At 38.7% G+C, this 60,948-nt stretch overlaps 2 protein-coding genes across 3 annotated transcripts; both read right to left on the bottom strand.

Annotated features, from left to right (window-relative positions):
- Positions 1 to 7,180: 7,180 nt before the first annotated feature.
- LOC131331175 (patatin-like protein 2) lies at positions 7,181 to 13,129 on the bottom strand. Its single transcript, XM_058365054.1, has 7 exons — positions 12,879 to 13,129; positions 12,066 to 12,247; positions 11,794 to 11,980; positions 9,155 to 9,319; positions 8,009 to 8,311; positions 7,451 to 7,626; positions 7,181 to 7,342 (listed from the first exon to the last, which is right to left on the bottom strand). Exons 1-7 carry the CDS (start codon positions 13,032 to 13,034, stop codon positions 7,273 to 7,275), a joined length of 1,239 nt encoding a protein of 412 aa, XP_058221037.1. The 5' UTR covers positions 13,035 to 13,129; the 3' UTR covers positions 7,181 to 7,272.
- A 9,672-nt stretch (positions 13,130 to 22,801) lies between these two features.
- Positions 22,802 to 32,403, bottom strand: LOC131331174 (patatin-like protein 2). 2 transcript variants are annotated; one of them, XM_058365052.1, is made up of 8 exons: positions 32,228 to 32,403; positions 31,118 to 31,299; positions 30,892 to 31,016; positions 25,068 to 25,129; positions 24,055 to 24,216; positions 23,457 to 23,759; positions 23,087 to 23,262; positions 22,802 to 22,944 (listed from the first exon to the last, which is right to left on the bottom strand). In XM_058365052.1, the coding sequence occupies exons 1-8, from the start codon at positions 32,375 to 32,377 to the stop codon at positions 22,878 to 22,880; spliced, it is 1,227 nt and encodes a 408-aa protein (XP_058221035.1). In that variant the 5' UTR covers positions 32,378 to 32,403; the 3' UTR covers positions 22,802 to 22,877. The 2 variants fall into 2 exon arrangements, with proteins under 2 accessions (XP_058221035.1, XP_058221036.1); XM_058365053.1 differs by lacking the exon at positions 23,087 to 23,262 and having other exon boundaries at positions 22,805 to 22,944.
- Positions 32,404 to 60,948: the final 28,545 nt, after the last annotated feature.

The following is a 60,948-nucleotide window of genomic DNA, read 5'->3' as shown; positions in this document are numbered from 1 at the left end:
GAAGATCGAACAGATGAACAGTAAGGTTCTACAAATGAGGCCCCCTAAGGGCCTTTCAGAGGGATTCACTCAAAAAGTCCAAACCCTAATGAGAAAGCAATACTATATTTATAGTCACAGATTGCTTTCTAAAGCCAGAATCCTTGCCAGATTATGTTTTCTTTGCATATAGAGTCCAAAAACAAAAAGAAAACTTCAAAATCAATCTTTAGAAAGTCCAAAATAAAACCAAAATCGGCTGAAACGCGCACGCTGGTCCGGACCACCGCATACCGTGGTCCGAACGGAGATTCTAGAATGCGTTGCCTTGTCGTTGTGGTCCGGACCACGGTATGCGCTGGTCCGAATAGGAAAAACAGATCGCTCTAGAAAACGCATACAAGCGCTGGTTCGGACCACCAAGATCTTGGTCCAGACCATGGAGGCCGAGAATTCAAAAAAAGAGCCAAAAAACTACACACCCGTCTAGCCCCACACCTCGTCACACCCCTTCCGCCTAAGCCCCGTTTCAAGTGACCTACCCAAAATATCCTCATTCCCTCCACCACCACCTCGTAACCTACTGCAAACGCGAGCGTTGATAAGATCAACGGCTGCCTGATCGAGCTTCGAGCCGGAGATCCTCTGGTACAAGGCCTACTAGCCGATCCTCCTCCTCGTCCGCAGGTGCTTCTCCAGTGTCGAAATGCACATCTGCATCAATGGCAGTGGTCACACTTCTCAGATCTACGCCATATGCCAGTCCATCGCCAATTGGTAACCTACCGCAAATTAAAATTAATATGTGAATTAGACATAGTCTATACTAATTAATTATAAAAAAAATTGATTTAAGAGAGAAGACAATGCTTGATGGGGGACCAGCTGCATTAATTGGACCATGTGTTTTGATTAATTGGACCAGCTGCATTATACACCAGCTGTATAGGTGAGGTCGTAGGTCATTTTCGAATGTAATGGAACATTTCAACGCTTTTTTTAACGTACACTCCAATTTATAGTGACGGGCCAGTCTGTCTCAACATTATAGAGATAAATTGATGACAGAGATCACCATCTGTTCCAAATTTTGGGTTTGAACTCTATTTTTCTTTCTTTCTTTCTTAAGGGCAATATATTTAGGTGTCATTCTCCCTAGATTTTTCGCGTTTTTGGTTTTTGGTATTTTTATTCGTTTTTTCTAAATTTTTGTTAGATTCACGTTATATTTTTTTTCCATTTATCATCTATCTCGACAGAATAGTCTAGAAAGTAAAAAACGATAAAATAAAAAAACAGTTTACTAAAGATGAAGTTTTCAAAGCGTTTAATTTTTTGGAGTTTTCCCTCTACAAGTGGTATCAAGCTAATTAAACACAAATGGTTGCTTCTACGAGTCCAACAACAAAGCGGGGATTGGAGGGACTTTTAGAGACCACAAGGGCAGCTTGATCTTTGGTTACTTTGGGAAAGCCAACTAATCTTCCAGTTTAGAGGTGGAAATATGGGCAATCTACAGAGGCCTTTCCATCATGCTAGAGAAAAGGTTGCTGAATGTCATTTTTGAGTCAGACTCAAGTGTTGCTGTGAAACTATGTAACGAAGGCACCCCTTTGGACCATGCGCATAGCTATATAGTTGAGGAAACAAGGAAAATTGCGGGCAGGACTAATGCTACCATTACTCATATTTTCCGACAAGCTAACCACGTTGCAGATTGCCTTGCTCATCTGGGGTCACAACAAAGAGATGAAGATTTGTTTATCACTAAGGCTATTCCGTTTGCGGCGATGAAATTTGCCCTTGCGGATGCCATGGGGGTTCGCCATTTAGAACATAGTTGGTTCTTGCTTATCCTATTTAGGATGGTTTGTAATATGTTCCTTGTAATATGACTCGGTTTCGCTAGTGTTTTTATAATATTTCTGTTTGACCAAAAAAAAAAAGAAAAAAATACCAAACTCACCAAGAATTCTTGGGGGTGTGAAATCTTCAGAGAAGTGTGAATTCTTGGGAGTGTAAAAAGTGACCAAGGGCAAAATAGTATAAACATCTTTAAAAATGGTCTTGACAGGATAACATTGACAAAAAAAGGGTTGGCATGGAACCCACTAAAAAAATGGGACCGACTTGTTATTTCCCGTCACTAAAATACAAAAGAAATTGAATCATCTCCGGCCCAAACTTTTTTTGATAGCCCTCCGGCCCATAACTTGGCCCATTTTTTTGGGCTTCATTCCTTTAGATGTTTTGGGCTTGTCCCTTAATTAGGTGTTTTTTTGGCTTTGTTCCTATCAGGTATTTCTCCAACCTTTGGTTGAATTTCCCCTTTCCTCTCCCCCTATTTGATGTACCCTTATCAAGTTTAAATTTTATTGCTGAAAAAAAAAATTGTTAAGCGTATTAGAGCAAATCCAAACCATTAATTATACTAATATTTGGTTCAAATTTAAACTGTTCCATCTAACCTAAAAATTGGGCTGGAGAGAAATATCCGAACCCGACATCAAAATATTGTGCTACGGGATTTGCTAAAGACCGCACAATAAGCCAAGAAAGCAACGTAAGACAAAAGATGGGACTGCGTTAATCTACTTCTAGAAGCATTTCTAAGGGAATTAACAAAATTTTGCATCAAATATGTATTTAATTTGGTAACCCAAACGGCAAGTTGGATAAGTTATGCATTCTAAAGGAACTATTCAGATTTTAATTTTTTATCACTTTTTAAACTTTAAAGGATCCACCTTGCCCAAAAAATCAACAATTCATCAATAATTATTTGATGAGGTGGCAATTTGGATAGTGCTCTCTCTCTCTCTCTCTCTCTCTCTCTCTCTCTCTCTCTCTCTCTCTCTCTCTCTCTCTCTCTCTCTCTCTCTCTCTCTCTCACCCAAATAGTGTATCAAGTTTGCTTTCGCCCTTGCAAAGTGTTATGCTTACGTGGTTAATTTGTCAAATGTAATTTGGTTTTAATTTTGCTACCTCCCTTGGAGATGTTGTAAATGAGACAGAACGTTGGTTCTTGGAGTTAAACAAATTAAAGATCTCTAAATTTATGATATAGGTAGCAGCGACGACAATAAACAGTTTGACCTACTTCTGTTTGTTTTGTTGTGCCGCATATTCCAAACGGAAGAACAATAATTGCCATAAGCACAACAATTTCAATACAGAAATCCCAAACAAAGCATAATTGCAACAAACTGTCCAATAATAAATTTCTTTTTCGAGTCATTGTGCGCGTTTGAGAATTTTTTTTTTTTTTTACTTTTCAAAATCAGTTTTGAGTGTTTGTCAAAAATTCTAGATAACAGATTCTCGGATTTTATAAATTCTGAAAAGCTAAAAAAGGAAAGAACAATAATTGCCATAAGCACAACAATTTCAATACAGAAATCCCAAACAAAACATAATTGCAACAAACTGTCCAATAATGAATTTCTTTTTCGAGTCATTGTGCGTGTTTGGGAGTTTTTTTTTTAACTTTTCAAAATCAGTTTTGAGTGTTTATCAAAAATTCAAGATAACGGATTCTCGAATTTTATAAATTCTGAAAATCTAAAAAAGGAATAAAATTATCGAAATTTTAAAGTTGGGCTTGAATAGCTTTTGAGATTTTGCAATACAAATTCTCAAAAAAGGAATGAAATTCTCATAATCTTGCAGCCGTAACAAACAAGTTTCTCACCCTCTACTAAAATTTGAAATCTAAAATCTGGAGCAGAATCGAAAGATCTAAAATTCGGTACCCACAACTATTGTTAAAATGCCCATTATAATTTTGTGAATAAAAGATTTGAGAACGAACTTTTGTAAGTTGGGATATGAGAATTCTTATAGAATATCATCATTATTCTATAAATCAAGTGAAATCTATCTATCTATCTATCTATCTACCTAATAAAACACAAGGGTGTGGGGACCACACAAACACAAGTTGAAAGAAAGACTGAGATTCATTTGATCTAATGGTTGATGTGTGTTCTTCAACTCTCCTAAGAAAACACCCACATTCTTGCAAATATATTAGAAAAATGTCATCGGCTCTTTTTACCCACTGCTCGGCTTTTGGCGTACATAAAAAAACAAAAATATATTACAAAAATACCTGTGCCTACGCACTCCGGGGTGTGTAGTGCCGTAGGCACGAGCAAGTACTAGTCTATCTAATAAAATACAAGGGTGTGGGGACCACACAAATATAAGTTGAAAAAAAAGCTGAGATTCATTTGATCTAATGACTGATGTGTGCTCTCTGCTTAAGCTCCGAACCTCGCCTTCAAATAAGGTTGAAATACCCGAAGTGTAGGGCTAGATCGTCGGTAGCATAATAAAGCGGTAAGACTGGGATTGTACCACAGAGATTCGAAAATAGCTTAATTGGATTATAGGTTTGTAAGTGTTGGATTTTGGCGTTTAAGACGGCCAACTTGGTTTTGCTCTTAACGGTGGAAATGATAATGAAAAGACTAGAAATGAAACTTTAATGAACTTAAAGAGGCAAGTCTAGGGATCGTCTATCCCTTGACAAAGGCCATTACCGGTTCTCAATATATCTTAAGCGAGAGTCATGATCGCGTGCCTACACCCGGAAGATTTAACTTTAACGATTACATTTATCAAAAGATGTGATTAAAAAGAATTAATCCAACCTATTTTTGCTAATGTATTTAACACGTAGGAGGCCACGAGCCCTCGGTACGTCACTTGCCAAGACTGCTTGACAAAACAATGTACTATGGAGTTAACACCCCTTTGCTTAGACCAAAATGGTTAGGTTAGCTTAATTCCGAAAACTATGATTTTAAGCCCGAGGGTTTGATAACCAAATAACCACCTAAGTTCTCGGAAAAGATTACCCCGAGACTCACCCAAACGACTATTTACACATAGCTAAAGCACAAAAGAAAGCATAAAATTTAACAAATTACTTAAACTTACCAAAGTTCTTGAAAAAAATGACCTAAAAGCTTGAAAGGAGCTTTAATGGAGAAAAACTTAAGTTAATAATATGCTAGATAGATAAAGAGGGAGAGAGAATGAGCTATTTATACAAAATGGCACTCTCTCTTCTCAAAATATCCAAAAAGTGGAACCAAGTTATAAATGGAAAGTTAAAATCTGTCAAAAAGTAGGTCGGTGAGTATCCCGTATCGATACTCCATAAGCGTATCGATACCGAGCAGTTTTCCTCTGCAATCCAAGTTTCCCCATAGAAGGACTGTATCGATATGTTGAAAACCGTATCGATACTCCAGGAGCCGTATCGATACGGTGAAGCTTTCAAAACTCTCTGTTTTAATGAAGTATTGATACTCCAGGAGCCGTATCGATACCGAGCAATCTTCCTGGCAGATCAAGTTCCCCAAACCTTGTCTTGCCACCCGACGGCCCCTTGGCACTCGCCAACCTTCTGTTTGATCATTCCAAAGCCCGATGGTTGTATTCTTCAAGGCCTCACCACTCGGATTCCCTCAAGGGTTGTACGAGGCTTCAAAATAAGGCCTCTTATACGCGTATTACCTAAAACGCTCAACGAGAAATCTTACGCGCAAAATCACTTAAAACGGCAAATAAACATAAAGCAAATGACATTAAACGGGACTAGGCGCACCAAATATCTACAATATTGGGTGTTTATCACTCTCCAACTCTCTTAAGAAAACACTTACACTCTTACAAATATATATTACAAAAATGTTTGTGTCTACGGTACTACCGGGGTGCATAGTATCGTAGGTACGGACAAACACTAGTCTATTTATACTCCTATATTATATATTATAAAAATATAGTTACCTAAAATAAAACAAGCTCTCTCCTTATTAATTCTCTCTTCTAAATGAATTTTTCTCAGTTTTTCATCTTTTTATTCATTATTCAACATTTTTACGAAATGTACAATATATAGTTTATTTTGTTTGAAATGAAAACTAAGTTCAATCAATAACACGTCAAATACATGAGAATAAATTCTTTATACTGCCGGTGTAAACATTTATTTCCTCCAAATTAGTTGCATTGCGCCACGTCGCCATATTTTATTAATTGGGACCACTATTTTGACACATGTCTCAATATAATTGATTTGAAAGAAACAAATGTTTACACTGGTGGTGTAAAGAATTTATTCTCCAAATACATATTCCAAAGTAAAAAAAAAAAAGACACATCAAATACTATATTTTGCATGATACTATCTTCTTTTTGCTTTTTATTTTTTATTGTTGTGGAATTTTTCCAATTTTTTACTGAGAAAATTGGTTCTCACAGATTTTTTTTCCATTCCCGTTCATCGAACCGGCAAGACGCTAGTAGTGCTGTGATGCTGATGTATTAGGGCTGCTTTAGGTGGCTAATGAAACCTGTTGAAGAATTTTCTGGGCTTCTTTGATGGCTGGCTTGTGGATGCTATGGAGTTAATCCTCTTCCTAAGAGTTATGAAGCTTGTATGGCTGGTTGTGCAAGATGTCATGGAATGACTTCTGTAGTCTTTTGGAGCAGTGGAAGTTTATGTTTTGGTTCTGGATAGATCCATTTCCGATATGGTTCCTTTCAATTCTGTTGAATGTAATTTTCTTCTTCTTGGCCTACTCTATGATCCAAATTTTCCTTGCATCTAGAGCTTGGCATCCTCGATGTACCCTTTGTCGAGTTCAATAAAATCTTGTTGCCGATAAAAAAAAAAAACTTTATATGAGTGTTCTCGATCCTAAAATCTACTCCCTCCGTCCCTTATTTAAAGTCCAGTATTTCATTTTGGGTTGTCCCTTAATAAATGTCCATTTTGTAAAGTTAGTGGGTAAAAATTGGTGTATTGTCTATTTTGTTCCGAAAAGTAGATTCTATTTTGAAAAGTTAGTGCGTAAAAGTGTAATGATGAGGAGTAAGTAGGGAAAGTGGAGAAAAAAGTTGATGTGAAAGGCATAATGATGATGTCTTTTTAATAATTTGAAGTTACGAAGCAGGACACTTAAAAATAGATGGAGGGATTAGTAATCAATGACCAATTAGTCTGGCGCTTATTACATGCAGGTGAAAATTAATTATTGGGAAACAATAAAACAATCATATGTTGATAACTTGATATCATATGCAGAATAATTGAGTGAAGAGAGATAGATAAAGAAAATTTATTGAAACCGTGCCCAAAAATTTTGAGACTCCAAACGAACAAAGCTTGAAGGACTGCTACAATTCTTCTGAAAAATACAATCAAGATTATTCTCATTATATATTTATTTTCTGATCGTCCTGTTCATACTTTATTTATTTATTTTGTGTTCGTCCTCATACTTTATTTGTGTGGGGCGATTTTAACTCTCGAAGCCTCCTTTCTTCCGACAGTAATCTAGCAAACCTACAAGGTAAATCATTTATGATGATCAGTAATTTTCCCCATATAAGAATTTGAATTAATTAGATAATTTATATAATTTTTAAATTTTTTTAAAAATTTCTTCTATACTTTTTCAAAGCATCTTCATTTGTGCCACCATTTTCAATTGGCTCGGCAAGTCCCGTTTCCAAATTTACCCTCGAAACTGGCTTCTTCAACAAGCTTTCCCCAATTTCAACAAGTTTGTTCAAATTCTTCCTCGTGGAAACATCAACAGAAGCATCCGTCCCAGTTAATGTATCTTCCTGGTAATAATGTTACACTGATAAGCTTCATAGGAAAGTTTAAGCATGGTTAATCAAATAATTAATCAAAAATAAGTCTAATCTGAATGGTCTTAACTTCTTTTGTACTTGTATTATTTCATCTTTACTATTTTTTTTTAAAATTTTTCATATCAAAGTTAATATTTTCTTGGCTTTTGTAGATGAGAAAATAAAAACAAACACATATATAAGTTGAAAGAAAATTAATAAAGGCCTTTATTTTCAAGAAAAAACATGTTCCGTTCATGTTTGCATACTGATGGCTAATCAGTATGATATTTGGTATTTACACAAACTCGATGAGTGAAGCAAAGTTAATGGTTCGTATCGCTTGATCATCAGAAACAAATGATCGACTTACTTGTATGCGGAGGTAATTATCTTCGGATTGAAGACCTTGGAAAACAACCGAGATATGAAAATCAACCATATCAGCACTTGCTTGAGTGAAAACCTCAACTAAAGGAGTGGAACCCCCATGGAGTAACCAACCCAAAACACCCCATTTGGCTGCCATTTTAGCACTGTATTTTTCTTCCACCTTTGGCGAGCCAGTGCCTAATGAAATGACCAGAAATCGTCCATAATCCATGGGTTTAATTGGGAAGAATTCCGGATTTTCACTGAAGATCTGCTTTGTTACTTGGCTTATGGCTACCAAAGCCTGGAAATATAAACCATGGCATCAAAGTTTATTAGTTCAATTCTTCACTATAGACAGAGACCGATGCAGGATTTTAATTAATGTCGGAAATGGGGAACATTAAATAAATATTACGGAAAAAAAACTTCCTAATTTTTTGTGAACATATATATTCTTAAGAGTAGAATAGTACTATCACCTGAACTTATCGACTCTTTGGTCCGACAGTGATTATATATTTACTAGAGTTTGTCCGTGCCTGAAAGCACGGAGCAACGCATTTACTACCCCACCAACGAAACTGATTTTCAAACAGATTTTTTTTCTTACCCTTTTGTTTAGTTTACAAAAAAATACACACACCCGAAAAAAATTGAAATTAATCAACCAATAAACAAAAATATTTCTTACCCTTTTGTTTAGTTTACAGTGTGTCTTGCACTAATTTTATACATGAAATTTTATTACTATTTATCTTTCCATAACAAAAGAGAGTTGAGATAAATAAATAAAAAGTTAGAAAAGATTTTGCCTTACTTCAGAGAGAGACAGTGCAAAGTTTTCAAAAGTTACTTTCCTTTCTTATTTCAAAATTCGGATTTTTTTTTGGCAATGAAATTTTATTGCTTTCTATCTTTTCAAAACAAAAGAGAGTTGGAATATGAAAGATTAAAGAAGATTGGAAATAGGATTTTCCAGCCCTAGGACTCTTCTCAGCCGTAGGATTTATGAGGGACCGTTAGATTTATGTACATAAGATTCAAATACTAAGCTGTTTTATTATATAGATTGTAAGAAACAAAATATCGCGATTCCTATTCAGTTTTTGACAATGGTTGTGTGTGTGTGTATATATATATATACCGGATTATTTGCAGCAACGCCGCCATCAATTAGATTGAATTCTCGAATGTTTCCTTCACCATCTTGGTTGCTGAATTGATGGGCTGGAAGATAAGTTGGGGCTGCAGATGTGCTGATACATATATCATATAATCGAGCATCCAAATGATCCGGTGATTTCTTCACCTGCACAAGGTTGGAAATACATCACAATAATTACCTAGCTATTACTTGTGTTAACTTTGCCAGCCCTTTAGATAATTAGAACCCCGTAATTTTGTCCAGTTAGTCGGTGGTTTTGCTCCTACATAATTGACCAGGGTTCAATTCTTCTGGTCATGTTACAAGAAAGTAATTTCTTGCGAATCTCCTAGTCTGGCACGTGGATGGATAGTCTGGCTTTGACCGGGCCTGATGGGAAAATAATAGAGGTGCGGATGAGTTGGCCCGGACCCCCTCGACCGTCGAATAAAAAAAAAAAACCGGATGGACGTTACGGGGTAATATGATAACAACTAAAAATAGGACCTACCAGGTGTAAACGTATTTTACGCACAGAATCAATGATGAGGTTGATGGGTTTCACCCACGATAATTTATCGAGGGAGTGCTTGATAATTATTCGCGTGTAGTTATGATATATTCAAGTTTTAGTTAAAGAATCAAATCCTATGACAAGTTAAAAGGGTTCCATACTTTAAAGCGGTATATCCTAGTTGGAAGAGTTTCCTTCTTTGTGTGTTTCCTAGTCCGAATAGAAAAGGGGATCTCTCCAAACTTATAAATATCAATGGAATATTAGGTTTTTTTTTGGAAGTGTGTGAGAGATTCGCAATTGGTGAGAGCAAGAGAGGAAAAATATATCGATCGTGACAATTAGGGAGAGATTAAAATATATCTTGACAGTTAGGGCTTGGGAACCGGAGAACTTCGATAGGGAGAAATACAAAGCCTACCGCGATCAAGTTCCTAAGAGAGATGGGTTACAATGTTACCCCCCTCCCCTGTTCAAAGCAACGTTAACAACTTTTGTAAAAATTTATTCACGGAGCTCCGGGAATAAGTTTTTCACGAGGTCCTGCATCTGTTCTTGGAACAGTTCTTACAGTTGCTAGCTCCAGCTACAGGGACTTAGACAAGTGCTGCAGATTTCGGTTTCTTGATTTTGTTTTGTGTAGTCTCGATCTCTTGGTATAGTAAAGGATTGCCTTGTGGTTAATTTGTTTTGTTGTTTTCTCTGTGGTATTGTGTGACCCGTGGTCTTGTACTTTCAATGAAATTTTAACTTTTCGGAAAAAGAAAAAAGATTACTCCTACCCATGGAAAAATACAAGAAAGGTGTGTGTATATATATATAGAGATGAATTTTCAAGTGAGGGATCTCTCATTTTGTTAAAATGAGGGACTTTCATTTTCCGATCAAATTTTGAAAATCCGAACCGTTCAATGTGTGCAGAACGTAATTTTAAGGCAGCAAAAAAAATGATCGGGAAGGGCGTTATCCGAGCAGTTTTTTTTGAACCATTCAATAAAAACTGCTCGGATGAAGCTCTTCCCGGTCATTTTTTTTGCTGATTTCCGTTAGGGGACCCTTAAAATCACGTTCTGATCACTTTGAGCCGCTCGGATCATCGAAATTCAATCGGGAAGGGGAGTCCCGCATTTTAATAAAATGAGGGATCCCTCACCGGAACCTAACTCGTATATATATATATATATATATATATATATATATATATATTCATAATTTCCTTGTCTTTTCTTACAATGGAACGGGTCTTGGTCTTGTATGTAATAATAATATAAAATAAAATAAAATAAAAAAACTTCGATCGAACTATTTTTTAATTAATAAGATTCCAAGGTTTTTATATTCACGTAGACTTTGCCCTTGAATTACATGTTTCACAGTCAAAAATCAAGACCAATTAAGAAAAATCAATATTTCTGGTCAATCTCAAGACTCCGATCAATTTGAGAACCAAAAAAAAATGTTTAATTAGGTGAAGAAAAAGCTCTTAATTTATACAACCATACTATGTACTAGGAACTGGATTCTCTCAGGTCCAATACATGGACTGGGCGGTTGAGTTTCGGCGCATTTTGGGCCCGAGTCAATGATCCAAACCATTTTACTTTTGAACATGTCGAGAACATATACTACGCTAAAAATTAAGTTGATCGCATAGTGTTTGAGATGATTTCGAAATTAATTTGTTTTAAGATACATGGATTTAGTGGATTTCAATCACACTCTCTCTCTCTCTCTCTCTCTCTCTCTCTCTCTCTCTCTCTCTCTCTCTCTCTCTCTCGGGCAAGATAAATGTGTTCTAAAATAATACTCCGTATCAAACAGTATCCAATCAACTTTACTTTTGGCGTGATATACGTTCACGACGTGTTCTAAAAGTGAGCGGTTAAGATCATTGACGCAAATCTGAAAAGGGCCCAAGACGGGCCGAAACTAGATCAATCTAGTCCATTTATTTCTCTCGATAGATGTCTAGCCTACTCCAAAATAGATGAAAAAGTGGTATTGCTAAACAGCAAATTAAGAGGTGTACGTGGCAAACACAAAGGATATCAATCACCACACCAAGCACTAGCGCTCCTAGCAAGAAGAGAGAGAGAGAGAGAGAGAGAGAGAGAGAGAGAGAGACCTCATAGGTGGAAAATATGGTTGGCTGCAAATGCTTGATATCAAACGTTGGAATGACCACATTTGTTAAGGTTTGATGCAACCGAGTCTCTCCGAGCTTCTCCCTTATAATCCCATGAAGGTATTTTCCATTATATTTTGGTCCCATTATTACCTTCAACAATCTTAGTATCGATCCAAATACACCCCTGCCATTTATACAAAAAATATGCTCCTTAGCAGAGAATTATTTTTTTCCAAATAGGCGAAAAATAAACGACGCAAAAACAGTACCCTTTCTGCGGGAAGATCATGGGGCTGTGCTCCATGTAAAATTGTTTGATGTCTTTCGCGGCAAAGAGAGGGCGGTTGATTTCATTTGGAGCAGTTAACATGGCTGTCACAAGACCACCGGTGCTTGTTCCCGCAATTACATCAAAGTAATCAGCAAGTCTTGCATGTTCTCCATCCAACTCCTAATTGTTCAAAAGGTTGCATTATTTTGATTAATATAATTCCACATCATTAGTAGTATTTTTGTAACAAAATGATTCATTCCAAAAAAAAAAAAAAGGGATATGTCTCAACGGAGGATTTCTCCTTTAAGAATCAAAGAAAAAGTGTTTAGATTATAAATAAACTAGCTAGCCTCTTAAATAATTAAAAATGATTTTACATGTTGAGATATTGAAGGGTAAGCAAATAGCCAAATATCATTAAGGGACGTGCACGGTGCACTCATTGCATTTTCAATTAAACCAGCAATATATATAGGACCGAGGGAATAATCCGATGCTATTTATTCTAGAATTGCAAATTTCTGATAAAAATGTTAATTCCCAAAGCAATTGGATTCTCTTCGGTCCTTTTGGACTTGACGGACAGTCAAAATATGAACAAATCCACACCATTTATTGCAGCATTAAATGATCAACTATCTCGTCTAGTTCAAAATTTGGATTTCAGACTATAGAGAATCCGAACCCATTCCGAAATAGCAATGAAAAAGTAAAAATATTGTATCCCAAAGTTGAGCCAAATTACTCTCTCTCTCTCTCTCTCTCTCTCTCTCTCTCTCTCTCTAAAACTTAAGTAGTAAGTACATACCTGAAGTTGGGATTCAAGGTATGCAAGGATAGTCGCAGGAATGATTCCTCTAATACCACCTCCATCGATGCTCAGAACTGTCACCAAGTTTCCATAAGTTGGTGGCTGAATTTTAACAACAGATGAAGAAGTTGAACCCAGCACTACTCTCTCCATTTCTAAATGCCTTAATAATAGAATTATACTATATAATAGCTGTGTCTAGTCTGCTAATTAAGGAAAAGATCGAGCAACTGTGTTTAAGCTTTCTTTCAGATTAATTGTTGTTTTGATTTTCCCGCTGCCTAGCTAGGTTTCCTATTTATAGACCTAGTACTTAATTAATTACGTACGTAATTAATTCATCATTCTTTCTTTACCAAGAAAATTGGAAAATAAATTTTCAAAATCAGAAAGTTCAGAGATGCTGTGGAACCATAGAATCATGGTGGGGGCGCGGACCTAAGTCACATACTACGCGTGCATGTACTTGAGCGAAAACGGTAATTACTTGAATGTGAAAACGTTTTTTTTTTTAAGTATTCCAAAGTACAAAAAAAAATATTGTGAGAGCAAGAATTGAAAACGGGAGCAGAGGGCCTATCAAAGGATTATGTGACTAAACAGCCATTTAGACTCTTGCACGTAAATTTTCCTATGAAATCGTCTACGGTCCAAACAGCCCCTTAGACTCTTGCACATAAAATATTCTCCTAATTAACTCATGGCAACACAAGTATCTACTTACGTGAGGAAACAATTGTTTACATAAGATAAGAGATGACGAGAGGGTTAGGCTGTGGAATAGGTCACACAAACATGTCTTCAAGCCATAGAATTAATCTAGAATTAGTCATCATCCACGTTTCTTGACTTGTGTTTGGTTATTGTCATAGTCGCAATATTTGGAAAATAATAACTACTAATTTAATTCAAACTCACCCTATGGCTCGTTTCGCTAAGAAAAATATTTATTTATTTTTTAAATAAGTACTTATTTTTTTGAATTAAAAGTGATATATTGTAGAGAATGATCTGTCTCGTAAAACAAAAAGTAAGTATTTTAAAATTAACTTTAGAGGAACGGAAGCTAAATCTGCAAGTGGGAACTGATATGAGCTGTCTGTAATTGCTTTTATCTTAATACTACTATAACGCAGACGTCCCGTGAGTCGTGACCATCGTAGACGTACACTTCCCGTGACCTCTGTATAAGTCTACTAGTACAGCAAAATCTTACAGATTTTGTGTACAGATTTGTTGTGGGCCCGCTACGGGTCTCACATAAATGATCCAAGTCGTTTATTAAATGTAAAATATTTTTTTAAGGGCCCCTGCAAAAAATCATCTCAATCCGATACTTATAGATGCTTGATCTAATCATTTAATTTTTGATTTAGATTCCAAGAAAATGAAACATTATATGATTGGATTGAATATCTATAAGTATTAGATTGAACTGATTTTTCACATGATCCTTAGAAATTTTTTTTACAGTTAATGAACGACTCGGATCATTTATGCAAGACCCATAGCAGGCCCCACAACAAAGCTGTCCGCAAAATCTGTACAATTTTGCTGTACTAGTAGACTTACTGAATCTGCAAGTGGGAACTGATACGAGTATTGTCATTAATTTGGGGTAAATTTCACTGACCTCCCCTGAAGTTTTTTACACAAGCACTAACCTCCCCTGGAGTTTCTGAAATTTCACTGCTCTCCCTTGCTTTTTCTGACTTTATCAAGATGCCCCCTTCCGTTACATGGCTGTTAAATATTTTCACAAAATATATAATTAATGCTGATGTCATGTTTTTATGATTTTAAAGTGTCCAAAATACCCTTTGGGCCTCTCTCGTTATTGTGGACCTCTTTTTTCCCAAACCATGATGCAGTCAAGATTTTTTATTCTCCCATAATAAAATTTATTGGTCGTTCTAGTAACATAAAAATTTGAGGAAACTAATATTTGAGATTCCAATTTCAAATAAGACTATTGTATCCAAAAAAAAACTTGACGATGATGACTAAATATATTTTTTAATTTGAGATGATAATTATATTATAAGGTGGAGTTCCACTAACCCTTTTCTAGACACCGCAATGGTGGGAGCCTTGTGCATTAGGTTTGTATTTTTTTTTTTCTTAAATTTGTATTTTTAATTCCCTTATTTTAGATTTTGCAAATCACTGTATTAATATAGAGCATGTTATATCCTTAAACCGCTTTTTGGTACAGGCTCAACAATATAATTGAGCCCTTGTTGGTAATAGTTACGAACCTTTGTTTTATTTTCCCATCCAACCCACACGGCAATCAACTAAGCAAAATACCTCAGGCCACTCTCGCTAGTCACTTGTAGCCAGCCAAGTACAACACGACAAATGGTACAGTAGCAGAACTTTTGACCTTTTCTTCTTTTTTTTAATTTATTTGGTTCTACTACTCTCTTAGGGCTCTCATATGAGAGCTCTATAACCAAAAATTAATTATGATCCTTTAGGATAAAATGATCAAAAAAATAAGATTTTCGCACCGATTCCAAAAGATTAAAAATTGGAGTATTTAATTTTTTAATCTTATTTTTTAATATATAAACAATCTAAAAAATTAAGTGCGTAAATCATATTTTTATGATCATTTTATCCTAAAGGGTCATAATTAATATTTGTCATTATGGCTCTTATAATTAAGTATCTGCTCTTCATTTTGTTCTATATATAAAAGCCCTAGAGTCAAAAATTAATTATAACCCTTTAGAATAAAATAATAAAAAAATAAGATTTTCGCATTGGTTCAAACGGATTGAAAATTGGAGCACTTAATTTTTTAACCACATTTTTTTAACCCGTCCAAATGTTTACTATTTTTACTAGTGATGGAAGGGCAAGGGTATGCCAGTCATTTTATAAAAAAAGTTAACACCGTTTCAGGAGAAATTAACAGATGGGGAATCTTAACAATTTCAGAAAAAGCAAGGGAGGACAGTGAAATTTTAAAAACCTCAGGGGAGGTCAGTGCTTGTGTCAGGAACCCCAGGGGAGGTCAGTGAAATTTACCCTTAATTTGGATTCGAGTGTTGTCATTTGGAGTTGATTGTTTCCTTACTTAAAACAAAATGTATACGTATAACGTACTTACCAACCTTGGGGCTTGGGATGTGAGAAATTTTTGGGTACCGGATCTAGGAGAATCAGAAAGTCAAGAAATTTTGGCGCAAAGTTAATAAACGAGAAAAAAATTTAAATAAAGAAAAAAATAAAAAAAGAGTTCTAAAATTATTTTTAGTGCTTAGTGGAATGGGGCTCATTAGTTTGTTTTAACTGATGATGCATCAATTAGTATTATCATACAATCGCTAAACGTTTGATTAGTTTGATGATCTAACACGATCGGCAAGCCCACGTCCGCCAGGGTCCAATGCTAAAGTGATCGCCTTGATCACTGAACATGACTTTTATTTCCCGACGAGAAGGCTTATTCGTTTTGGGTTTCAAAATTCATATGCACGGTTTTTAATAAATTTATACTATTTACTTCCTCAGTCTCCTTTTAAATGTATCGCTTCGTAACTCCAACTTATTAAGAAAACATTATCATTATATCTTTCACATCAACTTGTACCTCCACTTTCCCTATTTATCCTCTATGGAAATATCATCATTATACTTTTACTCATTAACTTTTCAAAATGGAATTTACTTTTAGAGACAAAATGGAAAATATACCAACTTTTACCCACTAACTTTATAAAATAGACACTTATTAATGGACAGTCCAAAATAGAATACTAGAATTATAACTTTTTTCACTCATTACTCTCAAAAATATATCTCAAAATTCAAACCGAACATTCAATCGTTTGTCTTTTTTTGGACAAGCAAGTTGGATATGCACATTAATTTACTTCATCTTTTGCTTCTTCTTTTTTTTTTATAACTCAGATGTCTAGGTTTTGCTCACATCGACTAATCCTAAGAGTTCAACCTCACTACATACTTGCGGGAAGTTTAATTAGAGCTGAAGCAGAACTTCGTATGAACTGAACTCCAAAAAAATGAAGAACACCTGAGAGACTTTATAAGAGGAAGTAGACCATAAATCTCAGGTCATGACCACTAGACCAATCCATTGGGATTACATGATACTATTATGTCACGCTTAATGATTATTATAATTTGTATTGTGTTTGTAATGTTTGAGAAAATTTAATTAATATTGTTTCTCAGCTAGCTTCTAGAGTTCTTAAAGCATAAGCAAAAGTAAAAACCTTAGCATTTAAGCTTTAGCAGACATGGCTTCGGAGATTAAAACCTTTTCTTCTTTTTTGTGTGTGTGTGTTTCCATAATGATGGCTCTTTTTCAAAAAGAAAAACTGAATGAAAACAAGCTTAAAAACTTCAACCAAAAGAATTTCGCTGCGTTTTCCAAACAATTCACGCTATATTTTTGGTATTTTTTTGTTATGATATTTTTGTTCGTCCCTCCTGAATTTTTTGTGAAATTCAAGATTTATTTTTGAATTAATCATCCGTCTAGTCGAGAGGAGTTTAAAACAACTGTTTTTTGGGAGACTTAAAGAATAGTCCTCAAGTTCAACTTTTTGTAAGTTTTCAACTGGCACTTTTTTTGCACTTATGTTTTCATCCTGTATTTTTTCTAATTCCAACAATGCCCCTAATATACATTATGTACATACATGTATATACAGCACCGGAAAACAGGACCAAAACATAAACTTTTCCGTCCCGTCCCGCAATTTCTGTCCAATTAGTTGATTTAAATCCCAAAAAATTTGGGAGAGAATCTAAGAGCATCCGCAATGTAATAATTAAAATCAAAATATTGCTAAAGTTAGCAATGTGTGCTTAAAAAAGTGATCACATTGTAATAATCAAAGTTAGCAACCTCCTAATCAATAATCAAATTTGGGCATTTGAATAATCAAAAGTAACAATGTGGAACTTCATATTGCTAACTTTAGCAACCCTCTAAATGAATAATTAAAAGCTGACGTGATAAGTTTTGATTATTCACTTTTGATTATTACATTGCGGATGCTCTAATCCTCTCCAAAACCATTTAAAACTCCAAAGATGCTACACGCATAACGGTTGTGCCAAACATCAAACACAACCTATCTTCATTCATCCATTGTTGTAATAAATAAACTTTTCCTTGAAAGAGTTTTTTTTAAATATAAAAACGTCCAAACACATCTGGACGGCCAGAATTTATTACACAACACATACAAAGATTGTGTGAGTATCTTTTTGAACCCCCATCCCCATGGAGCCATGCAATCACTTGACGCAACTTCCGCCGAGGGGCTGCTGGAAAGGGAAATCATTCTGGTTCTCCCCAACATCAAGACCACTGCTCCGATCTTTCATTTCTGGCCACCCAACGAGATCGTACAGCGGCCACCCAACGAGAAAATCAGTAAATCATGGTGACGGCCACCCAGAAAATAACTTATTTTCCGGGGAGATCACGGCGACGGAATATTCAGGGGATCGAGATCACGCCGACATCAAGATCGGGAATATTCTGGGGAGATCACGCCGACATCAAAATCGGGATATTCAGGGGAGATCACGGCGACGGAATGCCGTTTGACAGCATCGGAGGGATGTGCGTTCGCTTTGTGGCGTCGGAGGGGTGTGTGTTCGCTCCGCCTGACATGAGGTGCAACTTGGACAGGGATGAGTAGTTGGCGGTGTGCCACCAGTTTTGATTGGGTAGTCACTGGTCTTTTTTTTTTTCATGTTTTTTCACGTATTCCGATATGAATAAATACGTTTTTGGGCCACCGGTGAAGAAGTCATTTGTATTCAATTTTTTTTTCATGGTGTATTCATGTTTATTTATGTATTTTCATGAATAGAATATGTTGTATTCATGTTTTTTTATTAATGTTAATCATGTTTTCATGCTTTTTTGAGTAGTTTATTCATAAGTTTTCATGAATAAAACATGATAACAAATTTGCTATGAAATTTTTTTTTTTTTTTTTTTTTGCGACGGAAGCCCATGAAATCGTTGTAAGGTATGGAAATAAGTTAAACCCTTGATTTTAGGAACATATCCTTTAATGATTTAAATATTGGGAAATTTTTTCATAAATCCACTATAACATTTTTCAAACTCATCTAGTCCACTTCTAAAGTTCTTAACCCCTCTAGTCCACTAGCCTAATAAAATAATTCATATGACAAAAATATTCATCCTATATAACCACTCATAAAGAGAGAAACCCTAGAAATATTTTCTACATCTGGAGCCCCCCTATCTCTCTCCACCATTCTCTCTCTCGCCGCCATCCACAAACTTGTTGCCGTCCATGGCCGCCGTCGATCTGTGTCCGCAAACTCGTCGACGTCCATGGTCGCTACCGCCATAGCTGAGTTCCCAACCTCCATCGCCGCTCGACAGTGATCGTGATCGACTACTCTTCGTTTTTCTATTACGAGAAGAAAAAGATTAATTTTGTGGTGGGGAAGGATACATGACCGTACATGGTGAGCACTACTATTCTTTTATTTCATATGCGCGCGCGCGCGTGTATATATATATATATATATAGAGAGAGAGACATGGAGAGAGAGAGAGAGAGAGAGAGAGAGAGGGAGAGAGAGAGAGAGAGAGAGAGAGAGAGAGAGAGAGAGAGAGAGAGAGAGAGAGAGCGTGTGTGAGTCTATAAGAGAAGGAATTCTTGTTTCTTATTTCATTCTTTGTACATACGAGTGGGACTTGGAAGGATTAACATCGGTTGATTTACCAAATTTGAATTGAGCACCCATCTTTTTTTTTTGGATAGGGGAGCATCCAAGACCTAAGTCACATGTTACGCGTGCGCGTATGTGAGCTAACGCGATAACTTGAATGTGAAAAAATTTCTCCTTGGCTTGTGATACTCGCTCGGCACTCCAAAAATTTGTCCTTGACTTGTGTTTTGTTATTGTAATAGTCGCAATATTTGGAAAATAATTACTAATTTAATTCAAACTCACCCTAAATTTGCAAGTGGGAGCTGATTAATTTTGAGCTGTCCGTAATTGTTTTTATCTTATCTTAATACTACATCACATGCAATTTAGTTGGTACCATATATAACAACTTATGATTCGAGTGTTGTCATTTTAGATCGAGTTGATTGTTTCCTTAATTAAATCAAAATGTATACGTACTTACCAAACATGGGATACAACAATTGAAGCTGTCGACTGTCGTGATCATGTCATTAATTTGTTTGTTTTAACTGATCATGCATCAATTAGTATTATCATACAATCGCTAACCGTTTGATTAGTTTGATGATCTAACACGATCGACATGCATGCCCACGTATGCCTCATGCCTGGGTCCAATGCTAAAGCGATCGCCTTGATGGCTGAACATGACTTTTATTTCCCAACAGAAAGGCTTGTTCGTTTTGTATCTCGAAACTGTTGTGCACGGTTCTGAATAATTTTTTTTATATTTATAATCACTTTCCTCTCAAGAACCTCTCTCTTAATTAAAATCCAAACCAAACATTCAATTTGTTGTCTTTTTTTTGGACAAGCAAGGTTTTTTTTTTTTTTTTGTGACATGGACAAGCAAGTTGGATATGCTCAAAATCCAAACCGAACATTCAATCTTGTCTTCTTTTTTTTTTTTGATCAGCAATATCTTCTGCCGATCAAAAAAAAATTGGATATGCACATTCACGCGATCTTTTGTCTCTTTTTTTTCTGTATAAAAAAGATAACTCAGTTGTCCAAGTTAGCTTTCGTGCACATCAACTAATCTAGAGGGTTCAATCCCACCGCATACTTACAGAAAGTCCAATTAGAGCTGAAGCAGAACTCCGTATGAGCTAAAGCACGGAATATAATCAATCATATTTGTTTAGTGATTGACTAGGTGGGATGTCTCGTGCTATGAACGACCATCGTGCCCGTTTATTTGATTTTGTGTGAAGTTGTTCTTTGATACCGTGGTGAAAGATTGGGGAGCGAGAAAGCATGATGCCTCGTGCCCATTGGATTTTATCTGTAATTTAGATACCTGAATTATGAATTCATGTAACTTGTATTATTGTTACATAAATTATGAATCAGACCTTGAGAAATTTATTATTGTTTCTCAGCTAGCTTATAGAGTTCGTAAATACAATCAGCATAAGCAAAAGTAAAAAACTTATCATTTCGTAAAACTTGTACTTTTTGTTTACAGTGCCGAACTCTGTCAGGTTGTGAGCTCTCTCCGGTCACCGAGCTTCAGGATGGTATCAATGATTGTGCAAATTCGTATGTTGGGGACAGGGTAGTTGAAGGTTCAGATCTTAATTTCAAAATTCAAAGTTCTAGTTCCAGGGCTATGGAGTCAGTGGTGGGTGATACTTGTTTCGTTTCAATTTCTGGTATCGGGAAAAGCAATTTGGCCTTGGAAGATGGCGAAATTGCAGCAGAGAATATAACTCCTTTGTTGGGAGTTGATGCAGCGATCCATGATTTGGCTTCGGATGTTGGAGAGTTTGATAAAGCATTTTGGAATATTTCAGAAGTGGGTTTCTTAAATCAAGCAGATATGGAAGTAGTTGAGCTCAACCCGGCTCAAGTTAAATCTATTGATGGTATCCAGTTAGTTGTGGACCTCGACCCAGTTGTTAAGGCTAAAGAAAAGGGGAATGATAATTGGAAGCAGAAGTCGGTTGAGAAAATGTTGGGTATTCCTAAAGCTAAGAAGTGAGTTGGAAGAAAGAAGAAAAAATGTGTCATGTTTAGATCTGCGATTGCCGCTACGGCTTTATCCGTTTCTTCCGAAGGCACAAACATGATTCATCTAGATGAGGCAAGGGCTACTTGGTCTATTGAGAAAATTTTGGGAGCCGATTATTCGGGTAATGATGAGGATATAATAAGCAAATTCATGACTACGGAAGCCGAAGATGGCGCAAGGGCCAATGTTCAGGATTCTCAGTGTAATGATTGATCCTTAGTCATCTCAGGAGCGGGTTTTGTTTTAGGTGTCTTATTGCCTTAGTTAGGTTTGGGTGTGGTGCTTCTTCTTTGGGGTTGTATGCTTTGGTTGGCTTCTTGCCATCTAAGGGTGGTTATTTTCCCTTCTGGTTCCGGGTGCTTCATGCTTTGGATCCTTTTAATCTTTGTAATTTGTTTTTAAAGATTAATAAAATTCTTTTGCTGTTCAAAAAAAAACTTTGGTCCCCATTTTCCTACGTTTACTATTTTTCTCGTCGAGACGAATGATTAAATCCAAAAATTACGACGAAAAACTAAACAAAAATAACCAAAATTAAGTAAGTTGTAGTAAAGAAATACTGAAGACAAAAATATAGCATGAACTCGCCTTAAAGAAAAAACATATGCAGACATAACTATGTGTATATAGTTCCGTTTGGCTAAAGAACTATATACACATAAACTCGATTAGGAGAAATAGAAAAGGTTGTTAACAATACAGAACGGTTGATCCGGCCGCTTATATCTCAGCAATTGAAAGTTCGGATCTTAATCGAGTAATGAACGATTCAAATTTGTATGCGCTCAGATTCGATCCAAGCCGTCCTTGCGGAGATGAATGGCAAGATTGGCCGCTCTGCAGGATCCGTGTTTGTCTTATAGAAAAAAGAAATTGAGGCTTCCACCTCCACAAAGCACCAATTCATGAAGCAAGAAAATTCACAAATTTTTTAAAATGGTTTCCGTCACAAATATATTAGGGAAATAACAAATTAATTAATTTCCAGCTTCAATTAAGTAATACAACAAATATGCCAGAAATGATCAACATATGAGCAAATAAATCAAATTCCAATTCTTGAGTAATCTTTACAGTACAACGATATATAATTGACCACTCAATCAATATCATCCATGCATGGTTATTTGGAAAATTAAAGGCCCTTTCTACTTCAAGCTTTTATACAGTACAACGATATATAATTGACCACTCAACAGTATCATCCATGCATGGTTATTTGGAAAATTAAAGGCCCTTTCTACTTCGAGCTTTTATTGGTATGTATGCGGAGATGTCAATTGTCTGAGCCTCCTTTCATCTGAAAGTAATTTTGCATATCTGTGGAGACAAAAACAGAGCTGAATTAGTACAAATGGAATTAAAAGACTTTTTGATAGTTAAAATAATTAATTAAATCAAGTAATTTACAAAAATAATAATTACATTGAATCATATTATTTTCATTAATCAAAATCCATACTTTTTCAAAGCCTCTTCATTTGTGCCACAATCTTTAAACGGCTCGGATAGACCGGTCTCCAAGTTGACCCGGGAAACGGGTTTCTTCAATAAATTTTCTCCGATCTTAACAAGTTTGTCCAAATTCGCCTTTGTAGAAACATCGACAGAGGCTTCCGTCCCGGATAATGTGTCATCCTATAGCATTAACAAGTTAACACATAAAACCAAAGGTTTCAGCTAATGCCATACTTAACTAATGCAGGGCTTATATTTTTCTTTAATACTTTGCGATTCTAAAATTTACACAAATAAATCGGAACGGAGGGAGACTATCCATCCTATATCTATCCAAGCAATATGAGACTTAATATTATCAGACATATGCTTACTTGAATACGAAGGTAATTCTCTTCTGAATGAAGAGCTTGGAAAACCACAGAAAGATGAAAATCAACCATATCTGCACTTGCCAGAGTGAAGACATCCACCAATGGAGTCGAACCCCCATGCAGTAACCAACCCAAAACACTCCATTTGGCTGCTGTTTTCGCACTGTATTTCTTTTCCGCTTTCGATGAGCCCGTGCCGATTGAAATCACCAGAAATCGGCAGTAGTCCACGGGCTTAATCGGGAAGAAATCGGGATTTTCGTCAAAGATCTGTTTGGTCACTTGGCTTATTGCAACCAGAGCCTGAACAAGATTGTCAAAGTCAGATTAGTGGTCATGGAATGTCTTCGGAACCCTAAAAGCTTCTATACACCACATGTGTTGAAAGAATCAAGCTTCTCTGCGGTTCAGAAAACATTTTTAATGGTCCAAATTTTTCGACCAGATTCTTACCGGTAGAAATTTTTCACAAACCTAGACCATTGATTGTTAATATTGGTGGCCGAGATAAGACTGCTTGTGCGGTCCAAATTTGAACCGCAGAGAAGCGTCGTCCATGTTGAAAAAAAGAATTAATTAGAAAAAAAGGTCGACGTACCGGGTTATTTGCAGCGACACCGCCGTCGATGAGATTGAACTCCTTTACATTTCCTTTGTCATCTTGGTTTTTGAAGTGATAGGCCGGAAGGTAAGTTGGAGCTGCAGATGTGCTGATGCTTATATCCGATAATCGAGCATCCAAATAAGGGGATTTTTTCACCTGCATGAATTGTTGAAATTACTACTATATCATACAGCTTAAACTTTCACTTCAATATCCATGTGTATTCCTCTTTTAGTCTGTCCCAATTGATCTGAATTACATAAACAAAAAATTATGGGAAAGTGAGTTCTGCCAATAAATTCCAACCTTTTTTGCAGGATGCGTTTTGTGGGAAAGTGAGTTCTGGTGAAAAAATTATTTATGAGATTTCAACTATTTTCTTGATAATTGAACTTGCCAAAATTTATGAAAATTTGGTTTTTCCATTATTTTTCATCCTTTATTGTCATCTGAACGGGACCTAACTTAAGCCCTAAATTTACAGACCAGTAGATAAGTAAGGTGATCAGACTATTGGAAATTGTATTCACATTCCAATTGATCCATCCTTTTCTTCCTTTTTGTTTTATAAGCTTCAATTTTTTTTTTGATAAGTCTTATAAGTTTCAATTTACCCACCTTGGCCATTATAGCGAACATTATACGACCTAATTATTTTAGAAACCTTGCATAACTTGTTGAGCAATGACGAGTACAGCAAAAATACAAAGAACACACACACACACTCAAAAAAAGAATTAAAAATTTTGTGGTTCTGATTCACTCTGAGTATGGTTTCACTCGTTGCCAAATAAATTAGGATCCACCCATTTCTTTTCTTGCATAATTTTCCATGCCTCCTTCGTGTGTTCATAGTTTTTTCAAATCATATCCATCTTTACTTTTGGAACCTATTTTTCTACTTGTCTTAGTCCTAGGGTCATGTTAACATATATTCCAAATTTACAACTATGAGAGAGAGAGAGAGAGAGAGAGAGAGAGAGAGAGAGAGAGAGAGAGAGAGAGACCTCATAAGTGGAGAAAATGGTTGGCTGCAAGTGTTTGATATCGAAAGTTGGAATGACAACATTGTTGGGTGGAGGAGTATTGATCACACACTTATAATGTATGAAACTCACAAGAGAATTGCACAAACACACTCACATATATTGAACTCATTCAATCTGAAAAATAACATACAAAGAGGAGGAATTTCTCTCTCTGTAACTCTCTTATTCTCTTACTCCACTCACACATATTACATAATCAGAATACATTCTTTTATAGGCAAATTAAACAGACAAGTAGATAACTTTGCAAAGATCACAAATGAAATACGGAAGCTTAAATTCAATGCCCACGTTTTTGTTCTTGCTCTTCTTGCAGGCTTATTTGACCAACTTACCTTAGGCAATCATAGCCTCCAAAACAATAGTTCTTCTTGCAGGCTTATTTGACCAACTTACCTTAGGCAAAGCCTCCAAAACAATAGTTTCACACGTTCCAAATCAAGCTTACTGTTTATTTCAACATCCCCCCTTAAGCTTGATTCTCAGAGATTCTTCATTCCAAGCATTGTCTTCATTTTGACGAAAGCTTCATGTTTGAGGGGCTTCGTAAAGATATCTGCTGCTTGATCATATGTCCTGCAAGAAACTAACTCCACTTCCTTTGCTTTTACATGCTCTCTGATGAAGTGGTAGCGGGTATCGATGTGCTTGCTTCTTTCATGATGAGTCGGGTTCTTTGCAAGCGCAACTGCAGAGCGGTTGTCAACATAGATCTCTGTGGGCAATTTTTGCAGAAAGCCCAAGTGCTTCAGCACATTCCTTAACCATATAGCATGACAGACAGCTGAGTTAGCGGCAACATACTCAGCTTCACAAGATGACAATGTCACAATCGCTTGCTTCTTGGATGTCCAAGTGAAGGCAGTATCTCCAATGAAGAAAACGAACCCTGTTGTGCTCTTCCTTTCATCCAAGTCTCTTCCCCAATCGCTATCTGAATAGCCGGAAAGATTCAGGTCACCGCCTGACTGATAGAATAGTCCGTCATTATGAGTTCCTTTGATGTAGCGGAGAATCCGCTTTGCTGCGAACAAGTGTAACTGATCTGGCGTCTCCATGTATCGACTGACTAGCCCAACACCATAGAGTATGTCTGGCCTAGTACAGGTTAGATATCGCAGACTTCCAACCAAGCTTTTGAAATAGGTTGGATCAACATTCCCAGTATCACTTTTCTTCAGTTCCAGTCCACTGTCGACTGGAGTCGTCACAGGATTGCATGTCTCCATCCCGTACTTCTTCAGTATCTCCATGGCATACCTGCTTTGGGAGATAAAAATTCCTTCGTCACTTTGCGTCACTTCAATGCCTAGGAAGTGAGCCATAAGTCCGATGTCCGTCATTTCGAACTCTTGAAACATCGTCTTCTTGAATGCTTCAAACATGGCTGGATTGTTGCCTGTAAAAATCAAGTCATCAACATAGAGGCATGCATACAACTGGCTTCCATCAGTCTCCTTCTTCATATAGAGTGCATGTTCGTAAGGGCACTTCTCGAATCCATTCTCTTGGAAGTACTTATCAATTCTGGTATTCCATGCACGAGGCGCTTGCTTCAGCCCGTATAGCGCCTTCGTCAATTTGTACACTTTGTCTTCATGACCTTTCTTCACATATCCAAATGGCTGCTCAATATAGATTTCTTCTTCTAGAAATCCATTCAGGAATGCTGTCTTGACATCCAACTGGTAGATCTTCCATCTTTTCTGAGCAGCTAATGAGATTATTAGCCTGATTGTCTCCATCCTGGCAACAGGGGCGAATACTTCGTCATAGTCGATGCCTTCTCTTTGCTTGTATCCTTTTGCTACAAGCCTTGCCTTGTATCTCTGAACCTCTCCTTGAGCGTTCTTCTTAGCTTTGTAGATCCACTTTACTCCAATTGCCTTGTGACCTTTTGGGAGGCAGGTTAGCTCCCAAGTCTTGTTCTTCTCTATGGACTGAATCTCTTCATCCATAGCCTTCCTCCATTTTCCTTCTTGGGTAGCTTCCTCGAAACTAACTGGATCACAACTGATTTGCAGACAGAACATGGTAAAATCTGCATCCATCTGATCTGTATTCTGATACAGATCATTCAAGTTCCGAATTCCTCTGGGCCTCATGTCTGAAATTTCTCGTTCAACTGGTGAGGATGGTTCACCTTGTTGTGGTGAAGAGAAACCACGGGAAGATGCTGGTTGATCTTCTGGTCTACCAGGTACATCTCTGGTTTGTACCTGTTCTTCATCTTCAAGTGTTAGCTCCATATTCTTGGTAGCTTCTATTTGACCCCAGCTCCAGGATTCATTTTCCTCGAAAATGACATCTCTGCTGAAAATCACTTTCTGAGTGATGGGATTATACAACCTGTATCCCATCGTTCTGTCACCATATCCAACAAGGATACACTTAACTCCTTTGTCTTCGAGTTTGGTTCTGTTAGCCTCCGGAACTTTAGCATAGGCAATACAACCAAACACTCTGAGATGACCCACACCTGGCTTGTGAGTGGACCATGCTTCTTGTGGTGTCTTCGACTGCACATTCTTCGTAGGACACCTGTTCAGTAGATAAACTGCACACTGAACTGCTTCGGCCCAAAATCTCTTGGGCATGTCTTTATCTTTCAACATGCTTCTAGCCATGTTGAGAATGGTGCGATTCTTCCTTTCAGCTACACCGTTTAGTTGAGGAGTATAGGCAGGTGTGCACTGGTGTCTGATTCCTTGTTGCCTAAGGAATCCCTCAAATTGATCTCCAGTGTACTCTCCTCCTTGGTCTGACCGCAATGTCTTAATGTGGTAGCCGCTTCCTTTCTCAACAAGAGCTTTGAACTCTTTGAACTGTTCAAATACTTCTGACTTCAATTTCAGAAAGTATACCCACGTCTTTCTGCTATAGTCGTCGATAAACGTGAGGAAGTATCTGTTCTGACCATTTGAGATTGGCTTTAATGGACCACAAACATCTGTGTGTACTAGCTCGAGAGGCATAGATGCTTTCCAATCAACTTGCTTTCCAAAGTTATTGCGGTGTTGTTTGCCAAGAATGCAGCTTTCGCATACCTCATTTGGATGTTGAATATGAGGTAAGCCCTTAACCATCTTCCTATTCGCCAATAGCTTCAAGCTTTCAAAGTTGAGGTGCCCATATCTGAGATGCCATATCCAATCTTTGTCATTGATAATGGCATTGAGGCACTTTGGCGTGTCATGAAGAACAGTTAGCGGAAACATCCTGTTCTTCGCCATCATTACTCGAGTTATCAGCTTCCCTCGAGCATCCGCAACCGTCAGCTGCATATCCTTCAGGCTAATTTGATAGCCTTTCTCAAGGAATTGTCCAAGACTAAGAATATTAGTCTTCATGTCTGGAACATAGTAGACGTTAGAGATGAATGCATGATCTCCATTCTTCCTTTTGATTATAATATCACCTCTCCCTCGAACTGGTACTTTAGAGAGGTCACCAAAAGAAATATCTCCCTGAACCTTTTCATCAAGTTCAGTAAAAAGCTGCCTTGAGCCAGTCATATGATTACTGGCTCCAGAATCAAGAAACCATGTACCTTGATCCTGCTCGATTGGGCTGTGTGCCATGAGACTCATTGAATCTCCTCCTGATGGCTCCTTGTCTGCATAGTTGGCTATTTCGCCAACTTGATCTGATGCTGATCTTCCCCGGCACTCATTGCTATAGTGGCCATACTTTTCGCAATTGTAACACTGAACGTTACTTTTGTCAACGTTCGAACGATTGTTGTAACTGCCTCTTCTGCCTTGTCCTCCTCCTCGTGGATTATGACCTTGTTGTCCTCGTCCACCTCCTCTTGGAGCATAATTTTGTTGTCCTCGACCACCTCCTCTTGGAGCATGATTTTGATTCCCTCCTCTGGAGAATCCTCTGCCACCTCTGCCTCTGGAATTTGAATTTCTAGAGCCTCTTCCATGGGAACCATAGCCTCGTCCCCTCTGAGATGTCCCCCCTTGCTCGTACCTTCCTTCATTGAGGGATAACTTCATTTGTAGAGCTTGTTCCGGGGCTCTATCATCGTCTCTGTGCAACTTCTGTTCGTGGGCTTGCAGCGAACCCACGAGCTCTTCAATAGACATGGTTGAAACGTCTTTAAGTTCTTCTAATGTAACAACGATGAAGTCGAATTTGCGATCCAAAGATCGCAAGATCTTTTCTATAACTCTCGTGTCGGTGAGAGTTTCGCCATTTCTCCTCATTTGATTTGAAACCACCATAATTCGAGCATAATACTCAGAAATAGATTCTGAGGATTTCATTCGCAAAGACTCGAATTCACCTCGTAGTGTTTGAAGGCGAATCCTCTTTACTTTGTCAGCACCTCTGTAGGTCTTCTGCAGTTTCTCCCAAATTTCTTTGGAAGTTTTGGCGGAAGCGATGATCTCGAATGTGGCTTCGTCAAGTCCTTGATAGATGATGGACTTGGCTTTGCAATCCTTCTTTCGCTCGGCACGAAGTGTGGTCTTCTGTTCCTCCTTTAAAGCTGTTTCAGCTTCTTTTGAGGCGGGTTCATCGTAACCTTCTTCTACCATCTCCATAACATCTTGAGCACCCAGCAGTGCTCTCATTTGGATGGACCAATTATCATAATTGTCCTTGGTGAGCTTTGGAATAACAGCTTGGGATGTTCCATTAGCCATCGAAACTAGAAATGATGGAATCTAGTTTACTGGGGTCAAAATGAAATCTTTGCAACTTTTGAACTTTGACTAGATAACTTCAAAAGTACAGGAGTTAGACTGCAATTGAACCTTCGGTGGACCAGCTTTTATGGAAAGTAGCTTGGTAGGAGGAATTGGATCAGACAACTTGTCTGGTGGTGAAATTAAATGTAATCTTTTGTTTTTTTTAAAAAAAACAAAGACACCTGCTCCTTTCTTCTTTGATTTTGACGATGGAACCAAAGAAGAAAAAATTGCTTCTTCAATCTGGAACTACAGAGACACACTGTCCGTCTGGCTTCGGGTGTGACCACTCCGGTTTCGTCTCAATGATTCGGCTTGGTTCACCAGACTTGTGGAAGATGAATAGCTGCGCTTTCACCTCCAGTCGGACGGCTTCGATCTTGCCGGGACTGAACTCGTCGGCGTGAGACGATTCAGTTTATGGAATCGAAAAACTGAGTGTCGATCACTTCTGTTTTTCTGGTGGAAAAGACAGATGGTACTTTTTTTCGGCGCACTCAAAAATCTGGGCAGCACCAAAAAAAAACTGATTTTGAGTCTGTTTGAAAAAAGTAGCAGGGCGAAGGTATGTTTTGTGAGAGAGATTTTTTTTTTTTTTTTTTTCCGGGATTAGCCTAAGAGCTCTGATACCACTTTGTTGGGTGGAGGAGTATTGATCACACACTTATAATGTATGAAACTCACAAGAGAATTGCACAAACACACTCACATATATTGAACTCATTCAATCTGAAAAATAACATACAAAGAGGAGGAATTTCTCTCTCTGTAACTCTCTTATTCTCTTACTCCACTCACACATATTACATAATCAGAATACATTCTTTTATAGGCAAATTAAACAGACAAGTAGATAACTTTGCAAAGATCACAAATGAAATACGGAAGCTTAAATTCAATGCCCACGTTTTTGTTCTTGCTCTTCTTGCAGGCTTATTTGACCAACTTACCTTAGGCAATCATAGCCTCCAAAACAATAGTTCTTCTTGCAGGCTTATTTGACCAACTTACCTTAGGCAAAGCCTCCAAAACAATAGTTTCACACGTTCCAAATCAAGCTTACTGTTTATTTCAACAAACATGGGCTAAGGTTTGATGCAAACGAGTCTCTCCGAGTTTCTCCTTTATAACCCGGTGAAGGTACTTTCCATTGTATTTGGGCCCTCGTAACAGTTTTAATTGATTTCCAATTGACCCAAAAACACCTCTGCCATTAAAGAAAAAATTCATTCAATGCATATTTCCAAAAAATAAAAAAATAGGATACCAAAACTGAAGGCAAGGGAAAAGAAGCTTAATTATAATTACCTCTTTTGTGGGAAAATTTTAGGGCTGTGGTCGAGATAGAAAGGCTTGATCTCTTTCGCGGCGAAGAGAGGTCGGCCCTTTTCATTTGGAGCAGTCAACATGGCGGTTACTAGACCACCAGTACTTGTTCCTGCAATCACGTCGAAGTAATCTGCAAGTCTTGCATCCTCACCATCGAATTCCTGATTGTCAACCATTCATTTTTTACCTTAGATAGAGCTGTAGTTAAATAGTAATATCATATATTCGCTCCACGCAAATGTTAGAGCAAATTGTGGGATCCCATCTCAAGAAATTACGAGCTGAATCAAAAAATTAAGAAATTCTAAATTTACATTGTTCACCTGTCGAGTTGTCTCACAAGCGTGGATCCCATAAAAGTATCTTTTCGGAAAGGTATCTCTTACATTGTGAGGTAACAGGGAGAGGAGCCCAACCCTTGCAATCTATCTATTCTGATCTATATTCTAGTCTAGTCTAGTATATAAAGGGAGAACCCCTTTTTAGTATATACTTTTTGTGAAGCCGTGTCACAAAAGTATTTTTCATAAATACCCTTTAAGGAGTAAGTTTTTACAATTATCTTTGGTACACAATTAGATAACTACTCGGACAAAGAGGTAAAAATAATATGCCCAACTCACTTCTTCTTTCCTCAAACCCCCACCCACCCCCCCCCCCCCCCCCCCCACCCCCAATCCTATTTGGAGTAGTAAATTTCTGAAGTTTTCCTGAAAGGCAACATCTCCATTGATCAACTTGCTTTCAAATTCAATTGGTGAGTTTTGCCTTAGAATTAAAATACATAATTCTTAATCGCCTAGTTCTCATTAGTTTTGAGATCTACTTATGATATTTGCATGTTCTCCAACCGTCTGTCATGTTTCTATATTCCTCAGTTTTTCAATTCTAACCATATCTCTCAAGATAGTTTCAGATTGATTTATTGTGTTCATATTACAGGAATCTCGATGAATGACAGTCGTTGAGTTCAACAAAAATCTGTACACGCATAGCGTGTGTGCCTCAAACGTCAGTAACACACGAGAAATGAGTATGATATATATATATATAAGTTCTCTCTCCCTGAAAAAGGAAATAAAACCATACCTGAAGCTGGGATTCAAGGTATTCAAGGATAGTGGCAGGAATGATTCCCCTAATACCACCTCCATCAATGCTTAGCACAGTAATTAGGTTTCCATAAGTTGGGGGCTGAATTTTATCCAGAGATGATGATGATGATGATGCTACCGCCATTGAATTCGATTTGAAAAAACAGAGCTTTGTATTCCCTAGACTTTTGGAATGAGGAGATAAAAGAGAAGAGATTTGATTTTCCATCTCTAAAAGTTGTTTCCTTAATAATAGGCCTCAGAGTCAAAATCTTTCTTGTAGTTCCACATGTTTAAAAAGTGGGAAATTCTGAGACCAATTCTTGAATTCCAAGAAAAGTCAAAACGGGTCAGAGATGCTGCATGGTAAAACCAGATAAAGTTGACTAGTTGAGCTAGGGTGGCGTTTAGGTATGCCACGGTCCAAACAAGTCCTTAATTAGACCATTCTTTTAAAATCTCTTTTTCCCAGTTGATAGGAGTTTTCTTGCGAGAGAAAACTTGTTTACAAAAGCTAGGTCGGTTCCGGACCGTCGGTTGCATTTTTTGACGATTTAAATGTGCGCGTCAAGTACCATGCACGTGGTACGTGCCCGATTTGCAACTAAGAATTTCTCAGCACTTAGGTCGTTATTATGCGGGCTGATTATGCAGGTTTTAAGCCAACGGGGCATTAATTAAGAGAGATTATTCCGTACTCAGTGGCGGTGAACCGATTAATATGTAGTTAGGAGAGTCGTCGTTAGGAGGAATGCTTATTTGATCTCAAAGTCTAACCTCTCTCTTTAAAAGCTCATGAGATATACCCAATAAACTTGTAATATACCGGATCAAAAAAAAAAAAAAAACTTGTAATATACCCAAATTAAGAAGAAATTACTTTCTTGGCCTGGTCCAAAGCAGAGCAACCATCCACAGGAACTAGAGAATTTATAAAAAAATTACTTTCTTGCAGCTTGATTTCAAAAATTGAATTTGGACAATTATGTGGAGAGTAAACTCACCAACCAACCAATCGGACTAATAACCCTTGGGACAAAATCATCATACTCTTGTAGAGAACAATGATTTTAAACAGTTTGGGCGAATGACCTGTCCATAAATTAGGTTTCCGCAGCTTTTGATTCTAGAATTTCCTGGCATTAGTGTAAAACCAGTGCAGCTTTCTCCTACAGCTCGTTTGGATGGATGGAATCCAAGAGAGGAGAAAAGATTCTCTCCCTTGAAAAAGAAAGGTTATACTGGTAAAAATACATATGACACACTTTTTTTTTCTTTGATATTGTGCAGCCAAACAAGATGGGTGTGAAAAGGATGAGAAACCATACTCTCTTTTATCTTCTCTATATATATCCAAATGAGATGGTGAGAGGATATATGTAACGCCCCGAATTTTCAAGAAATTTCGGGAGTATTAACTCAAATACATTGAATTTCATAAACTATTAGGCTCATATTTTTCGTTATACAAAATTTGCATAAAAAAAATACAAAAAAAAAAAAAAAGAATTTAACATTTTATTTAAACATCTTCAGAGCGACTCTAGTGTTGATACAGATCTCAAGCATCCTCGATTTTCGCCATTGATATTTCTTCTGTGTCAAACAGCTCCACCATTGAACGCTGCACCCTCTAGCAAATTGATCGCCGAAGCAAACGATTTACCAGAATACAAACGTATCCGTGAGGAATAATTCACCTAGCAGAATAATCTCAATCCTACTAACCCCTTACTCTACAATTCGCATTCAATAATAACAATAATATCACAATTGATAATACACGAGAGGTACAGAATTATAGCACATCGTCTTTTTCTTTACTATCCATCATGTTACATGAAATCTAAGAATCATCTCCACGAGATCATTTCCTCCCACATCCACCAACTTTGACCGTCCCATGGAATAACTCTCCCTTTATTTGTCCTACACCAGGGTTGTAAGCGAATACTATTAAATTATGTACTCAGTTAGGATTCGCCTACAACCATAATAAAGGAACAGCTCACCATGATAACTCAGTATTAGAGGTCGCACTATCTCATTGCTAGGATCATTTACCGTCTCCCAACTCTATACACTGGGTACTTTACCATACTCCTAATCTACACATTGGTACTATACCGTATTCAGGGATCCTTTACCATTTCCCAAAATACTGTACCCGGAGTCCTTTACCGTCCTCCACACACACATTGGGTACTGTACCGTATTTAGGATCCTTTACCGTATCCCAAATACTGTACCCGGAGTTCTTTATCGTCCTCCACACATACATTGGATACTGTACCCAAAGATGGGATCAGAGGGAGTCTAGTGGCGGCGACCGCCATGACAAGAATTTTAGAAAATGCAATTATTATATGTAAAAAAAAAATTATGCCCAATTTATATAGTCTCGCCACTATTAGATTTTTTTAGTATACATTTCGCCACCGCTAGAGTAGAATCTTGGTTCCGTCCTTGACTGTACCGTATTTAGGATCTTTTACCGTATCCTAAATACTGTACCCGAAATCTTTTACCGTCCTCCACACACTCTGAGTACTTTACCATACTCGGAGTTTTTTACTGTTCTCTAACTCAACTAAAAATACTTTACCGTACTAGAGTCCCTTACCGGCACCCAACATCCTCAATCAACTTTACCATTTTATCATTTACTTATCCACATCTATATGTTCACTACTCGAAACCATCCCATGAATCTAAGTGCATTCTAGCATGAACAACATGATACAATCAATCAATAACAGCTCGATTCATAGCATATTACATTTCAATGAGATAAAAAGTACATATTAAATAATATTGTGCGAGTAAGTAAACACATAATATTTTATGATTGGGCCGATACCCTTAAGGTTCGTTGAACAAATAAATTAATTATAGTTTTTATTAATTAACACATCTATTAATTTATTTGATCTAATATTGTCTTACTTAGTAACATTACCATATATCTATAATTATAGTAAACTATTCAAACATTTTAGTAAAGGTATTTTGGGTCTTCTATAATTAATAGACAAATTTATTCTACAATGTACTTGTTAATTACATTAAATATCTTTTAAAATAATCTTGTAACTATCTAAAGTAATTAAACAAATTATTTTATTTTTGCATACAATTAGGACTGATCATTATTTATAGTAATTATCATATTACTAATAGGACTTATACAAAAGTAATGTCATCATAAAACCCTTCTTCTTTTTTATCATTTCTTATAGGACATTAAAACAAGAAAAAGACAAAACAAACTAGTTGGGCTGAAATTAATAACAAAACAACATAGGGGGTTAAGTGTAATTTCTATATAAATGATTCAATATCATAAAGTTCAAGAACAATGTCTTGCGGCAAAACTGAGTTTCGGTTTCGAACGAACCGATTCCGTTCCTTTTCGATTTCGAGCATAAAAACTACCATTTAGAACAATAATATACTTAGGAGAAAGTAGAAGAGCGGTTGATCTATCTTAAATCCGGCCGAAAAAGCGGGTATTAGTTTGCGGACGATTTCAGTAAAATGAAAAAGACGGCGGCAGCAACGAGGGACTCAGGGCTGACTCGAAATGATTGGAAGATGGTTTGTGGATGCTTCGTGATGTAGTGATTGATTGGAAACCTGAATATGATGTACGAATGAATTTTATGTAGAAATCTGTCTCTCTCTCTCTCTCTCTCTCTCTCTCTCTCTCTGTTCTAAACTCAATAATAGAATTTGGAGTGAAATAATATACTGGTGTTCAATTTTCGGATTTATGTGGTTATGTATAATGAGAGAGAATAAGGTAGTGAGAAGGTAAGATGATAAGTGTGGAAGTGATAGAATGGGGAAGGAGAGTGAATAAGAGAGATACTGATAATGATAAAAGAGATAGGGAACAAGTGCCACATGTGGTGGGATTTTCTTTAATTCTAATGTATGTAGACGCGTGTATGTATGGGATGAAAATGTATGTGGACACGTGTATGTATAGGGTGAGAATATATGTGGACGCGTATATGTATAGGATGAGAGAGAGAGAAGTGGAGAGTTAATTTGAATAGAATTCTAGTTAGGATTTAGATAGAAAATATAAGAGATGAATATGAAACCCTAATTTTCTGTATATCTAAAATTTAAATATATCTCTTATACAATAGCGCAAATAATATCAATTGTACACGTAATAATATATTTTAATTAATTAATTATTGAATTAAAAATTTAACAATATAAATTTGTATTAAAAAAAATAGGGTCAAAATTCGGATCGTTACAATACAATCCTTTCTTTTCTTTTCTTTTCTTTTCTTTTCTTACTAGTGTGTGAAACCACACCCCTCTTTTCTTTATTAACCTAATAGAGCTGGTTTTGACTTTTCGAGGGCTTAAAGTGAAAATTAAAAATGAAACCTTTTTTATTCAAAATATTTTTCAAGACTTAAAACGGTCGCAATTCAAATTTTAGCTCAAAACCGAATCTACACCTGTGTAGGTAGCCAAATGAATGGACTATTCCATGGCGAAGTCCAAGAATTGTCTCCAATTAGGAATGACATCATTCAATATGCAATGAGACAAGATCAATAGATCGAGCATTTTAAACGTTTGACCTGTCAAATCAACAGCATGCAATGTAGTAACTGTATTTTACTGCAAGCATAAACCGCTGGCGGCTAGCCGATTTTAACGTTGGGCCAATGTTGGTATCACTGATGATGACGATGCGCTACCTGAGTGGTTTATCCGCGCGTTATCCAATATTCCCATTTAACATAATATTGCATGCATGTTCGGATCAATTTACGCATGCATCAATTATTTTCTTTCTCGGGTAGGATGAAACAGGTTATGACTATTCACATCACGAATAGGTAATTCACAAGAACTTTCAATCTTTCGAATTGATCAGGATGTCTTTGAGTTTACAATCATTCATGGATAAATAGGCTATAGTCATTTACGTCACAATTATACATGTCATTACGAGCCTTAACTGAAAGCATATTCTTTTTTTAAAACCTGAGATGAAAGCAGATTCTGAAGCGTATTCAAGAGCTTAAGAATTGAGCATCGGATCAGCATCGTGGGTCCACTTCCAAAACCTGGGTCCAGGCCCATCTGAAAATCATTCTTCGATCTTGCCCAGCCCACCCAAAATACAAGGTTGGGCTGATTTAAAACCGAGCGAATGGGCCCACCCCCCTCAGACGGGTTACGTGGCTACCCGAAAGCTATCCGACTGGATTTGGAGTAATTCAAAGTTCGGTTCACACCCGTTCGTTCGGATCTTAAAATAGTTTCAAACATACCAACCTATAAGCAGATCAAAAAAAAACCGACCTATAAGCAATAATGCAAACATCTTAAAACACAACCGCATTTAGAACCAGTAGATGCACATGGAGGGACTATAACATTACTAGAAAAGAAAATCTTCTATATGAAATTGCAAGGGTGTATCTTATTTTATTAATTTAGTGATAGCAACAACTGTGTGCATCCCTAAGTTAATTTGAAGACTTACATGCCTTTTTTTATTTTTTTATTTTGAAATGCTTACATATCCAAGGCTGTATTATATGTTTACTAGTGTTTGTCCGTGCCTACGGTATTACGCACCCCTGTTGGAATTGCCCGTCAAACATGGGTAGAGACACTATCATATCATAAAGAAGCAGAAATGTTTTGAAATGGCAATGGGGACGAAAGTCCAATTTTTGGCGGGGGGGAGCGACGTCGTTGGATAAGAGAGAGAGAGAGAGAGAGAGAGAGAGAAATGGCGCAGTGGGTTTAAAAATACAAAAATATTTTGAAATGTGCAAACTGGTGGCTGCTAGGGCAAAAGTGATTTAATGACAGCTTTGTAATATATATAAAAACCATGGGCACTTTAATTTCTTGAGGAGAATGCATTGTCAGTCCTGAGATCAAATGAATCTCAACCATTGAATCAACTTGTGTTTGTGTTTGTGTTTGTGTTGTTTCCACACCATTGTGTTTTATTAGGTAGATTGTTTGAATTGAGGGCGTTAGATCTATTGGTATGCTTTTTCATGAACTTGATTACATAAGACAAATAAACATGCTCCATGAATTTACATTAGTCGCACGTACGCATATTCATTTGGCGCGTAGCATGTGCATTGCACAGGTTTTTTGCTCGCTTCTATATATCACTGGGGTGTATGTTGATTTAATTTGTAGTAGCAACAACTGAATATTCATCCCTAAATTTGAGGGAGATACTTGCCCTTTTTTTTATTGTTTTTTTTTATTGTTTTGGAATGCAAAACATATCCACTATCCAGGGCCGTATGTAAGCATTATTTGAATTGAGGGTGTTAAAATTTTTTTTTAAATCCTGCGAAATCGAAGTATTTTCAAACTCAGTGACACTGCAATGGAAATCACTGGTAGAATCCTTTACTCTAACTTTTCCAACGTTCATGGTGAAGAGGGGCAATTACGGAGATATATGGCAATTATTCAATCATGATTATCAAGTAGTCCGTGATAAAAAAAATTGCTATGAACAATCAAGAACAAGTACAAAACTTGAAACTGATCGAGTTGATTTACACTGGTTGGAGCTGGATTCAACTCATTTAACAGATCAAAGAGGAGAATGGTAAATATTTCGATTCTGTTGAAAATGAATCATTCGTCATGTTGTATTGATAGTTGGATTTGGACCAAGGCTTGGACAAAACCCTAAAGATGATTACTTCGAAATCCAAAACTCAGCTGGCCCCAGCTGGGGGATTGAAGGGGGGTATGCCCTTATTCGGCGCTCTATATTTTTGGACTTTAGCAACCCTATGGATAGTGTCAAACTAAAATGAGTGAGTAATCTCCAATATCTTTTTTGGCTATTGTCTATTAACTTCCTAATCATGTGATTATAGTCGCCTAAGCATCTTTTTTTTGGAATAACTATGTTCTTACTTTGATTACTCATTACTATAATGTGCAGGTCCAAAGGAAGCTTGTTCAAGATGATGTCCATTGCTAATCTTATTGTTTTGGTAGTTGCTGCCTGAAGCTTTCAAATTGCTATTTAAGCTTTCAGATTAGGTAGGGATCCTTCTTTTGAAATGGGCCATTAGTAGAAATATTGTTACTATTTGTATTCAGACGGGTTGTTTAGTGTTTCTTTTGAAGCCGAACAACTGGCCATCTTGCACCCATTTGCAAATGGCATTGTTCTATTTCCTTTACTTATGTACTCCTAGTTTTTTAAAGTTGGAAAAGATAGTAAGGTGTCTCGAACTCTGGTCAAGGTTGTTCACAATGGGGCACGACACTAAAAAAGTACAGGCACGAAAAAAGCACGAGCACGGCAAGGACACAGAAAAAGCACGGGCACGAAGAGAGAGAGAGAGAGAGAGAGAGAGAGAGAGAGAGCAGTGCACGGAAAAAACACGAACACAAAAATGACCCGTGCATGAAAAAAGCACAAGCACAAAAAAAGCACGGGTTTTTAACTGGATGACATCGAGATGGTCACTTTTCATTTCAGGGTCCCGGGTCATTTTTGGATCCGGGGTTTTCCGCGATTGAGTTAAAAACCCATTTAAACCTTTCTATAAACCCAAACGTACCTTAAAAACTGTACACCCTCTATTCCTCTCTCCACTTGAAACCTATAGTCATGGATGTAATAACCCTTTTTTTTTTCTTTATTTGTTTAAACAATAAAAATATATATCGATAATAATAATAAGGGTTTTAACTTTTAAATAAGAAATATATATACATACATGTATACTCATAAAAACAAAAAATAAATAATAATACATGCATGCATCTCTCTCTCTCTCTCTCTCTCTCTCTCTCTCTCTCTCGCCTCCTGATCGCGGCCAAATCGGTAGTCGTTGAAGTTTACCAAACGGCCGTCAAATTCAATTATTTATTTACCGGACTACAACTAAAGATTTGCATAGTATAGTGAGAAAGTCCGAGTCGATCCACAGGGAGTTCGAATATAGCTTGTTCGGATTAGATGCAAGGGTTTCCGGCGTTTAGACGGCCAACTTTTAGTTTTCCTTTGAAAGGTCAGAATTGCCCTTATGAAAATGACTAGAAAAAGAGTTTGAACTAAGAATTAAAAGTGGCAAGGCAATGGAGTTACTAACGCCCGTAACTTAAGCCAATTAACTTTTCTCAACGAAAACACGGTTGAATCACACGGCATAGGTTATCAACCGGAAGATTTAGCTATGAAAATAGTTAGACTTGATATAGAGTTTGAACAACAAGCTTAACACAAGGCGTGACATCGCTCTCGAAACCATGTGAGCGAGCACATGATCACCAGAGATTAACAACGCCAAGACTTGCATTCAAACTAAATATCAAGGTCAAAAACTAGAAGTATGGTTTGGAAAGCGAGCAAGTTCTTTGGTTCTTTTGGCAAACACGAGGCGAGACATAGCTCACGGAACCATATGTGCAAGCATATGATCACCGGAGGTTAACATCGACAAGTTTTGTTACATAAAAGGCGAACCACGCACATTTACAAACCAAATCTCAAGTCTTAAGTTGAGAAAGGCAAGATTAACCTAAATCACACGACGTTATTCACCCCATGGCCAAGCCTTATCAACTACTCACACATAAGAAAAAGACTAGAAAGCATGCTAGAATTGGAAAACATGATTAACCGATAGAAGTGAAAATAAACTAGATTTATGAGAAGATCCAAGTCTTAGCTACAACATTAATACTTGAGAATTAAACATACAACCAATACCTTGAAGGGTTCCTGAAGGAAATGACGAGAAAAGCTTGGAACAACAATGGAGGAAAACTATCCTAAGCTACCACTAAGCTAACTACTCTTTACTAGGAGAGAGGAGAGGGATATTTATACAATCCAACCCTTCTCTCATAACAAATATCCTAGCACTTACCAAAAGTAGCAACTATTCCATAAATGGAAAGTTCAAAAAGCAGAAAAATCTGACAGTAAGCAATCTGTATCCATACAACCAAAACGGTTGTATGGATACCGGGCTGTTACGCCTGAGTTGGAAATGCTCCGTAGAGGAGCTGTATGGATACAACCAAAATGGTTGTATGGATACGCAGGAATCTGACCAAAATATAAGGCCACCGTATGGATACAACCAAAATGGTTGTATGGATACCTGAAGCTTAACTCCAGAAATGGCCCTTAGCTTCAAAACTTGGCACCCGACGCTTCCGAACTTCACCCGATGCTTCGTATCTTGATCAACGGGACTTGGCGGAGGTGTCCCTAGTGGCCTTGGAGTCTCGGATACCCTCGAGGGCCATCCTCAATGCATATGCCTTGCTTGAAACACTTTGGCATACTCCTTGCCATCTTGACCACCGAACGTCCTACGAGGCTTCTTAGAGTGCCATTAGGTTCCGGTGACAATGAAACATGTGTTGTCGGGCACTTGAACACTTGGTTACATCCCAGAACGTCCCTTGGCATTCAAAATCGCCTTATTAGCATGTTTTATCTGAAACACACACAAAAATACCTTACGTGCATTATGGGATAAAAACGACAACAAATATGTACAAACACAATATACTAGAGGACTTAAGCACCAAGAATATGCATAATTGGATGCTTATCACCTCCCCCTCCTCTACACCTTGCTGCCACCTCCTACTTCTCTAAGCTCCTCAGTCACCAGCCCACCTTCTCCAAAAAGCCAGATTCATTCACCTTTTGGAATCCAAAATTTTCTTCGTACCTCTGACTCACAAGCATAAACACCACCACGGCACCTCGTACTTACCTTAATGACCCCTACCCTGGCCCCTACAACCCTAATCTGACCCTTGAAAGCTTAAAACAATACCATCATTAATACCACCTTATCACCTCCTCATAGAAATTCCCTATAAATGCCGATCCCCACTCACCCTCGGACGCACACACCTCCTCTCCATCTCTCAACTCTACTGAACCTCGAAAGAAATTAGAAAAGAATGCCTCAGTTCAATGGATTTTTAGAGAGAGAAAGTAAGCACAAAAAGTGGGTTTCCTAGTTCCACCCAACTGAAACCCAAATTGATCGATCCAATCATCTCTTACAACCCAAAAAATCACCAAAAAATCCACAATCCCAAACCAAGTTTCCCCAATCAACGAAACCGAAGTCATCTCCCTAAATTATCGAAGTTTCGATTTTATTCAATTCGACAAAATCAAGATATTATAATCCTTTCCGTTAATTCCTTAAGTACATTTATATGTTATTAAGCCTAATACATAACCCTATAGGGTCTCATGCATAAAAAACTTGAAAGAAAACAGAAAAACAAAAAAACAAAAACAAAAACTGGGTTGCACCTTCCGGCCGCAACCTTTGGGCCGCAAGAACCAAGTTCAAGTTCGCGGTGTACTGCTCCATCGCAAGGTTGATCGCGTCAGACCTTGCAGCAAAACTCCCTGCCGCAAACTCACTTCGAATTTGATAAAAAAAAATGTTCGAAACACATTTGCGACCTTCCGAACACCATTTTTGACACCGAGGTATTTTTCCTAGACTCCTCGCATCTCGAAAATGATGTCTTATTAATATTAATATTTTTATTATTATTATCTAATTATTTATTTATTTCTCAAGGTTTTCAATAAAAAAAATAGCTTTGCAACCTTAAAACGCACGTTATTATTGCCGAATAATTTTTACTAGACTCTCTATAATCCTAAGACCAAATCTTGTTCAAATCAACATATATTATTTCTTAGATTATTCATTGTCTAATTATTTTAGATTCGATAGATTTTGATAATATCCTTATTTAGAATAATTCTGTGACCCTCCAGACCTAATTTTGGATACTCGAACATGTTGCGTAGGACCATTAGGATTTTTAACAATGTCATGTTAATCATCTAATGTGTTCCTCTATTTAATACATTAAATAATCAATCTAATTTTATAATTGGACTAATTTAAACCTAGACTTACTAGTAATTGTAAAAAAATTTAAAAATTATTTATTGTCATTTCTTGCTTAAATAAAGATTTTTGCAAATAAAAATTAACGTCTTAGCCATGCAAGACTAAGGGCAACGGCACATTCATAATAAGTTACGTGTTTACTCTACTTGTTATTTATTGCAATTATTATTTCGATTAATTACACTAATTCTTGATTTGACTGTTAGATTGGACTCTAGGGACATGGGATGGTATGCGAATAGAGTTCACCGAGATGATGCTAGGTAATGGATAAATTGAAAGGTTTTGAGATATTAGAGATTACCTGTAGGCGGGATTTTGAGATATGAATTGAGATGGGCACTAACAGAGGCCCAGTCTCCAACTGGCGGGAGTCCAGTGATGATTGTGAAATAACGATTAAGATAGGCGAACCCTAGTTATGTAAAAGGCATGAAGCTACTCTTTTGTTTGTAATGGTAAGATGAACGCTCGGTAAATAACTTTGGTGTATTCGTAACAGCAAAAAGGAGTGATATTCTCATGGGATTGGGCATGGCTAGTGGTTGGGGAGGAAAAGATCTTGTGGAAAAGATCTTAGATCACACATTAGGTTAAAGGATAGTAAGAAATGGATTACGTGTTAATCTGTTATTTATTCTTTGCATTAATATTCTATCGCTTACTTGCTAGCTGTAAAATAAGGGAATAAATGGGTAGGATTATTCTACTGGGTGAACCTCATCACTCACGGTACAAGAGTACCCGGCCTCGTGCCAGATTTTGCAGAAAAGCAAGAGGAGACACAGAACCATGAAATTGAGTAGTACTACCCTGAAGAGAACCCAGTTATGGAGACCGAGACAGAATTTGCTTGGGATCCGTACCAAAATTAGAAAATGGCTCTGCATTTTGGCAAATCAAGACTTGTTATTATATTTGACAGATTCAAGTATTTTAAATTTGGGTTTGTAATAAATAAAACTCCTTGTTGGATTTATTTGTTGAATTTTATGTAATAAATGAAAGAGAATATTATCGAGAAATAATAATTAATGCCTCCGAAATTCATTATGAATATTGGGGTGTTACAACTTGGTATCAGAGCCATAGGTTCAACCCATAGACCTTGGGTAGTTTAGGTAGATGACACCAATTTAAAAGTATGACCAACGATATTTTAAGATTAAATGCTAAATGATTAACGATAAATATATTTTCTTTATTTTAGATGGACCCTACCTTTGCGGTGCAGCTGGAAGTAGAATGGTTAAGGCTGGAGGACTTTTTAGATTACGGAGGACATGACTTTTCATTTGAAGATCCGTATGTTCCCAAAGAATTTCCTATACTTCACGCACAGTACTTGTAGGGAGGTATTCCCGAGCAGATACATTTAGTTACCAAACACGTGATGTTTGGGAACACGTGGTAAATACGACTGGACTTATCGCCGAGCAGTTCGGTGAACAGCGGTATGGACCAGTGATATGAGAAGTCATGGCTATAAATAGACTGTTCGGTTATGATACAGCCGAACAGATGTTGTAAAGAACCTAGCACGTGATACGAGTGATCACGGGTTGAAAGCAATGCAATCGATATCCGAATAAATGGTACGTGGGACCATAGTTTGAATATAGACAGGACAGTCATCATGCTAAACAAGTGTTCGGCAATATGGACCAGTGACATGAGAAGTCAATGGTCCAGGAAGGTTGTACGGGCTCAAGGACCAGTTACATGTGAGGTAACTGGTCCAAGCCGTCTGTTCGGCTATGAGACGGCCGAACAAATATGGAACTCCAATCGAGAGTAGGAGCAGAGAGAATAACTCTGGAAGATTCCAGAATAGTCATGTCTCATATAGGGATAAAGATCCCAAGAATATAGGATCTGAGAAAGATACCCAACGAGTATGGGATGTTCGGCTCTTAAAGGAAAAGAATCCTAAAAGGACTCTTTTCCATAAACTGATAAAGGAAACGAGACTCCTTGATATTCTGGGTTTCCTATACGAGTTAAGGAATCCTATGGCAATAAGGATGCTTGGACAGCAAGCATCCATAAATCTATAAATATGAGGAAAACCTAGAGGTGAGAGGTACGCAATACATTGCATTATTATTGCTTTCCTACTGATAATTAGGGCTGAGTTTTCTAGTACGTGATACTAACAAAGGCATCGGAGGGCCTTTGCCACGAGAGGCAAAGGTGCACTCACCCCCTGTCTATTTTGCAGATTAGGGTTCAGACGTCGAGCTAGGGTTCCGGTGAAGAGGCACGAATAAGCCGTTGCAATCCAGTTGATCCGAAGCGTCAATTGTTTTCATCCCCCTACAATTGGCGCCGTCTGTGGGAAACGAAAGAATTCCCTTTTGAAATACGACCATGGTGGAAGTAACTCCAGCAACACCGCATGAACCAAAAGACGTGTTAGATGAGGGAAGGGACAAATCCCCACCTGGGGCTCCGAGAAAGCCCCAGGGTGGGCACAGAAGGAACACGAGTAAGGACCACCCCCTTACCGTGCATCATAACTCCAAAAATAGAGGAGATGGAGAGACGGCTTCAAGATCCACGAGAAGGAGTAAATCCCGTCAAAGGGATGAATCGATCGCGCACTCCAGGAGTGTGCACCATAGTGATGACGTTCTTGATAGAAAGAGGCAAGAAGTCGAGGAATATGCTCGTCTGATTAAAAAACGAGAGCATGAGATCAGAGAATTGGAAAGAATTAGGGAGCATCCGGAGGATTCTGGCCTGTCTCGAGGAAATTCTAGAGGCAGTAGGTATGCTATGGTACAATACAGAAAAGATCCTTCACGAGGAAGAAGGAGCAGAAGTCCTGTCATAGGGCGTCATGAAGCTTCTCCACGGAAAAGGGAAAGAAAAAGTAGAAGCCGAACACCAGAGAGAAGGACTTCTTCACGAAAAAGGAGGAGCAGAGACCGGAGTTCTACCCCCGAGGAAGAGGACACGAGAAAGCATCATCGAGACAGGTACGAGAGACCTGATGCTGATTGGGTCAAGCTTCGGCCCATAAGTCAAAGGAGCAAGAGGATGGGACAGTGACTGCACGAGAAGCAGCACGCAAGGCCCTGAGTAATATTGCAGCCTCTCCCTTTACAAAGAAGCTACAAGAAGCAAGGTTGCCGAGCAGAGTGAAGCACGGTGCATTCGTACTTTACGAGACGAATACGGATCCCGTAGCTCACATACAGCATTACGAACAAGCCATGTTTATGCATGAGGGGGATGATTCCATCTTGTGCAAGATGTTTCCCTCCAGTCTTGGCAAGGTGGCTTTATCCTGGTTTCATAAGTTGGCCCCACGATCCATACGAGGATGGAGGCAGTTGGCAGAGGAATTCACTGCTCGTTTTTTAACAAGCAGAAAGGCCCCAAAGACTTTTGAGAGTCTTTCCACCATGAAGCAGGAGGAGAACGAGCAGATCAGGGATTATGCAAAGAAGTACTGGGAAACTTTCAACGAGATTGAAAGTTGCAGTGAAGAGTATGCAATTGCTACGTTCAAAACTGGTTTGCCTGTTCGGGCGGAGCTGCGCCGTTCATTGAATAAACATCCAGTAGCCACCTTGGCTAAATTGATGGAACGGATAGAGCAACACGCCAGAATGGAGGATGACATACTCCGTGAGGATGGCAGGACGGTTGCCGAACAGCAGAAGGCACCTGCCAAAAAGGTGGATAAGCCAGAACCCAAGTCTTACAAAGACAGAAGGGAGTACGGGCAGGCTAAGAAGGAGGCATACAAGGACAAGCAAGCTCCTGACCCCAAGTCCTTCTTTTCTATCACTACGGTTTGGAAAGAGCCAATATACAGGATTCTTTATCGAATAAAGAATCAGCCATATTTTAAATGGCCCCCAAGTCTAGGTGGAGACAAAGATGCAAAACGTGCTACGAATCAGCACTGCAGTTATCACAAGGATTGGGGCCATATGACCGAGGATTGTGAGGTATACAAGAGGCACCTTGATGATTTGGTCTCTCGGGGCTATCTCAAGGAGTTTATCCAGGAGGACCCTAAAGAGAAAGGGAAGGCCATGGAACTGGGTTACGAGCAACACCCTAAAGGCGTGATCCATATGATACATGGGCTGGCTGCACCTTATACGAGGAGTGAGGTGAGGCTGTGGCAAAGACAGGTCAAGCATGATCAGCACGTGATGCGGTTGGGAAAAAAGAGAGGGAGAGAGACTAATGCATGCAACGAGAGCATGGCATTTAGTGACGATGATTTGGCGGAGGTCCAAATACCCCACAATGATGCATTGGTCGTAACCCTCCGAGTTGGGGAGTACGACATCGAAAGAATTCTAGTGGACTCGGGGAGCTGTACAGAGGTGTTGTACTATGATGCATTCAAGAAGCTGGGCCTGGCCCAATCAGACTTAGAACAGTCTACAACGCCTCTTATTGGGTTCGGTGCAGGAGCAGTCTGGCCCCTCGGAAAGGTAACGTTACCTGTTCGGGCCGGATCAGTAGTGCTGAGAACAGATTTTTTGGTGGTCGATGTCCCATCTTCCTATAACGCGATTATAGGAAGGACTTGGTTGCACAAAATGAGAGCAGTTTCCTCGACTTATCACCAGATGGTGAAGTTCCCAGGATCAAATGGGATTGAAGTCCTTAAAGGAAACCAGAAGGTGGCACAGCAATGCTTGATTTCCATCATCAAAACAGCCCCAAAGGTCCACCATGTTCACACACTGGAAGTGCCAGATCAACCAACCATCGAGGACGTTGGGGGAAGCCCGGCTGAAAAAGTGGTTGAAGGCCTGGAGAAGATTCAGATCAACGAGATTGATCCTGAAAGATATTTTTTGATTGGGAAATCATTACCAGCAGACGAAAAGGTTGAGTCGATAAGATTTCTAAAGGAATACATTGATGTTTTTGCATGGATGCCAGAGGAAATGCCCGGGGTGGATGCAGACGTGATCTGTCATCATTTAAACATTGACCCTCAACACAAGCCGATCATTCAGAAAAAACGAAGGGCTGCCGCGCAGCATGTAGATGCAGTGATTGAAGAGGTCGATCGTTTATTGGAGGCCAAGGCAATACGTGAAGTCTATTACCCAGAGTGGTTATCCAACACTGTTGTGGTAAAGAAGAAGAACGGAAAGTGGCGTGTCTGCGTGGACTTCACAGACCTGAACAAGGCATGTCCTAAGGACAGTTTTCCTTTGCCTAGGATTGACCAATTGGTTGATGCAACCTCTGGCTACGAGCGAATGAGTTTTCTCGATGCATATCGAGGATATCATCAGATTGCTATGTTTGAACCTGATCAAGAGAAGACTTCGTTCATCACACCACGAGGGTTATACTGTTACAGTGTTATGCCCTTTGGACTAAGGAATGCTGGGGCTACATACCAAAGACTTGCAACCATTATGTTCAAGAAGCTCATCGGGAAGACTTTGGAAGTTTACATAGATGATATGGTGGTAAAGAGTCGAGAAAAGGGAGGGCATATTTCTGATCTAAGGGAAGTGTTCGAAATCCTGAGGAAGTATAAGCTGAAACTCAACGCCTCGAAGTGTGCATTTGGAGTTGGTTCAGGAAAATTCTTGGGCCATTTGGTAACTTTGAGAGGGATAGAGGCAAATCCCGATCAGATTGATGCCTTACAAAGACTACAGAGTCCCAAAACTACCAAGGAAGTCCAAAGGCTGACTGGAATGGCAGCAGCACTTAACAGATTTATCAGCAGGTCAAGCGATAAATGCAGACCCTTTTTTCAGCTATTGAAAAAGAGGGAGGAATTTGAATGGGGAGCAGAATGTGAGCAAGCTTTCCAGGATCTGAAGAAATACCTGGCCGAACCCCCACTGCTGTCAACTCCACAGCTAGGTGAGTCTTTAATTCTGTACTTAGCTGTTTCCGAGCACGCAGTAAGTGCAGTCTTATTGAGGGATTTGGGGACCGAGCAAATCCCCATTTATTATGTTAGCAAGACATTGTTGGACGCAGAGACGAGATATCTGCCTTTACAAAAACTTGTCCTGGCACTTAGGACAGCAACCAGGAAATTGCCACACTACTTCCAAAGCCATAAGGTTGTGGTTTATACTGAGTATCCATTAAAGTCACTGCTTCGAAAGGCAGATTTTTCGGGAAGGATCTCGACGTGGTCCGTGGAGTTAAGTCAGTATGATCTCGAGTATCAGCCACGCATAGCAATTAAAGGCCAGGTGTTGGCTGATTTTGTGGCAGAGTTTTCCCCCACTGTTGCTCCCTTGCCTCCTACGAGAAAGGAACAGGCAGTTAAGACATCATCCTTGAAGGATCAACCCGTAGCCGAACAGGATCCAAAAGAATGGAAGTTATTCGTTGATGGATCAGCGTGTAGTACTGGTTCTGGAATTGGAGTTGTCCTCTTTCCTCCTCAAGGAGTTCTGATTGAACTCTCTGTTCGGCTTGGATTCAGTGCATCGAATAATGTGGCTGAATATGAAGCACTCTTGGCAGGATTGAGAAGTGCGAAGACCCTTAAAGCAGAACGGGTCAGGGTGTATTGTGATTCCCAGCTTGTTGTGAATCAACTGTCCGGCGAGTACGAGACTCGGAATGAAAAGATGGTAGCCTACGTGCAGGCAGCAAAAGACTTGCTTGATACTTTCGAGAGGGTATATATTGAGCAAATAAGTTCTGGACAGAATGCTCATGCAGATTCTTTAGCTTGGTTGGCTGCAGCAGTACCAACAGAGTTTAAAAGAAGGGTGGCAGTAGAATATCTCAACGAGCCGAGCATTGGGAGGAGTGTAGACTTGGTCTTGGACGTGAACCAAGGGCCAAGTTGGATGGACCCAATAATGGAGTTCTTACGAGACGAGATACTCCCTTCTGATAAAAAGGAGGCCCATAAGATAAGAGTCAAATCTGCTAGGTTTTGGCTGTCCCCAGAGGGTAAGTTGTATAGGAAATCCTTTACGGGTCCCTATTTGCTATGCGTACATCCTGAGATGGTACAGAAGTTCCTTCGTGAAATTCACGAGGGAACGTGTGGGAGCCATGCTGGAGGCAGATCTATTGCCCACCGAGCAATTACGCAAGGCTATTGGTGGCCACACATGCAAGAAGATGCAAAGGTGTATGTAAAGATTTGTGAGAAGTGTCAAAAATTCTCACCAATGATTCGAACACCCGCCGAAGATCTGGTGCCTTTGACAAGTCCCTGGCCTTTTGCTCAATGGGGGATGGATATCGTGGGTCCATTGCACAAAGCAACTGGGAATCGAAAATTCCTGCTTGTTGCAACTGACAATTTTACAAAGTGGATTGAGGCAGAACCACTGGCCAAAATCACTGAGCCTATGATAGAAAGGTTCGTGTGGAAAAGCATCATCACTCGTTTTGGGGTCCCTTATTCATTGATCACAGACAATGGATCCCAATTCCAAAAGAAATTCAAGGCTTTTTGTGCCCAATATGGAATAAGAAATTTTTATTCCACTCCGGCCTACCCTCAAAGTAATGGGCAAGCAGAGGCATCCAATAAAACTATCCTAGATGGGATAAAGAAGAGGTTGGACAAAGCAAAGGGAAAATGGCCTGATGAGTTACCGTTAGTTTTGTGGGCTCACCGAACAACGCCCAGGAGGTCTACGGGAGAGACCCCCTATTCGTTGGCATTTGGAACAGAGGCTGTCATACCTCTGGAAGTGGGTCTGCCGACCAACAGGACAGCTTTGGTTGAAAGTGGAGGCAATGATAGGGCCCTTGAAATTGAGCTTGATCTTGCCGAGGAGAAGCGAGAAAAGGCCTTGGTACATCTTGCTTCTTACCAAGAACAGCTGATGAAAAGCTACAACAAACATGTTCATCCTAGAGAATTTGGTGTTGGGGACCTTGTGCTACGAAAAGTGCTCGGCAACACCAAGGTGGCAAATGAAGGCAAGCTGGGGGCCAACTGGGAAGGCCCGTATAGAGTAACTGAGATTATAGGCATAGGAGCCTATCGATTGGCAGATTTGGATGGTGATCCAATTCCAAGGCCTTGGAATGTTCATAATTTACGAAAGTTCTTTGTTTAGAAGTATTAAATCCTGTTTTGGATTTACACTACGTGATTGTGTGGGAATTACGAATATAATTCCTTTGTTCTAGTTTTGATTGTTTTTTAAAAAAAAAAAAAGGGTACGAGTAACGCCCTCTTGCGTTTTACAGATTATGAATACAATCACTTCTTTCGAATAACTGTTGTGGTATTTAAATACGAACTACGAGTTTGGTTCTCCTTATTCGTATTGGGGAGCAGGGTATACCTTTTGAGTATGTGAGACTTGGGTATACATTTGAATGCAAGTATGAACACACTTGTATGTCTTTCTTAAAGTACGTGATACTTAGCAAGTATGAAAATACTTGTTTTCTTTTAAACAAATACAAGTACGAAATACTTGTATGGACGTTCAAAGTACGAGATACTTATATGGTATTTTAAGTACGTGATACTTGAGAAACTATATTGGCTTGACTTATATGTAAGCCACATTTAGTTTAAGTACGTGAAACTGATGTTCCTAAGTATGTGAAACTTGAGGAAAACCTTTATGTTCAAGTACGAGAAACTTAAAAACATTAAGTACGTGATACTTAAACACAAGTATGAAACACTTGTGTGATTTCCAAACGGTTGAGTACGTGACACTTAAACACAAGTATGAAACACTTGTGTGATTAAGTGAGAGCACACTTATATGCCTTAAAAACCATTCAAGGTGGAACGCTTTTTAGTACGTGAAACTTAGAATTCAGAACAGCAAATCTTATGTGAAAGATTTGCTAAACGTACGAAATACTTATGCAATCAAATGATGCTTAAACAGTACGAACTACTTAGATTGAAAATTGCATACGAACAGATGCAGCAAACATGGACGCCGAGCAAAACATAAAAGTTATGCCACGAAGGGCCGAATACCTGTTTTAAAAGTAAAGTATTGATAGTACTGGTACCACGCAGGGTTTAAAAGCTACGGTCACGCAGGACCAGCTCAACTGTTTTAAAGAAAGTCTTTTTTCAAAACTTACCAAAGGTTTAGTCCAGGTTTTGGACATCTGAGTTTGCCCTGACAGGTTCTTCAGTCGTGACATCTCCTACAGTCACATTCTCCTCCAAGTTGATAGGTTCAGGATTTGAATCTCGAACAGGAGACTGGACAGTCTGAGATCCAGAGGGAATATCTTCTTCTATTCCAGTAAAGTCTTCAATTTGTTGTTCAACATCATCTTCCAGAGGAACTTCTTGCTCTTGGGAAGCTGCAGCATGGCTGCTCGGTAGTTCATTGTCAATCCAGAGAGGAGAGTCCTCAGCAACGCCAACTTTTGTTAAACAAGTTTCCCAGCAAGCAATCCAAATCTGATCTTGGATAGCAGGAATCTGTTCAACATAGTTAGCAGTTGTGGTGTCGAATCCCTTCTGGTACCCATCTTCATAAGCAGCTTTCTTGGCATTGTCAATCTCTGATAGAGCTTGGTTGAGACTCTCTTCGGCAACTTCAAGTTTTTCTTTGGTTTGGTTGAAATCAGACTTGGCTTTGTCTCTTTCTCTTTCCAACCTGGCGATTGTTCTGAGCATTCGGGTGTTGTCATTCATCAGCCTGACTCTTTCAGCATCAGCTTCTTGGTATTTTTTACCCAGAGTAACCATCTTTTGAATAAACTGACAAAAGAATTAAATAGTCAGAAATAATTGTAGCAATACAAGTTCGATAGCAAATACACGTATCGACCTTACAAAGGGAAAAAAAAAACAAGTACCGAATACCTTGATGCCGCTGACAAGTCCAGTAGAAACGAGCCGATCAGGTACAGATGCATTTTCTTTTTGCATATCCACTGGGAGCAGCAATCCTTGAGCTAGGGCAAGTGTGGTTTCAGATGAACCAGCACTATCCCCGACGTGAACGGGACGGTCCCCCCTAGTGAAAGGAGGAGTCCACGTCTGAGGGAGGACTTGAGCGGTTGGTGAGATGGGATGATGGGTTTCGGTATCTGCTTGAGAAGCAGTACCATCTTGATCATCTACCCTTGGGCGTTTGTCTCTATGAAGGTCAGCAGCCTCTGTGGTGGTGTCCACTTCTCGAGGAGAAGATGATGATCGTGCGGATCCCCCCCTATTACGACGAGATCGTGGGGGAGGGGCTCCAGTTGAGGGCACCCGCCCAGTCCCACGTCCCCGAGAAGAGACGGTGACGAGGGAGCTGAGATTTATGGGCTGGCGTGTCATAGTGCTCGAGATAGGAGGAGATAGAGAATAACCTGAGGATGAGGATTGGCTGGTAACACAGATGGGCGCTGGCTGTTCGGGTAATGGTAGAGAGGAGGCCTGACTCCGTGAGGATCTTCGAACCCTTATTCGTGGTAAAGGAATTCCTTCGGAAATTGGGACTTCACCCGGTTGGCCGGCTACTGTCACTCCAATGTTAGCTCTGGTACTCCTAAGTTGGGAAGCAGTGGAGGTGGAAGCAGTACTGGTGCTGGGGTGAGCGAGCCTTCTGTCTATAACCCCTCTATACGAAGGATCGTATCCCAGAAGAACTTCTGCGTTGCGACCCCGACCAGCAGTAGGAGTGCCAGGTTCGCCTGTATATTTTAGAACCTTGTTGATGTCCTCTGTTCGGATGTTGCTCGGAACGCGTCTGGGACGATAGTTAGCGTTTTCAGCTGTCGGATCACAATTGTAACATCAAGGTTAGACACATGTAAAGGCTATGAGAAAGCGGTAAACGAAAATATTACAAACTTATTGAAAGAGGAGTATTACGTGGGTATCCCCATATGTGGGGGCAGTGGAGTCCCACCACTTGACCATCCTCTCCTAATGGCTCGAAAGCTCCAGTAACGTATAAGAAGTCAATCTCATGATCCCGAGCAGAATCCGGCAGGTTGAGCACGAGACGCTTTTCTGCCCTTCTTACTTTGAAATAAAAGGTGTTATATTCAGGGTTTAGTACAATACTGTACCACCACTGAATGTCCCAGATCCCTAGCTGGGTCCCTAGAATTCTATTTAAAGCAATTACTCCATTTATCAGCCTAAAAACATTTGTTGATACTTGCATAGGAGTAAGGCGGTACCAATTTAGGATCTGACGTAGGAGTGGATGTAGGGGAAAACGGACTCCTCCTTCGACAATTGCAACGATAGGGATACACATTCTGTCCCATGAGCCACTATCTCTATCTGCTCCTAGAGGGGCAAGTTCGAGACCTACGTTATCAGGAACATTGTAATCCGTCCTAAACGTCGCCATTGCGGCGGGAGTATCACAGAATTTCCTAAACTTACTGGGTCTAGGAGGGGTGTCATGTTCATCCGCCATGGATATACTCGAAGAAAACGTAAATGAAAGAATGGGCGTGATTGAAACCCTAGAAATGACCACAATCTGAGAATGAAATCTCAGATGAAAACCTAAGCAGAAGAAATGGAGTTAGAACGAGAGTCTTACAACGATACCGTGATGATTTCTTGGAGTGCAATCGAATTTGCAGATGGCGGCAATGGCGGAAAGCTTAGGACTGAAAGTTCGAATGTTTTGGATGAACAACCAAAAAGAGCCCTTCTAGCGGTTTAAAGGTGAGAGACGGAGACGAAACGTCTCCTCTCACACCGTTACAGGAAAAAGTAACGGAAAGCAGAAACCGTTCTGACGCCGTTTCATAGAACGTCAGTTCGAATTTAATGCGTGGCATATGAAATATGCCACGTGGAGTCATTACCTCGAGATGGTATAATGACAGAGGCGCCAAAAGGCATCAATGAAGTATTGAAATTATGACTGCACGGGATCAAAAGAGTTTGGTCTAGATAGAATTCTGTTTCTAAGCGTCATATATTACCCCCGAACAGTGGTAAATACATGAAGCTGGGGAGCAATTGTAGGGAGGTATTCCCGAGCAGATACATTTAGTTACCAAACACGTGATGTTTGGGAACACGTGGTAAATACGACTGGACTTATCGCCGAGCAGTTCGGTGAACAGCGGTATGGACCAGTGATATGAGAAGTCATGGCTATAAATAGACTGTTCGGTTATGATACAGCCGAACAGATGTTGTAAAGAACCTAGCACGTGATACGAGTGATCACGGGTTGAAAGCAATGCAATCGATATCCGAATAAATGGTACGTGGGACCATAGTTTGAATATAGACAGGACAGTCATCATGCTAAACAAGTGTTCGGCAATATGGACCAGTGACATGAGAAGTCAATGGTCCAGGAAGGTTGTACGGGCTCAAGGACCAGTTACATGTGAGGTAACTGGTCCAAGCCGTCTGTTCGGCTATGAGACGGCCGAACAAATATGGAACTCCAATCGAGAGTAGGAGCAGAGAGAATAACTCTGGAAGATTCCAGAATAGTCATGTCTCATATAGGGATAAAGATCCCAAGAATATAGGATCTGAGAAAGATACCCAACGAGTATGGGATGTTCGGCTCTTAAAGGAAAAGAATCCTAAAAGGACTCTTTTCCATAAACTGATAAAGGAAACGAGACTCCTTGACATTCTGGGTTTCCTATACGAGTTAAGGAATCCTATGGCAATAAGGATGCTTGGACAGCAAGCATCCATAAATCTATAAATATGAGGAAAACCTAGAGGTGAGAGGTACGCAATACATTGCATTATTATTGCTTTCCTACTGATAATTAGGGCTGAGTTTTCTAGTACGTGATACTAACAAAGGCATCGGAGGGCCTTTGCCACGAGAGGCAAAGGTGCACTCACCCCCTGTCTATTTTGCAGATTAGGGTTCAGACGTCGAGCTAGGGTTCCGGTGAAGAGGCACGAATAAGCCGTTGCAATCCAGTTGATCCGAAGCGTCAATTGTTTTCATCCCCCTACAGTACTTATGGTGTAGAGCCAACGTACCCGGTCAAGGAACAATGCACCTCCACTCAACTTGGGGCCCTAGAAGAAGAGTTATCATTGAGAAAGACCTTTGAGATATTTTAGAAACAATACCAAGTTTTAGCATACAAAATGAACCCTACTACCCCTCCTTTGAAAACATCGATAACATGCCACTAATTCATACTCTCAGGGATACCAATGATCCACTACCGATCCAGGAGGAGGAGCAAGACCCGGAGGAAGAAGATCTGGAGGAACTACCATCTCCAAAAATGGACCATAACCATCACCTAGACAGGGGAGGACTTAATGAAGAAAAGGAACAGGAAGAACCACCCCCACTAGGGGAAAATCAAGCTCAAAACAATGAAGGAAACATGGAAGACTTCGAGCCTAAGGAGCAAGAAGACCCAGGTGATGATGGCAGCCATGGAGGAAACGAGAATGAGGAGGATGGATTTTTGACAGACCCTGAGATGGACGACTACGGCTGGCTCTTACCTATTGACGCTCCAGTCGATTGGGAAGTAGAATTTCAATGGAGAATAATAATATCAACAGCCAGTGATACCTCCACCACCACCACCTCCAGCCATAATAGAGATTGAAGACCCAGAAAGCAAAGTCGAGGATGCCGACGCACCGCAACCACCACCACACCCTAGCATGGCTCGACCAGCTAGAATTTCATGGCGTGGACACCATTCAAGTTACTCTGCAGGCACCTATGTCTACATACAGCTGGAACCACTATACCCATGTTCCTAAAAGATTCGGGCCCAATCTGCTTACTTGGGACCCTTACGTATTATAGCCCCATGTCATGATGGATACTACCTTATGACAGTACCACCTGGATTTTAGGAACATTACACTGATCGAATCCATTATTCTCGCGTAGCAAGGGCTCGCCCGAAAAATGAGTACCGCATCATACCAACCAACGTGGACTTCATGGATCATGTCACCTATGCAGAAATACCCATCCATCGAAAGCCCTACTATCATCCCAACACCAGCGGTGCACAGCAAGCATCATAGTGGCGAGTGACATGGCACTGCTACGGACTCATGGAGGATACAGTCGAGCAACAACATCTACTAGAAAGGCATTACCCGGAACTTTTCTACTAAACATGGTACGGAACGAAGAAAGAAAAAATTTGAAGAGCCTGCGAGACGTTTTGAATTTCATACTTTTGACTTTCGTGTTAGAAATAATGGTTGTGTAGTTAAACTAGGTTATGGTTTGGTTGTGGTAGTTTCGGTTGACTGTTTTGTTTCAATATGAAATAATAGTGTCACCATGACACAACTTGTAGTTGTAATCATTTAAATCTAATCGTTCATTTATGGAATAAGTTCTTAAATTTGTGCATTTTTTTTCTTCTCATTACTTATTTCGTTCTAAAGATCATAAAAACAAGCAAAACCTCATTACTTATTTCGCTCTATATTTTTGGACTTCAGCAACCCTATGGATAGTGTCAAACTGAAATGAGTGAGTAATCTCCAATCTCTTTTTTGGCTATAGTTTATTAACTTCCTAATCAGGTGATTATAGTCGCCTGAGCTTCTTTTTTTTTGGAATAACTGTTTTCTTACTTTGATTACTCATTACTATAATGTGCAGGTCCAAAGGAAGCTTGTTCAAGATGATGTCCATTGCTGATCTTGTTGTTTTGATAGTTGGTGCCTTAAGCTTTCAAATTGTTGTTTAACCTTTCAGATTAGGCAGGGATCCTTCTTTTGAAATGGGCTGTTAGTATAAATATTGTTACTATTTGTATTCAGACGGGTTGTTTAGTGTTTCTTTTGAAGCCGAACAACTGGCCATCTTGCACCCATTTGCAAATGGCATTGTTCTATTTCCTTTACTTATGTACTTCTAGCTTTTTTAATGTTGGAAAAGATAGTAAGGTGTCTCGAACTCTGGTCAAGGTTATTTACAATAGGGCACGACACTAAAAAAACACGGACACGAAAAAAGCACGAGCACGACAACGACACGAAAAAAGCACGGGCATGAAACGACAGAGAGAGAAAGAGAGACCCGTGCACAGAAAAAGCACGAGCAATGCAAAAATGACCCGTGCACGAAAAAAGCACGGGCACAGAAAAAGCACTGGTTTTTAACTGGATGACATCGACTTGGTCACTTTTCGTTTCAGGGTCCCGAGTCATTTTTGGATCCGGGGTTTTCCGCGATAGAGTTAAAAACCTATTTAAACCTTTCTATAAACCCAAAAGCACCTTTAAAAACTCAACACCCTCTCTTCCTCTCTCCACTTGAAACCTATAGTCATGCATGTAATAACCCTAATCTTTTTTCTTTATTTGTTTAAACAATAAAAAAAATATCGATAATAGTAATAATAATAATAATGATAATAATAATAATAATAATAAAAGGGTTCTAACTTTTAAATAAGAAATATCTATACACACACACACACACATGTATACTTATAAAAATAAATTATAAATGATAATACATGCATGCATGCATCTCTCTCTCTCTCTCTCTCTCTCTCTCTCTCTCTCTCTCTCTCTCTGCTCTCCTTCTCTCTCCTCCGCCTCCCCTTCCTCTACACCTTGCTGCCACTTCCTACTTCTCCAAGCTGCTCAGTCACCAACCCTTACCCTCTCCCAAAGGCCAGATTCATTCACCTTTTGGAATCCAAAATTTTCTTCCGACCTCCAACTCTCAGGCATCAACACCACCACGCCACCTCCTACTTACCTTAATGACCCCTACCCTGGCCTTTCCAACCCTAATCTGACCCTTGGAAAGCTTAGAACAATACCACCATTAATACCACCTTATCACCTCCTCATCAAAATTCCCTATAAATGCCGACCCCCACACACCCTCGGATGCACACACCTCCTCTCCATCTCCCAACTCTACTAAACCTCGAAGGAAACTAGAAAGGAAAGCCTCAGTTCAATGAAATTTTAGAGAGAGAAAGTAAGAACACAAAAAGTGGGTTTACTAGTTCCACCCAACCGAAACCCAAATTGATTGATCCAATCATCTCTTACAACCCCAAAAATCACTAAACAATCCACAATCCCAACCCAAGGTTCCCCAATCAACGAAACCAAAGTCATCTCCCTAAATTATCGAAGTTTCGATTTTATTCAATTCGACAAAATTAGGGTATTATAATCCTTTCCATTAATTCCTTAAGTATATTTATATGTTTTTAAGCCTAATACATAGTCCCATAGGGTCCCATGCATCAAAAACATGAAGAAAGTAGAGAGAAAAAAAATAAAAACTGGGTTACACCTTGCGGCCGCAACCTTCGGGCTGCAAGAACCAGGTTCAAGTTCGCGATGGACTGCTCCACCGCAACATTGACCGGGTCAGACCTTGCGGCGGAACTCCCAGCCGCAAACTCACTTCAAATTTGATAAAAAATGTTCGAAACACATTTGCGACCTTCCGAACACCATTTATGACACCCGGGGTATTTTTCCTAGACTCCCTGCATCTCGAAAATGATGTCTTATTAATATCAATATTTTTTTATTATTATCTAATTAATTAATTATTTCTCAAGGTTTTCAATAAAATAATAGCTTTGCAACCTTAAAACGCACATTATTATTGCCGAATAATTTTTACTAGACTCTCTATAATCCTAAGACCAAATCTCATTCAAATCAACATATATTATTTATTAGATTATTCAATGTCTAATTATTTTAGATTCGATAGATTTTGATAATATCCTTATTTAGAATAATTTTGCGACCCTCTGGACCTAATTTTGGATACTTGAATGTGTTGCGTAGGACCGTTAGGACTTTTAACAATGTTATGTTAATTATCTAATGTGTTCCTCTATTTAATACATTAAATAATCAATCTAATTTCATAATTGAACTAATTTAAACCTAGACTTACTAGTAATTGTACAAAAAAATAAAAAAATTTATTTATTGTCATTTCTTGCTTAAATAAAGATTTTTGCAAATAAAAATTAACATCTTGGCCATGCAAGACTAAGGGCAATGACCCATTCATAATAAGTTACGTGTTTACTCTACTTGTTATTTATTGCAATTATTATTTCGATTAATTACTCCAATTCTTGATTTGACTGTTAGATTGGACTTTAGGGACATGGGATGGTATGTAAATAGAGTTCACCTAGACGATGCTAGGTAATAGATAAATTGAAAAGTTTTGAGATATTAAAGATTGCCTGCAGGCGGGATTTTGATATGTGAATTGAGATGGGCACTAACAGAGGCCCAGTCTCCAATTGGCGGGAGTCCAGTGATGATTGTGAAGTAACGATTAAGATAGGCGAACCCTAGTTATGTCAAGGCATGATAAGCTACCCCTTTGTTTGTAATGGGAAGATGCACGCTCAGTAAATAACTTTGGTGTAATCGCAACAGTAAAAGGGAGTGATCTCATGGGACTAGGCATGGCTAGTGGTTGGGGAGGAAATGATCTTATGGAAAAGATCTTAGATCACACATCAGGTTAAAGGATAGTAAGAAATGGATTTCATGTTAATCTGTTATTTATTCTTTGTATTAATTGTTTATCTCTTACTTGCTAGCTGTAAAATAAAGGAATAAATGGGTAAGATTATTCTACTGGGTGAACCTCATCACTCACGGTACAAGAGTACCCGGCCTCGTGCTAGATTTTGCAGAAAATCAAGAGGAGACGCAAAATCATGAAATCGAGCAGTACTACCTTGAAGAGAACCCAGTTATGGAGATCGAGCCAGAATTTTCTAGGGATCCTTACCAAAATTAGAAGATGGCTCTGCATTTTGGCAAATCAAGACTTGTTATTTTATTTGACAAATTCAGTAATTTAAATTTGGGTTTGTAATAAATAAAACTCCT

The sequence above is a fragment of the Rhododendron vialii genome, chromosome 6a, assembly GCF_030253575.1.
Source record: "Rhododendron vialii isolate Sample 1 chromosome 6a, ASM3025357v1".
Lineage (NCBI taxonomy): Eukaryota > Viridiplantae > Streptophyta > Magnoliopsida > Ericales > Ericaceae > Rhododendron > Rhododendron vialii.
This window is presented reverse-complemented; position numbering and strand designations above follow the sequence as displayed.

Excerpts from the sequence above, each read along its gene's own strand:
- LOC131331175 (XM_058365054.1), bottom strand. The coding sequence starts at position 13,034 with ATGGAGAGAGTAGTGCTGGGTTCAACTTCTTCATCTGTTGTTAAAATT. Across the intron at positions 7,627-8,008 it reads ATAATTACCTCCGCATACAA|GAAGATACATTAACTGGGAC; the intron begins GTAAGTCGATCA and ends CATTATTACCAG. Across the intron at positions 7,343-7,450 it reads AATGAAGATGCTTTGAAAAA|GTTTGCTAGATTACTGTCGG; the intron begins GTATAGAAGAAA and ends TTTACCTTGTAG.
- LOC131331174 (XM_058365052.1), bottom strand. The coding sequence starts at position 32,377 with ATGGCGGTAGCATCATCATCATCATCATCTCTGGATAAAATTCAGCCC. Across the intron at positions 31,017-31,117 it reads AAAATTTTCCCACAAAAGAG|AGGTGTTTTTGGGTCAATTG; the intron begins GTAATTATAATT and ends CTTTAATGGCAG. Across the intron at positions 25,130-30,891 it reads TTTGCATCAAACCTTAGCCC|ATGTTGTCATTCCAACTTTC; the intron begins ATGTTTGTTGAA and ends CTCCACCCAACA.